Source organism: Oryctolagus cuniculus, chromosome 15 (assembly GCF_964237555.1).
Source record: "Oryctolagus cuniculus chromosome 15, mOryCun1.1, whole genome shotgun sequence".
Lineage (NCBI taxonomy): Eukaryota > Metazoa > Chordata > Mammalia > Lagomorpha > Leporidae > Oryctolagus > Oryctolagus cuniculus.
Window position 1 is genome coordinate 54,221,330 of NC_091446.1, and position 72,089 is coordinate 54,293,418.

The window sequence follows — 72,089 nt, forward strand, 5'->3', positions numbered from 1 at the left end:
TGGCCCGGGAGTGCAGTGGAGGATAGCCCAGGTCCTTGGGCCCTGCACCCACATGGGAGACCAGGAGAAGCACCTGGCTCCTGGCTTCGGATCAGCGTGGTGTGCCGGCCGCAGCACGCCGGCCGCAGCAGCCATTGAGGGGTGAACCAATGGAAAAGAAAGACCTATCTCTCTGTCTCTCTATCTCTCTCACTGTCCACTCTGCATCTCCAAAAAAAATAAATAAATAACTATACCAGAATGTTATTGCAAGGATCAAATGAAATGCATATTCATTAAAGTTAAAATTATTTACTATTGTACATATGTATACAATAAATGACACTTACTATATACCTTACAAATCAATGAGAAAGCAAAGGAATCTCTTGAAATGATACTAGAACAGATATTTCAGAAAAAAGTTTACTGTTATATATTTATGTTTTATAAATTCTACAGAATATGCCAAACAAGATAGAGCATTAAATACAAATACTACAACCATAAAATATATAGGAAAAATATGAGTGATTATTTTTCTGATCTTATGATAAGGAGAGCTTGAACATGCAACATTAATGAGATATTTCTACAAAGAACAGACAAAAATAAATTTTCATTTTTCTGTGGGAAATTTTAACCTGTGCCATGTGAAAGAAAACTCACTATAAATAAGAATAAAGGAAAAAAATACTTTCAGCAAGAGGTATGAAGATATGGAATTGATAATTTTACTATATAAACAGCTCTTTAAAATCAATACAAAATGTTAATAATCCAACTGAAAAACTTCAAAAGATCAGAATAACTTACAAATTTCAAAATTAAACAAAGGAGCACTTGTTTAAACTAGTAAACACTCCAGTTACGACGCCTGCATCCCATATTAGAGCTCTCGCATTTGATTCCCTTCTCCCATTATTGAGTTTCTTGACAATACAGAATTAAATAGTTGGGTCCCTGTCACCCAAGGAGACTTGAAGTGAGTTCCTGGCTCCTAGCTTCAGCCAGGCCCAGTTCCGCCCTTTGCAGGCATTTGAACGGGCAGAAGGAAGCTCTCTCTTATTTCCGAGTCTCTGCCTCTTAAACAAAGGAAAATAAAGAAAGAGTTAAATACAAATTGTTGGCGATGATGACAAAGTGTTTAGTTTCATCAATTCTGGAATCTTGTCAATTCTGGGATTTAAATACCCCAACATTTAAATTTTGGTATATTTAAAGCCAAAACACCCATAAAGGGAAATACAAAAATAAAAATATTTTGTGCACTGTTCAAGAACTGCCTAAAACTAACTCAAATAGGAGAATCATTATGCACTTTCCATTTAACCCCCATGTGTTTAGCCATACTTCAACTTTTCAAATAACATGTCAGAACTCATTGGTGACTCACTCTTTTTGTGCCACTCCACGTGCTTTCTTTCCTGACGGGACACACGTGACCCTGACACCACTGATGGTTTCCAGACCATAAATCTCAATCCAAATGAGTATGAGCTGAGTGGATGCCGAAGTGATCACTCAGGAAGCATGAAATCTGCTTCTGGGTCTTGACTTTCTTGTCCTGAGCTGTGAGGCAAGTTGTGGGTGAGGCACAGCAGGTTTTTCACATGGGAGTCAAGTCGGTCGGTCTTGTTCTCAGAGAGGCCCAGGATCCCTGCATCTCACTTCAGCCTCCTTGGACTCAGAAGACAAGACCAGGAACTGGCATCTTCAACAGGCAACTCAGTGAATGCTTAAATACTTTAAAGTTTGAAAAACCACTGTAATGGCAAACCTCTAAGTCCCTTCTCACTCCAAAATCAAGTATTTTGAAGGAAAAAATATGCATGCTGTACAGCACTTCTGCTGTGTACACTTGAGAGTGACCACCCACCCCAACTCTCAAATTTAAGTTCTCAAATTCTTGTTATATTTTAGGTAATATCTCTTTAGGTTTATTCTCTCAATCCCATGCATCAGATTACACTCATCGAAGCTGTCGGTCTTCAAAAGGCACATAAATTCAATCTGGAGTATTTATGATTCAGACATTTAATCACACCATAAAGTTAATGGAATCCAATTTGAATGTAGACACCTCAACAGCTACATTGCATTGAATTCACAACATTCATAACATGTGGGTTTCAAAATGAATCACCAGCCTAATGGAAACTTCAGAGTAGAAAGCTTCCCTCTCATTGGTCACTGTCCAGATCTTCGGCTGCCAGGAAAAGGACCAGAGCTGTCAACACAACATTGTAGCCCAGGCAACCAGCCACACCGCTGGGAACTTTTCAACACTCAAAAAAATGAAAGTTATTACAGAAAATTTCAGATGCTCTCTCAGTTGTTTGGATAGCCCATGGTTTATAACAGTAATGGTGTCTAGAGGTCAAACTCTGCCTGTCAATTTACAGCCTCCCACCATTAACAGCCCAGAAGTGAGTTGCTCTTTGGGTATTCCCAACTTAACCTGATTGTCATAAAGTGTATTCTTCCAGGGGTGTAAGGTCTCTGGGGTAAGATAAAGTAGATACTATGTTGCCAAGATCCCAACAACCCATTCTTTACACAGCAGGAAATAAAAATACCTTTGGCCCTCCAAACATCCAGATGTGGTCTCAGTGTTGTTTGGCACCCAGTGGGTGAAGACATCTGGATGACTGATTCTGAGCTTTCTATCCAGATGTTCACCATAGTGGCAACTCAACCCTCAACCAAAGCTGAGTGGGGTTTACAGTCAGGACAGAGCTACCTGTGAGAGCTTGTTTCACCAGAAATGTCTTTGCACATTAGCTCTTCCACTTTGGATAAGATGGCTTTGCTAGAAATAACCTCAGGATCTGCAGACAGCTTAGTCCAGCTCTCTCAACCATGCTTTCTGCTTTTCAAACATTCATAGTCATTGTTAAGCTAAACAGCAAGTAAACCATATCCTGTCTGAATTTTTTTCTTACAGAGAGATGCTAGAATCCACTCATTCTTAAAAAGTTATTTACCTGATAGGAATCATGCATATAAAAGAAGGACATAGGGCTCTCAACATGTCTTGGGTAGTGTTTGATTCTAATGTGCTGCACTGCGAATTTAATCCACTGAAATGGTTTCATGCAAACGCTCTTCTCAAATTCCTTTTGTACAGAATCTCAATGCATAATGTATATAGTCTGAAAATGGATAAAACTACATTTGGAGACTGTTGGAGTTGTTTTTTGTGTTTTTTTAAAATAAGCAAAAAATGAGCAGGTTTTTTGTTGTTGCCTTTTTTAACCCTCCTTGCTCCCAAACGATCACACATGGATTGGGTCTTCTCAAAGCTGTCTTCCACACAACATTTCTTGTCTTTTTCTTTTCCCGACAAAAAACCTTGAAATATGATAAGGTTTAATTAGAAATGTGAATGGTGAGTTAAAAACATTTCTCTTAGATTTCCCCGCTAAAGCAAACAAATAGAATGGCAAGAACCTTATGATTCATTTTTGGAAGATAATTCAGCAAATGCATGGAATCTTACTGAATAAAATGCTTCCTGGCCCTCCATGATGATAACTACCCTGAAGACTGTAGCCATAGAGAGAACAGCAGCCTATGTGTTGGGGAGCAGGCGTGGGAAGTGCTTAGAGCCACAAGTCTCCCAGTGCTCAACTGAGGTCAAAAGGGTAAAGGGGGATATGACCAAAGGGAACTGCCAAAGCCTCCAAAGGAATCAGAGAGACTTGGCCACAGTCTTATGCTCATGTCTCTGTGGGTCAATGCGTTTGCTATGCTCTGTTTCGTCGTCTGTTTATTTTTACATATCATTTGAATACTAGAAATTGTCATGGAAAGAGAATCAAACTAGAATAAGATGATTTGGACTCAAGCCCTAGGTCTGACCCTCCACAGTTAAGTGACCTTGTCAAGTTACCAGAACCATTGTCCCTGAAGATACCTCTCTGCATCCTGGGCTTCTGGGAGGGAGAAACGAGAACCCTAAGAAAGGGCTTTGTCATGTCTTAAACTTTATCTGCCCTGCTGTATTCTCTGCTTTGAGCAAGCTGTTTTCTCCTATGAAAATGGTGGCATCCTTAGCTCTTCCACACTCGTCTTCCTCCGTGTTTCCCAAAGCCACAGGTGAAGTGAACAAGTTGTCCTAAGAGAAGAAACCTCCAGCTGCCATGCAGCAGACTACCTCCAGTGGGCTCCATTCACGTGGCTTCAGGTAAGTATGCCCCTCACCACTTCTCACAGTCTCCTTCTGATCCTGTCACCTAGACCCTCCTCGCTCTTGACCTTGTTGTGAGCAGTCTTTTGTTTCCATTGGTCTGAGCCCTGTAGCTTTGTAGGTAGTTCCAGTTATCTGGTTTGGACCTTTTGATGCTCTTCTCCATTATCATTCAAATGACTTACTTAATCATACTCCCATCACCCACTCCAGCTGGTCCCAGCTCCTTACAGCTCATCCCTGTGAATGGGATGCACATAAAGGGAAATTTTTATATGCAGGTGGAGGAGATGCGATGTGCCTCCCAAAATAGACAATGGAAGGGTTTCTGTCAATACTGCGGACACATTTTCTCTTTTGAAGATACAGACTTGAAACAATTGGACAATTTGTAATTCTACAGGGCAGGTGCCTTGGGAGAGGATGATAAAGAGTAGTTTCCCTGACTCCTCTCAACCTCCCAACCTTAAGTGATCCCACACACCAGCATATGTAAAAATGCGAAGAAGCAAGATCCCGCTCATGCCACCCCTGTAGACACTGGGTCAGTGCATGGAGTATTCAATGGGAAAGATTCATTCAGATTCAGATTTAAGCCCTATAATTTCACAGTAACATAGACATTGTAAAACATTTCTTAATTCATATAATGTAGTGGGAGCAAGGACTGTCTTGTTCACTGGAGGATTTCTGGAACCCAGCATAGTGCCTGGCACATAGTGTTTTTTAAAATATGTTTTGTCAGAATAAAAACATAGAAGAAAAAAATAACATGTGAATGATTTCTTATCTGATGCTGATAGAGAGTACAGTTAATGATTTAGAGAACAAGTATCCAGCAGTACAACTTGCTAATACCTCTTAAAACGTGTTGATGCTCATAAATCCAAAATAAACGACCTGTAAAATCACTTAAGAAGAAATAATACGCATTTAATCAGGCTTCCAGAGGCAAGTCTGAAGAAAAAGCAGAGAATTTCAAGAAGAATTATTAAATCCCCTCCAATTCAATCACTGGCTGATCACCGACAAGCCACGTGTCCTTCTGCCCACAGGGCTGTCAATTTAGACATTGTGGTGCAGCCTTTCGTTATGAGACTCCTGAATTACAGCCACTTCCTGGAGCCACAGGAAAAGGTTTTGGGTCAGCTGAAAAGGGCAAGTCCTCTCCCTGGTCTCCCCAGCTCACTCTTCCATATTCCACAGAGAGGTCTTAAATAAAGGGGGAGACATTGAACACATCACCGACAAACCAAAGACAGCATCTTTAAAGTCTTACATGTGTCCAACCTTAGCTGCATGTCAGCAGGGCACTTCCTCCAGCAAATGAAATGCAAAACACTCTGAAATGCCAGTCTGTGCCTGAGCTTTATAATCCTGTGGAAGTTTCTAGAATTTAACAGTGTTTGGTACCTCCCATGCCAAGCTGGATTTTTACCTTTAGTCTGCTATTAAGAGTTACTTTACCTTTCCTGGAGTTTGATTAAGGTCCTGAGGGTGGTTGTAAAATAGATCCGTGTTTTTGTTTCAAACTCAATTAGCAGAAGTTGGAATTTCTCTCTTCAACAAAGTTAAATAAATTGTTAATGAGAAATTTACCTTCACTTGATTCGCTGGCTGCCTTATTAGCTTGGAGTCAACACTATTAAAGGAAAAGATGTTTATTAAGGCTTAAAGTGTTTTCTGGATTGAATGTTAAAAAGATGATGTGAGGATAGCAACACTGACTCTGCTTCCAAGACCCAGAGGACCTTCCGTGATTCATCAAAAACGTGTGATGTTGAGGCTTCATTCGGGTCTCCTCACCAGGGAAATGGCGACTTACCTGGGAGCTAAAAGTGCTGCACATTCCTGGGTAGCATCAAATGCTTCTCCTTTCACCATCTCATGTCATGAGAGCATTTTCTAAGCCAAATGGACAGTAGCCTGAAGAAAGTAGGTGGGTGACTCTGAACAGGACACGGCGGGACCTCTGTAAAAAAGGTAACTACAATACACTCACCATAAAGGCTGGGGGCATGGGGGATAAGGCTGTTTATTCAAGTATATGCACTTGTAGATCTGAAAACCAATTGCCTTCCAGCATCCCTAATCTTAATAACCAAGGACAACTTTAGGCAGAGTGATGAGGTCAGCCCCCTCTCCATTTGTTTCTTTCTCAAAAACGTTCTCTTGGCACAGCCAGCTGGGAGCCCCTGTCTGGGAATCTGCGGACTGGTCCACTCAGGCCTCACATTTCCTACACAGCCCTCCAGAGGCTGCAAAGCTGAAAGACTCACATCCCAGAAACCCCTGCAGCTTAAGTCCCATGTGAAACCTAGTGTCGGCAAAGTAGACATTGACTGCACCATGAGGTTTAAAAAGGAGAAGCAAACATGAAGCGGAGTCTGCACTCCACTGCTTCTGCTAGCCAGCACATTGTGAGATGTGTGGAAGCTATAACAGAGGCCCTAGGTCCAGACGCTAGCATTGTGTCTATTGAAAAGCAAGTGGAAGACATCTATTTTGTTGGTTCAGGGTAAGAAAGACATGGTAAGGTGCATGATCCAGGGATGCAGACGTGACCTTCTTATTCATCCACACCATCATTGCAGAGGCAGTAGCTGCTTCACTGGGCCAGTCCCAAGGTGTTGTTCAGAGGTGGACTCTTGGAAGTTCTGCTCAAAATCTACTCATCCAGACGTGCTTGTGGTTTTTGTAAGCTCCTTATATCTTGTGTGAAGTCCATTACTGTTAAAAATTCTAATGGTGATTATCCTACCATTAATAGCCTAACATGATGGTGCAGATGTTTTTTTTTTCCCTAAACAGGGAGGTAAAGATGTTTTTAAACCTTAAGGAAGTTGTTGTTGTTGTCAGTGATGATGTTGCTGCTAGTGTTTATAAGTATAGTAAGTAAGTAAGAAGTATAGCTAAAACTAACTTCTAAGTCTCACTGGACTGACATCCTTAACTCTCCTCCTTCATCCAAGCATCTACACAGCATGACCATCACCCAGTTCCTTGTCTCGCACTTCAGACCTATTCCAATGGAGCTCTCTGAAACCAGAAGGACCATCTCAAAAAGACTAGAGCAGCAATATAAGGTGATGAACAAGGGCTCCAGCATTTTCCTTCAGGTCAGTATGCACTAGCAGAGAAAAGACAAATAAGCAAGCAGGGGATGAAGGTGATGGGATAGACAGAGAGGATTGACAAGGCATCTGCATATCTACAGATGTCCATTGAGGCTGCACCTCAGACACTTGTAGAGGAGCAGGTTTCATCCTGGCTACTAGAAGCTCACAGTACAGGGGAACAAGAGGAATTGCCATTTCTTTCTTTTAAAAAAAAAAGATTTATTTACTTTTTATTTATTTATTTATTTTGAAAGGGCTACAGAGAGAGAGGAAGAAAAGAGAGATCCTCCACACACTGCTTTACTCCTCAAATGCCTACAACAGCCAAGACAAGGCCAACACAAAACCAGGAGCCAAGAACTGCATTTGGGTCTCCCACTTGGGTCAGGAACTCAAGTACTTAAGCCATTTGCTGCTGCTTTTCAGATGCACTAGCAGAAAGCTGGATCAGAAGTAGCATAGCCAAACTAGCTTTCTGATATGGGATGCAGGCACCCCAAACCACAGCTTAACCCACAATGCCATAACAGTCTCCACAGAATTGCCATTTCTTAATCATTTTCTATGTACAGGACTTTATTAATTTTATTCACTCAACAAACATTTTGTTTTCATTTTCAATGTGCATGAATAAGCTAGGCTTCCTAACTCCTTATAAAGGAAGCCAAATGTGACAACAGGACTCACACAAAATGTTCTCCACTATGACTTCTTTCCCGGAAGAAAAACCATTCCAACTGAGTGCTGGGGGGTTGAGCATGAGAGCCCAGTGGAAGGAACAGTGTGAACAAAGGCCCTGAGTTGGAAGGAGCTTATGCCATTGAGGAACATATTGCTACCCCCACGTTAGATATGAATCAACTGACATCTAGAAAGACTAGATAACTTGCTAAGGCAGTGTTGAAGGTAGAGCAGTGTGAACCCAGAGATGGTGTTCTTGCTTATAATCCAGCCTCTCCAGGAGTGGAAACAGAGATCTATGGCAGTCTTTATAAACAACCAACAGAACCCACTGTCATCCCCTTCAGGGCCACCACTTGTTCTGAAGGAGCTGGGGACATATTTACATTTGTTCACTCTTCTGAGCTCTAAACTCAATTAAATTAAAATCCTACTATTTAAGAAGCAAAAGACCTGGGTGCTTTTCGAGAATGAAGCTGTTCTCCCTTTCTCAAGGCCTTTCATACCATTATGGTGCAGTCCCAAGCTATCAATGATCGTGGAAAAAATGGGGCTTTGCGGTAGAGGAAAGAAGCTATTCAAACTGCTCCTGATTTCTACAAAAGAGAGATCTTTTGATCTTTGAAACAGCCAAAAGGGCAGTTTGATCTTCCTCAAACTCATTTATTTTAGATTCTTGCAAATTTCTTTTCTGTAGGTTTACTTCCTTAGAAAACTCTATATTCAATTGAACAGTGACTTTTATACATTGAAATGCAATATTGAATAGCTGAAGTCTAATAAATGCCATCCCAGCTATATAGGATATTTTAAAAATCATAAAAGAGCCGATTGAGCCCGATCCAGGCAAAGATGACAAAGCGAATTCAATGCTTCTTTTGAAAATGAGTCATGGTCAGAAATACTCACTTTGACCGAAAGCATTTCTTTGAATGCCAGAGGTAAATTTGCTCACTTTCATTTTCTGCCTGGGTTTCAAATCGGCCCTGCAGAACTGAACAAAATCAACTCCAAGAGGCCCTGGCAGCTGTTCCAGATGTAAATGTGAACAGGATAGTGAGTTGAGCCTACTCCCTTCAATTTATAATTTTCAAATTATGCAGATTATATTCAAATATGGATTGATCAGACTTTGTATATTTTTTCAAGGAGGAGTAAATCATTGCTGTTCTCGGTTACATTAACATTCCCCAGTACTACCCTTTATTTTACTTAGAAAAAGGATGTTTCATTGTCATGAGCCTCCAAATTACTGGCAAGAGGAGAATCTGACATATGTTCCCAGTCGTGGGGGGCGCAGGGGAGGATGGGCACAACAGACTCAATCGATTAGCCAAAAAGAACAGCCTTTGATGTCAGGGAAACTTTCCAAATTTCATTTAAGACTCAAACAATATGTGGGAAATCAAAGTTCTCAATCAGAACTCTGTCCCACTCCTCTGGGTGCAGCCATGGAGGAACTTTTGTTTTAACTATTTGTAGCTGATTACTCAGTTTGAGAATGTGTTCCTCTTTTGGCCTTTTCAGCAGGTGGCAGACCCTTGGAGAAGGTGGATAACTTCATTCCCCATTTGTTTCTCGTCACATGTAATTTTTTCCCTCTTGGGTATATGTTTCAGGAAAACACAGATTAGCATTGCAAAAAGGAGGTTGTTTTGCAGCTACCTTTTCCTTGGTGTGACCTTCTAAGAAGACTTGATTTTATAAAGTGTTGCAGGAACACACTACCTTTTGCATACTCCCTGTCTCAGCTAAAGGCTGGATTGGAATTGGGAAAGGGACTGGGGTCGGATGAGCATGATACCCGTGGAGGAGGAATGGTCCTCACTTGGAAGCAGGTAGTATATGAAAAGGAAGAAGCAGAAAAGCATGTAAGATTTGGATCTTACTCCCAGACACAGCCAGTTCAAAAAGAGGAACCTAACATGGTGTCAGTTGGAATCTAGATAAATTTAATTTTCCATGGTTCTTTGAATATCCCAAGGAGAAATATCAAATTTTGGGCACTGCCTAAGAGCCTGAATCACTTTGGTATTTAAAGGCAGATATTTTTCCATAAACAAAAATATGAGATGGTTCCAGAAAGGTCTTCCTTAGCCCAGGCATGTTCTGCACTGGTAAGAACACATCAAGGATACCATGTCACCCAGAGTCTGGACAACACATTTCTGTTCATCTGAACACTGTCAGTTATTTATGATCTTTCTAATACAGATGATTACTAGTTGTAGTTTCTACAATCAAAGGTGGTCAAAATGATGTTTTCCCAGCAGTGAACACTCTAGAAATATTTACTCCAAGAAAGAAAGACTTGGAAAAGATTGGACAGCACTCAAGTTCTGCCAGTTGAAAATGGATAGGATGTGACATCTTCGCTCTAGAGGACAGAAAAATAGAATCCATGGGAGTTCCAGGGAATGGGGAAGGCAGACTTCAGTTTGAGGAGGATAATTCACATAATAACAGAAATCTTAAATAATATGTCTTGCCGAAGTCGTGATTTCCCTACCGTGGAAGTCACCGAAGCACCAGCTGGACATCCTCACATGAAAGAGCAGTTGTAATACTGGAATCGGAGGGGGCCTTCCATGTCACACTGCCCAAGTGTTCACAAAGTGTAAGGAACCAGGACAGCTCCCTTTTGGGCTTGCTGCTCTACTCACAAGCATACACTTTTGGTATCAGCGTTCCAGGAATATTCGTTAGGAATTAGGGACAAAGTTGTCTCCAGTATCTTGAAACCTTTTTATTAAGGTTGTCATTTTCCATCCTGAAGCCATCAAAGACAACACCAACATAAGAAAGCCTCTCGTATAGCTCAAAAGAGATTGATTGGTAATTAAAGACCCTAAAAAGAACTCTATGTAAAGTATTCCAAGTAACTCAAGGATGCAACTCTGAGAGCTTGGATACCTGAATATACATGGGTATGCCCTGTCTATAGGGCATCCCTGTCTATAGGGACATTAACTGTCCAATAAGCATTTGGGTGAAGGGGCGATTTTTTCCTTAGAAGCAACAGAAGCTTCTTTTCCTTCCCTCCAAGAATATTTTAAAACAAATGTTATCAAAAACCAGTACCTGGATTTCTAGATACAGATCTATTGTTTATAGGTTTCTTATATTTCAAGGCCTAGGACAAAAGGGAATATATTCTGAGAAAAATGTCAGGTATGCAAGAGGTAAGGTTATGGAACACACGGTAATACAAACCAACGGCAAAACAGCACCACACTCATCTCAGCAGAGGCACGTGCTCTGCATCCTTTCTGGTGTGGGTTTGCCTATTACCACTGTGACAAGATTGCTTTTGTCACTCAGTTAGCACCTCTTGTCTTCTCTTATTCACTTTGCTGTTTTCCAGTTGTAATTTTATCAGGGGATTGAGTCAAGCTGTAGACTTCTTATGGAATAGCAACCTCCAGATTCTCATCTAATGGTAGTTCAGGCAAAGTTGTCAATGTCAAGAATAAAAATATTTTAACTGGAAAAGGAGTCCAACCAAATGGAAATAGAAAATGGCAGAGAGAATGCCCACCAAATTGATGAGAAGAAAGTATGAGACAGGATGTTCAACATTAGGAGAAAAATGGAGGAACCTGGCTTCAAATCAGTAGGACCCACTCTCCTAACAGCATTTCCCCTACGCTGCTGCCATCCTCTGCAAGATAGACCGTCTGCCAACTGTCTGGAAGGGTGTGTCGCCAAGCAGAATGGGCCAATCAGCACAGCTGTTTGTTGTATTCATTAATTCTGGAATAAAGTTAAGAAAAATCCTCCAATGCAGAAGTCAATCTAACATGAGTGACTGCAACCAAAATATCCAAAGATCTTCTAGGGAAATGAGAAAGAAAGCAGCAATGAAATCCTAAAGCAAAGAAAATATGATTTTTTATTATTTATAAATGAAGTAGGTTACAGTTTGGGGGGAACATTCACTGATAATATATCAAAAGTTTGACTTTTGCCCCCTCAAACATCCCCAAACTTCCTATCAGGAAAATGCTATCAAAACAAGTCAGCAAAAATACATTCTTACTTCAATTTCTATTTTGGTACAAGATATAGCTTTCAAATGTCAGTTTCATCTAGTTTGGCCGTTCCAAGAACGTGCATAGTTAAACATCAGTGAACTATAGTGTTTGGAAGATGCTGCTTAATTGAATGTTCAGGTTAACTGGGAACTAGGCAGCGAACTTTCTTTTATTTCTGGGTGGAATCAATATAAGATACTGATGGAATGAAGGTAAGGTTGTCCTAGTGCCCCAGAAACCTAGGTAACTCCTAGGGGAGTCATATACACAAGAAATTCTGATGAAGCAAAGTAAGTACTATCTCATCATCGGCTGTGCTTGTGTCCTAAGCCCTTAGGTAGAGCTTTCTGATAGGGTGAGCCAGAGTTCAGGACTCCTGGATTCTCTCACAGTCCATTCACTTAACTCCAAATCTTACTGTTAAGAGCATCATAGAACACATGAGCAAAGGAAAAAACATTCACAATGAGAAGAGAGGGCAAAATAACCACACTAAGGAGCAGTTAAGCTGCTGCTTGGGACACTTCTATCCCATATAAAAGTCCCTAGGTTCAAGTTCCAAATCCACTCTGGATCCCAGCTTCCTAGTAATACACACCCTGAGATGGCTCAAGTATTTGGGTCTCTGCCACCCATGTGGGCTACTTGGATTGAGTTCTTGGCCCCTGGGTTTGGCATTGCCCGGCCTTGGCTATTGCAGGAATTTGGGAAGTGAGAAACTAAATCAGTCTCTGTCTCTGTCTCTCTCTCCCTCTCTAATTTACAGATAAACTTTTTTAAAGCATAAACTCAGTATACCACACTGAAGTGAGGGCTAAACTTTGTCTATGTCAACCACAAGAAGTAGATTTTAACTCTTACATATGGATGCAGTTCACAGCAAGGATGCGTCTCACTTCACAGACAATTTTATGCCTTTTGTTAATTGAAATCTTTATATCTACAGACATTTGCATGTCACTTCTCCTTGTTTTTACTAGGTTCAGGGCATGTAACGTTACCTCCATCCTCATAAACAAGGAATTCCAGTACAGTTGGGTATGCAATAGCCCAGAACATGATGCTTACTGCAGGGAAATGTAAAGAGAAGACAGTTCAGTCTGTCTTTCAAATAATAAAAATAAATTATCCAAAAAATCTCCTAAAAACCCTTCAAAATTCTGAGAAGCCAAGCAAAATTAGTTTAATTCTAAAGTAAGAGTACATTTTATAATTAGCATATTGCCCTTTGTTTAAATTATAGTAGTCGCACACATTTTTTATGTGACATATTCTTGTATAATTGGGTATGAAACATATTCCATTTAAACATATCATTTTACATTTTTGCAAGTTTATAGTAATTAGATCCTAATCTCTAACCTCAGATTTTATGGTTTATATCTTGGATTTGGTGACAATAGAAGGTCATCTCCAAAATATTTGATGCACCTAAGAGACCAGCATCCACCAGCCTTAACAAGCAAATAGACTGCAACTCCTTTTGATCCTCTAAAGCCCTCAGGAGGCAGAAAGTCATCTTCAAAAAGAGTCTGAAGGGCTTACCTGCCCATATGTAGGCACGTAGCTCCGTCAGGTTCAGTTCAGAGGCTCTGACTTTCCAGGCTAAGGAGTTTTCTTCATGTATTACTCAGAAATCATGGGCCACCTTCTCCAACCCTAATGCATTCACCCTCCCTACAATGTACCCCAAGAGACCAACAGGCAGGGGTCAGGAGTGAGGGCGGGGACAAATTGGTATAAAACCATCAACATGCACAAGAGAAGAATCTTAAATGTATATTTGGCTCAAATATGACCTGGAACATATTTAGGGAGCCTGAACATGACAATGGACTTGGGGGAAAAAGTCAAACACATTCTTACTAATGCTGTTCATGATCAACCATACAAAACAAATAACATGGGTAAAAAATGTCACATATGAAGAAGCACAAGCATAAGGCAAAGCCATAAAGGAACAAAAAGCATTAATTTCAGGAATGAAAATGCACAGTATTTTGTTTCACACTGAATTAGTCAGACTACAAGTTGTTACTGACTGACAGAAATGCAATTAAAAAGGAAATCTGTCAGTTCATAAATTTGGAAATTCAAGGGGTGTCATGATTCAGGTACTGCTGAACTCAAGGACTCAAATGGTGTCTTTATCATACATTCACTCTGTCATTATCAGTTAGCTCTGGCTGCTCCTGGCTTCATTGCTGACTTCATTGATGACTGCACAAGTTCCCAAAGAATCAGAGCTCCAGGCTTGTTTCTCTTGCATGCAATTTTCAAAGGAAAAAAAAGTCTCTCTCCCAAGACTTGGAGCAAAAGTCACAGGGTTCCTGTTACCTGTCCAGCTTGGGTTAATACTCACTCTGAGGTGTTTCACCCAGGGGATGAAATCACATAACAATGAAGTTTCATTAAGTGTTCATTATATGACAGGCACCCTGATAAACCAGCTGATGTGTATTTAAGAGTGATACCAGAGTACACAGAAAGAAATTCTAGCCCTGATTTGGGGGACCATGGACTACTTTCAGAGAAAGTGGAATCAAAGCTGAGGTCTGGAAAATGGGCAAGTGCTTAATGAGTTGAAATGAGAAGTCGGGGTAACTCAAGCAAAGGAACCACACAAGCAATGTCCCCAAATCAAGAGCCAGTACAATATTGTAGAGGAAAAGAAAAATGAGTTTAAACCTGAAGAGTCTATTAAAAAGGCAAACATTTGTCTTACTCTATTCACTATGTGATCTTAAACAGGTCACTTGAGCCCTCTGAGTCTCCTTCACAATGTTTTTGAAGGATCAAATATAGTAATATAAATGAAAATAAATCTAAAATCAGCTACAACTGTAAGGCACATGTAGAGAACCGAAAGAAGCACATAGATTCATAAAATCCCGAGTGATTAAGGGACAGTCACAGGCTCTGTGTACATGGGCCTCTCAAGAAAAACATCCTTTAGGGGCAGGCATTGTGGTGCAGAAGGTTAAGCCACCAACTGGGATGCCCACATCCTATATTAGAGTGCTGTTTCGAGTACTGGCTACTCAGTTTCCAATGCAGTTTCCTACAATGCATCCTGAGATGTAGCAAATGTTTGACTGAATTTTTTGGGGTCCCTGCCACCTCCATGGGAGAATGGGATAGAGTTCAAGCTCCTGGTTTTGACCTGGCTATTGCAGGCATTTGAGGAGTGGGCCAGTGGATGAAATGCTCCCTCTGTGTGTGTGTGTGTGTGTATGTGTGTGTCTGAGAGAGAGAGAGAGAGAGAGAGAGAGAGAGAGAAATGCTACCTTTCAAATAAATAAATATTTGTAGATAGAAAAAAGAAAGAAAGAAAGAAAGAAAGAAAGAAAGAAAGAAAGAAAGAAAGAAAGAAAGAAAGAAAGAAAGAAAAGAAAGAAGAGAGAGGAGAGGAGAGGAGAGGAGAGGAGAGGAGAGGAGAGGAGAGGAGAGGAGAGGAGAGGAGAGGAGAGGAGAGGAGAGGAGAGGAGAGGAGAAGGGAAGGGAAGGGAAGGGAAGGGAAGGGAAGGGAAGGGAAGGGAAGGGAAGGGAAGGGAAGGGAAGGGAAGAGAAGAGAAGAGAAGAGAAGAGAAGAGAAGAGAAGAGAAGAGAAGAGAAGAGAAGAGAAGAGAAGAGAAGAGAATGGCTGAGCTTTCTGATATCTATTTGGCCATAGGGTGACCTTATCCTCATTGGGAGGAGTTAAGCTACAGTCTTTAAATGGTGGACACAGGAGTCATGTGGCCTTTGCATCAGTGATCAGAAATTCCAGAAGAGGGAGTGAGCAGTATGGAAGAGTATGCTCTCTAGGAAAGCAATGGAAGTGTTCAACCCTTGTGCGTACAATGCATTGTTATAAAATCATCCTTGGCAGAAGCAAGGGATCCTGGGATGTTGAAAGGAAAGGAAGAAAAAAGTTCACATGCTAATGTTCTAAGAATATAATCTACAAAAAAGATGTGCTTAGAAGGTATCTGAGAGGAGAAAAAAATATAGGGCATGAAGTGAATATGGAAGATTTGGAATTATAAATCTTTGGAAAAAAAAGTAGAAGAAACAGTCCGGGGACTCATACTCTCAAAATGTGAACCTAAGGTATGTTTAAATTGTAACCCAGGCCAGAGAGTCACGAATAATCAGTTTGTCTTGGAGAATACTGGAATTATAAATAAAAGGATAGAAAGCATTGTCCAAGGTAAATATTGACTTGAATGAAGAGGAACTAGAAAAACTTTTAATGAAGCCAAAAATACTGCATCTGGGGAAGATGTTTCACATTCTTATAATAAACACTAGGGTACAAGAAACTTAAGGACCATGGGGAAGAATCCTGTCCACTGGGCTGAAAAATTGACTTTGAACAAAGGCCTTCTCAAATTTTAAAACAGTAATACTATGAAAACATTAATATGAATTTCTAAGACCATGTTATTTCTTTAAATAAAGGCAATTCTCTCTGCCAGACACTTATTTGCCTATAAATACAAGGGGATTAGTAGTATTACACTGAGAGAGTCATCCAGTTGTCCTGTGACAAATGCACCATCGTGTCTCCTCAACTCCCAGCTGCTCAGGAGGGAAGGGGTCTGGGAAGTCCCTTCCTGCCCTCTGGACCTCTGCTGGGCTCAAGCCCTCCTGCCCCTGAGATGACACATTTGATTTGCCGAGGCCCCGCCCCCACCCCACCCCCAGCTGCGGAGAGCCTGGGAAGTACTTGACTAATTTCTCCAGGTTCACACCCTGCTTCCTCCCAGAAGGATGTTCAGGTGGGGTAACCTGAAACTTAGAATAAACAGAAGCCCATTATTGCCGCTTAGTGGGAGCCAGTGGAGGATCTTGTCAGCAGAGCAGTGCCATGGCAACCGGTTCTTCAAAGCATTTTTTAGAAATACAAGTCGAATTTCATCTGGAAACATCCCAATTACCCAATTAGACTAAGCTGCAAAGGCTTTTTAGAATAATCTCAGATCCTAAGTGAGTGAATAGCTACAACCCAAACCATTGCTTTCTGATACTCAGAATGCAAGCTTGTTGGTACTGTACTCTGCTAGAAATACAGTTTTTTATTAGCAGGAGGAATGAAACCAGTGTGCATTTGCACCAGAGTCTCCATGAGAGAGTAACATACGACTATATCCCGTGGGGAGCCTTGCGATCCCAGTTTTATTTTTCCCACTTAACAGATGGGAAAACTAAGGAGCTATAAGTAGACTCATCCCTAGGGGACATAGAAAGAGACCAAGATGGGATGGATCTGAATTTCTCTTGCATTTGAGTGTATTTGTGTAGACCTCTGGGAAACTGGAGAAATCAGGCTCCAAGACCTGTGGATTCCACCCCTGAAAGTCTCCTCTGCTCCATCTCCACACTTTGCTTACTTGACTTGGAGTGTTTACCACCAAACCCTCCCCCACCTTGAGAGTTGCAGTCTTCCGCTACTACTGCTAGACACATCCAGCACACATCATAGACTCTCTCTACACTGCACAGATCAAACCCTTTCTGTCTCTTACAGGCTGAAATACATCCCCCCAAAATCCATTATGCTGAAGTCCTAATTCCCAGCAACTCAGAATGTGACTATATTTTGGGATAGGATCTTTAAAGAGGTATTTAAGGTAAAATGTGGTCAGACAGCTGGTCTCTAATCCATCTGCCCTGGTTTTCTTCTAAGAAGAAGAGATGAGGACACAGAGGACACACTGACTAAGGGACCACCATGGGAGGACACAGCAAGAAAGTTACTCAAAAGTCAACCTTGCCAAAATCTTGGTCTTGCACTTCCAGCCTCCAGAACCCTGAGAAACACATGTCTATTGTTTCAGCCACCCAGTCTGTGGTGTTTTGTAAGGGCAACTCCAGCAGAGTAAGACTGTCTTTTGGGTGGCCATCAATGTCCCCTGTTAATGTAATTTTTCACTGCATGCTCATCCGCCACAAACTTGGCATTCCAACCATACCGTGCACTTGCAGCACTCTAGACATTTCCTAAGATACTCTCTAACCGCCTGGAATCCCCTTCTCCAGCTTTGCTTCCTATCAGTCTTCCTCACACCCCAAGGCCCAGACCCAAGGGGGCTAGTTCAGGAGCCACCATTGCAGGTGTATTGCAAAGACATGAGAGACGCTTGCCGTGCGGCAGGCTCTGTGCCAAAGCATTTTCTGTGTACCATCTCATTTAATCCGCACAACTACTCTTCATGTCCCTGATGATCGCATTTTATGGACGAGGACACGGAAGCCCAGAGGGAAGCTTACGTGCTCGCCATCACAGTTAACAGGTGGCAGCCTCACTGCAGAGTGCCCACAATCTTGGCTGTGTCACTGCTCTTGGGGATAATATTTTCTCTGCACTCCAACGGCAGTTGGAACATTTAATTCATTCCACATTCGATGACAGTTAAGTGGCCCTCTCTGCACATACGGTGGTAAGTCTCTCTGTGCCTCAGCTTCCTCATCTGTCAAACAGGAACACTAATTGATTCTATATTTTTGTTTGATGAAGAATACATGAGCTACCACCCTACAAGAAAACTATGGAACCATACCTGGAACACAGCAAGGCCTTCGCGATGTTAGATATTAATTGCTTAAACTGCTGTCCTCTCCAGTTGATCTTGGCATCCCTAAAACCTAAGAGCCTAACACAGGGCACTGCACATGTCAAGCACTGGGGACATAAGCAATCAAATATACATTTAACATGTCGTTTGAGCAGTTGCCACACACTGAACATGTCTCTTCCCATAGCAGTTAAAGCAAAATCCACAGCCTCTACCCGACCAGGCACCCTCTCTCCTGGACCCACTACCTGTTTGTCTTCCTGTCTCCCTTTCCTTCTGTCCACTCCCACAGCACTGTGAACATCTAGCTTCTCCTAAAACTCCTATTTCAGAGACTTTCTGTAATCGCTCCCTTACTATGCTTACTTTTCGTAGTGCATGACAGTGTTCTCAGTGCGAGAACAGTGAGAACTCTCAATAAGTTTTCATGATTGACAGAAAGAATGAATAAATAGCTAAAGCCTACAGCAATGCTTTAAGGTAGGTTTTTCATGTCCATTTCATGGATGCTAACACTGAGACCTGGTGTTATTAAGTAGTTTCCCCACAGGCACACATGCAGTAAGGGGCAGAGCTTGGATTTTATTCATGTCTGCTTGATTCCAAAATTATTTCCACAACACCAGTGTCTCCCAATCTTAAGACATTCATGTGGGGCCTGCCTGCGCAGTGGTATAGCGAGTAAAGCTACCATCTGCAGTGCCCACATCCTTTATGGGCGCCAGTTGAGTGCAGCTGCTCCTCTTCTGATCCAGCTCTCTGCTATGGCCTGGGAAAGCAGTAGAAGATGGCCCAAGTCCTTGAGCCCCTGCACCCACATGGGAGACTTGGAAGAGGCTCCTGGCTCCTAGCTTCAGATCAGCGCAGCTCCAGCTGTTGCAGCCGGTTGGGGAGTGAACCAACAGATGAAAGACTTCTCTCTCTCTCTCTGCCTCTCCTTCTCTGTGTAACTCTGACTTTCAAATAAATAAATATAAAAAAGACATTCATGTGCCACCTTCAAGAATTTTGCCATCATCAACATAATCTCTGAACTAATTTACTTAACATCTTTGTTTAAGTTATTTATATGTTATGCAAATAATTTGGTTTTGAAAAAAAGTAATCATTTCCATGGAATAAATCACACTGAAATAGAGATGTTTCCATGAAAATTCAAAGTATTCATCAGCATATTTTGAAACACAGATATGATTTTTACATTCAAAAACAGTGTTCCATGTTGCCTTCTCTTCTCCATACCTCTGGACTGGCCCTGAATCCAGTGGCGCCAGACACCAGAGTCTACAGCCTTCAGCGCCTCCTGACAGCTTCCCTGATTCATTCAATATCCTTATGCACAAATCCCTCTGCTCTTTCATGGAATACTTCCCACTGAGAGAAAGCAAGAGGGAGCTTTCAGATGCCTTTAAAGCCCCTTACACACACACACACACACACGCACGCACACACGCACGCACACTGGGAGATCCTATGAGCAAATGAAAACCTCAGCTCTCCCCAGCTAAAAGCAACAGCAAGATTCAAGAGGTGGGGAGAGAAAAATTAATTGAAAACTTGAGGCTATCAAGCCAGACTGAGGAAAATCTCTCCCTGAGTTAAAGATCGGGGACATAATCAAGGGAAGTGGCTTCTATAAAAGCTTGATTGGTTGATCGAAATCTCGAATCATCTTGAAAATAATTGCCTGGAAAAAAGTATGGAGTGACCCATCTGCTTGGAAAGGAGCAGCCTGCACTGTCAAGGACGGTGTCCCAACCAGTACCCCCTCCCCTGACCCCTGCGGATGAACTACATCTCTTTATGGAAACTCATTTGTCTACTCCGATGCTCAAGCCCGTTGCTCTCCCATGTTAACTCGCTGGTAACCTAGAGGAAGCATTTTTGTGCAATTTCTGCAGCTTTCTCACATCCGCCTCAGTGTTGGTTATACATTTGGACTGCGCGCCCCTTGACAAGGCATGAAGAGGGGCAAGCACCCTGAAATGAGACTGTTTCAGGAGTGGATCTCTTCCCTGGGTCCCCAAAACTTCAACCCATTGCCGGCTTTCTCTTTCCTCACTGCCTCCTACCTGTTCTACTCCTTCACCACTGTGGTCTGCGAGAACACAAATGGCAGCACGACTTTCTTCAAGTTCAAAGGCACAGCAGCCTTGCCTGTCTCCAGAAGGGCACCCGCCTTCCTTCCTGTGACATCCCAGGGCTCTCTGGTGTCAGCCGCTGCCTGCCTCTTAACTCACCTCAAATCCTCCCCGCATCAACTCAGAGCCCTCTGGGGCTGCCTGTGTCCTCAGGGCCTTGCTTCCTTCTCACCCTTTCTCCTCCCAGCCTTGTCTGCCTTGGAGACGCCTATCTGTCCTTGGAGGCCCTATTCCAGGGAGTCTTCTCTCACCAGTCCCCCAACCAAGTGAACTGACATCTGGAAGAAAGGTGACCAGGGAGCCACAGATTCTGCCTACCCACCCCTGGGGCCCCATCAGGCTCCACCCTCCCCACCAATCCACCTCCGTAAGGAAGTTCCCCCCTTTTTTTTCTCAGCCTGAGTTTTTGTGTTATTTAAGTCTGTGTCACCCATCTGAACACTTTTTTCCTCCTTTTCCAATAAAGATCTGAAGAAATGCTAAAATTATGACCAAGTCATTGTCTTCGGGGATTCTGTCCTGAGGAAATCATCAAAAAGCTGATCAAACATTCAAATACACATTCATTGCCTCTTTTTGATGATAACCAGTAGTGAAAATAGTGAAAGTGTACAACAGTGGGAGGTAATTATGCAAAACATATCCATACAACCATTAGAAGCATTTTGAAGGGGAGGGCATGGTGACACAGTGGACTAAGACATCACTTGCCCCACTGGAATCCCATATTGGAGTGCCAGTTCAAGTTCCAGTTGCTCTGTTTCCTTCTATTCCACCTGGGAAGGCAATGGATGATGGCCCAAGTACCTGAGCCTTGTCACCTGTATGGGAGACCCAATTAGAGTTCCCAAGCTCCTGGTTTCAGCCTGGCTTAGCCCTGGCCATTGTCGCCAGATGGCAGGACAAGGAATGTACATCTCAAACCAGACTGCCTGCGAAGGCATGACACTGTAGCCTTGGGAAATTCACCTAAACATTTTTTACCTTACTTTCCTCGTCTATAAAATTATACACACACACACACACACACAGACATACAGAAAGAGAGAGAATATGTGTGTAATTATTACGTGCTATTAGGTCAATTATCTTTGTTATTACACACTGAAGAAATACTATCCTTTCTGAGAGAAATTTTAACTAATTTTTATTCTTTTTATCTGATTTATTTTTTAAATAATCTACAATAATCACGTATTACTCTTGGGACCTAAAAAATAGATGATTTTTTTAAAAGTGAAGTTCCATTCAAAATCTGTTTTATTCTTAACTTACAAAGTCAAGGCTGAATCTTTTTATATCTATCTATAGATATAGATGATACAGTTAGATATAGATATAGATATAGATGATACAGTTAGATATAGATATAGATGATATAGATAGATGAGGGAGAGATGCATGTCTCACCATCCAATCCACACTACCCGAGTCTAAGTCTAATTCTTAAGGAACACAACAAAACCTCTTGGGCTCTGGGAATAAAGGGCAGGGAGAAGGGGAGGCAGCTACAAACTCTGAGCACTGGGACTGAAAAGAAAATCGTACTGTTTCACTTTGGGCAAGTTGCAACTTTCTCTTAGTTCCCAGTTTTCTCAAATGCAAAATGGGTAAAAATAATTCCTACTTCACAAGAAAGCAATGCAAACATAAAATTAGCACATAGTGGGTTCTCAGGAACCTGACACGTAGTGGGTTCTCAGGTTTGTTGGGAATCAGAGTTATGGTCAAAACTCAGGACAAAGCTGCCCAGTTGGCATATATGTAATGGCAGGAAAAGCTTTGGGACCAGACTAACTTGACTATAAATCAAGACTCCTCTCCTAATTGCAATATAGCATCGAAGATCAAATGAGGTCCTCCCACTCTGCACCCTCAATTATTCTCTAAGTAGGCATCCTATTTATTCTCTTTTGGAGTGTTTACCAACCACCTAAATTTTATTTATTTATTTCTTGGTTTAGTTATTTTTCATCTATGTTCCCAATTATATTATAACCCCCATAAGGACATGGACCAAACCTGTCATTTTCCTTAGTGCCTGACACAATGCCTAGAATAAACAGGTGATTAGGAATTAGTTTTCTTGTGATGGAATAAATGTTCAAACAAATAAATCTGAAAAAATGAATACATCTGGGCAAGTTTCTTTAGTTGCCTTTTCTATTTAGAAAAAATGAAGAAGGATAATCTCTTCAATACACGGCACTGCCATATTAGATGTTTATATGTAGGAGAATGAAATTAGATCCTTACTTTTCACCATACTCAAAAATCAAATCTTGATGGATCAAACACCTACATTTAAGACCCAAGACTATGATGTTGCTGGAAGAAAATATAGGGGAAACACTTCAAAATATTGGAGTATGTGATGACTTCTTGGATAATATCCCCAGAGCACAGGAAACAAAAGCAAAACTAGACAAATGGGATTGCATCAAGCTCAGAAGCTTCCACATATCATAGGAAAAAAATCAATAGAGTGAAGAGACAGCCAACAGAACGGGAAAAATATTTGCAATCTACGTATCCAACAAAGAATTAATATCCAGAACGTATCAACAACTAAAAAACTCAACAACAACAACAACAAAAATCCAATCCAGTTAAGAGGTGAGCAAAGTAGCTGAATAGACAGTTTTCAAAAGAATAAATACAAATGACCAACAAATATATGAAAAAAACACCCAACATCGCTAGCCATCAGGGAAATATAAATCAAAACCACAAATGAGATATCACCTCACTCCTGTCAGAATGACTACTATCCAAAAGACAGAGAGTTGCAAATGCTGGTGAGGATGTAGAAAAGGAGAAACTGCGATATGCTGTTGATAGGAATGCAAATTTGTACAGTCACTGTAGAAAAAAGTATGGAGATTTCTTTAAAAGTTAGAAATAGACTTGCCATATGATCCTGCAACCCCACTATTGGGTATATGCCCAAAAGATATGAACACATTGTTATCAAAGAGATACCTACGCCATCATGTTCATAGCAGCACAGTTCACAATAGCCAAAATATGGAATCAACCAGTCTGTTCATCATCAGATGTATGGACAAATATATACATATATATATACACATATATACAATGAAATATTATTCAGCTATAAAAAATGAAATTATATCATTTGCATCAAGATGGTTGCAACTGGAGGACATCATGTCAAATGAACTAAGCTGGACACAGAAAGACAAATACCACATGTTCTCCCTAAATTTAAAATTTTTAAATTAAATTAAAAGCTAAAAATAAAAAAATAAAAAGAAATGCTTATGTGTATCAGTACTGCTGTAAATATAACTTTATCAAACTTTGTTTTACATCTTTGTCAAGTTATTAGGAATGATATACTACTATAGTTTTAATGATCTGTGATTGTTTTAAAATTTACTCTGTATGAGTGAAATTTTTCCTTTGATTTTTATTCATAACCCTTTTCTATTTTCCTGCTGAATTATGGTCTTTTTACTTTTTACTTGCTGAATTCTTTTTTTAGTGGAGCATTAAACCTTTCACTATAATGTAAATTAAAATATTTTATCTCAAAATTTTTAAAAGTGGGGTTAGGGAAGGAGGAAAGGAAATATTATTATATTCTTAAAATTGTATTTTGAACTACAATAAATCTGTTCTCTTTATATTAATATCACAATAAGAAATTTTACAAAAGAAAGAAAATCAAATGATACAGGAAAATGTAGTGCCAGATGCTTAGTAGGTGCTCTTTCACTATTAATTTCTTCCTTCTGGATATTCATCAAATTACCTTTTATCACCCCCAGACGTTTTCTAAAGCTACAGTCTGGGTAAAAACTGTTCATGATGCATCTTAAACTACTGCCCCTTGTCCTTGCAAAATTGCTTGATAAAGGAAATTTTTATCAAAGAACAGGTCAAAAGAAGTTTGAAGGGCAGGCATTGTGGTATAGCAGGTTAAGCTGCTGCTTGGGATGCCAGCATCCCATGGTGAAGTGCCCAGTTTGAGTACTGGCTACTCCATGCTACCAATCCAGCTTCCTGCTGGTCTACCTGGAGGTAATATGTGATGGCCCAAATACGTGGGTTCCCAGGACCTACAAGGAAGACCTGGATGGAGTTCCTGGCTCCTGGTTTCCAACTTGATTAGTCCTGACTGTTGCAGGCATTTAGGAAGAGATCCAACAGATAGAAGGTCTCCCTTCCTTATCACTGTGCCTTTCAAATAAATAAATCTTTTCTCTTAAAAAAAAAAGAAAATTTTAAAATGAATTTTATGGTTCACACCCTATGTGTGCCAGATGCAAAAATCACTTTGAGGCATTAATTGGTGACATAAAAATTACACAGAATAAGTGAAAAATAGAAATGCAACAGTGGATTTCAGCAGCCAGGAGATGAAGTTCTTTTCATTCTAAAAATGATTGTCATCCCAATTTTTATTGCCTTAATTCGTTCTTAATACAAAGGAAAAAAACATGATGATTAAGATGAGTAATGAAAACTTTTCAGGACAGAGTGAGGAAGTAACTGGAGACCATATGTTACCTAAGAACAGAGCACTCAGCAAACATTGAAGAACCAATGTGCTGATTTGCATGCTGTTGGCGATTATGTCCTGATGAAAGAATACATCCCAACAGTACTAATGGGCATTACATACACACACCATTAAAGCTGCATATAACCTTTCCTGAAACCAAAAGCAAAAGAGAGGCTGACGACACACTGCCAGGGTGGGATGGGGAAGGAAGAGCAAGAGAAGCAGCTGGATAAGATTTTTTTTTCACACTTGTCCACATAGAAAAGGCCACATTCCCTATATTAGCAAAGCAATGGCTCTCCTAGCATCCTGTGTAAAAATCATCCTGCACTATTAGAAACACAGACTGCACTGTGGCTGGAGCAATGAGTGCACCTACATAATAAGGCATAATGAACCTTGTTATTTACCTTGATACTTAGAGTTCAACCCAAACAGTAAAATTTACAGTTAAGTCATGCAGTAAATACAAGTTCAGCACTTACTAGGGCATTCAGCAAACAATGCTGAACCAAACTGCCAGAAAAAAATTAAACAATTCACCCTGGAATAGTTTAGGAAAAGTTTTCAGTGTCACAAATAAACACGGTGTCACATGCCTCATCAACCAGTGGTATAAACACAAGTAGTCCTGGCCCACAAATTTCCCCTGAAATGCTAAGTCTTCTGCAATCGGAAGTGAAGAAGTCAAGCCTAAAGGGGGCCATGTCAAGGGCCTTGGGAAGGCAACCATTTGTTCTTTCTCAGGTAAGACTAAGATAGGTTACAGATTAAATTTAAAGACATGAGTGAAAGGAAAGGTGGAGTGAATGTCAGAGCAAGGCTTGCTAGGTTATCTGTAGATGTTTCCATACATCTAGATTAGGGGAGTATAGAAATGGTATGAATTGGCAGCAAGTGTCACAGGCCTAGCCTTGGTCCTGGACAATAGCACTTCCTGCTTTTGCCATGGTCCAGTGACCTAGGATTTGATGACGAGACTGTAAGCATTTAAAATATTGTGCCCTAGGACCCATTTGAAGGACCTCCTTGAAGATTGAGATCATTTAGCCGTTATCTTTGGGTTTCCCATAATGCCCACCACCGTACTTTGTGTAATTAGGCACTCATACACAAGAACTGGTGAAATTGTGAAGGGAACTTTATATCAAATACTTATACTTTCCTTTTTAGCAGTCACTATTCTTTCTTCCTCAAGTTCCAGTACCTTCAAAAAATGTCACTGCAAGGGTCTACTAAAGCTAAAGATCCAGTCAGACCCAAGTTTAAATTCATGTCCACCACTTAATAAAAGTAAATACTCTACCATGCCAAACATGTGTCAAGCATATTACACATATTTTTACAGATGTTCTGTGACTTACATCCCAATAAATCCACCATAAATTGAAACTATTATAAGCTAAAAACGCATTTAGCCACCTATCCTATGTATTATCATAGCTTAAGCTTGCCAACATAGTAACCAGTGGAGTACAAGTTGTTCACCCTCATGATTGCCTAGCTTTGGAACCTAGGTTCAAACCCCAGCTCTAAGAGTTATTAACTGTGTGGCATTGGGCAATTCGCCTAACCTGCTGAGCCCTTTTCCTTTATTCAATAAATTATACAATTCCTTTATTCAATAATCTATAAAGTGAATTCATTCTCTGTCAGAAATTGTCTTCAGCATAGGGGATAAAGTGGTGAATAAGACTAAGATGCCCCTTCTCCATTAGTAGAGACTACTGAAAAACACAGGTAATAGTCAATGAATAAAAATACTTTACCTAAGCACAATGAAGAAAACAAAGCGTATGATATAATAGTGTAGTGAGAGAAAGTCCTTAATTAAGGAGCTCAGGAAATCGTTTCTATAGTAATAGCAAATCATCTAAAACGCAAACAATAAACTAACCACCCTCTTGCAGGAGATCAAGTTTCTGTGATAAGATGAACTTTGAATGTTAGTGCCGCTCTTGGGAAGGGTGTAGGTAGGGATTAGTAGGCCATGCAAAGATCCTCATGCCTCATCTCCATTTCTGTAACTCCATCCGCACACCTCTTACCCAGAACTTTTCCTACTTCTTCCAATCTTGCTCCTCCTAGGCCCCTGACCAACCAATAATGTGTCTCTGTGTGTACTTCCCATTCAGTGTTACCTTGGGCTACTTATTTTTTCATACATAGTAGAGGGCCAAGTAAACCCCATGAAGCTCTTCTCACTGAAATTGTGCATTTTGCTTCACTGCTACCTTTCACTTGGCAGGGCTGTAGTACATCAGCAGTCTATTCTTGGCTTCCACCCACACACTGAACCGACCCTCCTGTGATTCAAAAGGAACTCTCCATACAGCCATAGGTGTGTGCTGAGGCAGGGGGACCAGAGGATGGCACAGGGATCTGCCCACTCACTTGTGCAACTCACTTTTTGCTCATGGCCAATGCTAGATGATGATAATGAGGAGGAGGAGGAGGAGGAGGAGGAGGAGGATGACACTGATTGTAATGGTAGATTGAAGGTGAATATACCCAATATTGATTAATCTGAAAGAATCCAGCTCACAATGGGCATCTCTGGCCACAGCCTCTTTGATGGTATAATCTCAAACACCATGTCCTCTAACAGGTCATCAGCAGGGCAGGAGTCACTTTTTGAAGGCTGCATAGTTCTCTAGTGCAGATGGCATGTGCTTAATCTAATATCCTAAGGGTCAAAACAGTGATTCTCCTATTGGAGGTTGTCATAAACTCTACATGGAATCTTTTCTACCTCACAGACTAACAATCTCATAGGACCTGCGAGGTCTTATGGTCTAACACTGAGTTCATTCTCTCTGCTTGAGCAGAAACACTCATCTTCTGTTGCCCTCAGACATCAGTGTTCCTGATTCTTGGATATTCAGACTCATTCTGGGACTTATATCATTGGCTTTGTTGGACTTCAGGCCTTCAGGTTTGGCTAGAATTACACCACTCACCTTCCTGGGCCTCAGCTTGCAGATTGTGGGACTTAGCCTTCATAGTCACATGAGTTGAGCCCTCTAAGTGATTCTCCATCTTTCTAGTCTATCCTACCCCAGCCTACTCTATTGCTTCTCTTTCTGTGGAGAAATTTGATGAACACAATGTCAATGAGAAAAAAAACTGCACTCTTCAGATCATTGATCCCTCTCTGGCCTAATTAGCGGAGGCCATGTTAACCTGCTCTTGGAAAGATATCATACACAGCACAGCCACTGATATTGGGACTACTACTTGCTTATGACTGTGAGCAAACAGCATTGACCACTATAATCCATACAGTATTTGTAGGTGTTAGACTGATCAATTAAATAGGGATATGATGGGGAAATCAACAACATCATTTAGGTAGTTAAGAGTGCTATTCATTGATGCCATTCCCACCATACACAGTACTTTGACTTACTATCATGTAGAGGTCGGGGGGGGGGGGTTAGTTTCAGAGGCTTACACTGAAACTTCTGTTTCTAGGCAGCTTTTACTATAGAATATGAAACTGACATGCTGAATCTGCCTACCATGAAATATATCCATCAGATTACATATCTGAGGACCAACAAAACCATCACCGGTTATACCCAATAATCCAATACAAGCCAGATAGGGATTGTATTCCATTAACAGATTCCAAATTACTTCCACTCTAATCAGGAAACCATGATTTTGTTTTGTGTCCTTGAATGCCAATGTCAGTTCAATCCTGTGTCCAACATTCTTCAAAATGCCTGGTAAATTATCTGATTTCAATGCGCTCCAAGTCAATGACCATATGTTTTTTAAGCAACTACAGGAATTAATATTCATTTACTCATTATGGTGTCACAAGGTTGTTCTTTTGTTCTTGTTCAAAGGAACAAAATCTGTCCCTTTGTCAATGGGTTTCAGGTTCAAGAACCAGCTCAAGTATAGTAAATAGATAGTTGTGGATTTGTTTATTTATTTATGCATTTATTTATTTAACTTTAGTGGCCTGCCTCCCACTTTCTGGTTGGGATGGTTAACTTTCGGTGTTAGCTTGATTGAATTAATGAATAGCTACAGATCTGCTTAAGAATTCTGGTGTGTCTGTGAGCATTTCCTGAGGAGACTGAAATACGAGCCAATAGATTGAGTAGGAAAGATCACGCCCAATATAGGCAGGCACCATCCAATAAGCAGGGATCTCAGATAGAAAAAAAAAAAAAGGATAACTTACCTCTCTTTCCTGGATCTAGGATTCTCCATTTCTCAGAACTCCTGCTTCTCCAACCTTGAGAATTCCAGAAGTGATAGCAGTGGCCTCCAGGCTTTTCATGTCTTTAGTATCAAACTGAGAATTAAATCATCAGCTTCCCTGCTTCTGAGGTTTAGGGTCTTGAACTGGCAACTCAGTGTTTCCAAACTGTAACAACCTGGTGCTGGGGTTTCCTAGAATCCCTAAGCATGGGATCCAGTTCCAGTTCCCCTAATAAATCTCTTCTTATATATTAATATATCTACACCCATGTTTATGTCTAGATCTCAGTCTAGGCATAGGTCTTGGTCTAGGTTGGTTTATCATCATCTATCTATTATTGCTTCTGTCTCTCTGTAGAAACCTAATATGCTGTCCATCTATGTTTCATTATCTTGAATTACATATATTAAGCGGTACCCTTACTGATGTCCTGCCTGTCTTTTCCCTGGAAACATCATGTTCTATCAAACATCTCCAAAGCTTTCTGCAAGTTAGGCCCCATGACTGCTGCTCTGACCTTGGTACTCATCACAATAACTGCATCTCTCTTGTCCCTGGTGGCTGTGTGCCACTGTCTAGTTACTATTATTTGGGTATTTTACCATCCCTTTTACCACTAGGGAGCCCAGTTCTGTGTTAGCATCTCTTAATTGTCAGCATTAGCAACAGAGGACTGATTACACCAAACTGCTCGGATATACCTCACCAGCATATTGCTTACTGCTTTGATCAAAGACTGTTCTCCTGACCCTTTTGTGGAAAAGTCGGCCAACAAGTTTCATGGCCTTATATTTTATATCCACTCTAGAGTGTCTACTTCTTTGATCCTTTTTCTCACTTGCTCCACCATCTATATGGGCATTTCTGACATTTTCTACTTCATTTGGTGTGGGCCATTGCATTCTTGCAGGGTCCAAGAGTCATCCTAGCCTGTCTTCTTGGGTCCTTGTTAATGTGTTAAATTTGGTGTCCAGGAAGAATGCTCTCATATATGCAACCTTTTCCTTTATCCAACTTTATATCCCTTCCCTTGGCTTATGTCCCTCACAAGGCAGAGTCTCTCTTGAGTAGCACTCTCTGTTTAATAGACTCCGAGACAATGATTTGTACAGAGGATGCTAATGGGCTACGCTCTTGGAAACAACACCTATAAGAAAATAGGGAGAAGTTTAACCAATGTACTTGAACAGAAGCCTTGGCTGACCCAAAGGGGGACTGGAGCTGAAATGGTCCCTCTGAGTTGCTTTTGAATTTCGGCACATACAATGTCTGAACGCAGACTTACTCTGTCAGGGGCACAACATGAACAAGAAAACTTCCTTCCACCAAAAGCAATTGCTGAAAAGCAGTCCTAACTCCCAGCAGCTGGGACCATGAAACAAGGCTCAACATCTAGTAGAGAACTCATCTGCTGCAAACTTGTATGATAAAAGGAAAATGTTCAAAGGCCTAAGTCAGCAGCTTCATTCTAGCAGAAAAGCAGACCCTGAGAATTCCAAAGGATAAACGCCTCAAATCATAAGATAGGAGGGTTAAATATTTGGAAGAAACATAAATATTTCAGGTACCCATACAAAATAGGGAACTTTCCTTTAGAAAGTTTAATTACTCAAAGAACGGTATTTCTGTGACCTCCAGAGTACTGCAGCTTTCACAGACAATGGAAGCAAATAGATGCTATTTGGAGTCCTCTTAAGCCAAAGGTAGAGTTCACGATATGACTCAAAGCAGGGTGTTGATGTGTTATCACATGCACAGTCACTCCTAGTGTCACGTTTTCCTATAGAGTTTGTACCTGTCCTTACAACACAGAAGGCTTTATGAAAATAGTTCTCAGCATGACAAGATATTTTGGCATCAGAGAAGAGTCCGAGGTTTATTTCCAGTTGCCTAACTAGCTGTATGACCTCAGGCAAGTTGCTTCCCTTCTTTTGGCCTCAACATTCTCTCTAAGACTGGGTGGAAGGAGCTAGAGGAGATACTACCCGTGGCTTGCACACATGTGTTCACCCTTCTCCCTCATAGGAGGTGTTACTAATCCATGAAGGTCCCCTTTTCTGCTGAGCCTAGATGAGAAACTCAGAATCTTTCTCAACCAAGTGCTGCAGGAAATCACTACAGACTAACTCTGGATTAAAGCATTCCTTTTTTGCATCTCTAGCCTATGATTAAATGTTCAAAGCCATGTGTGGATAAGCCAAGGCAGTCCCAGTGACTCTTACACATGGATGTGCTAGGATCATGATGCTGGTATGAGAAGCACCATGGGGACACCCAGCCACGAAGGCAGAAGTTCCAGGATGTCCTCACTTACGCAAACGCCCTTCATCAAACTCTTTTAGGTTCCACCTCATCTATCTGTAATGTAGCCCACTAAGGAATCTGATGTGGCCTTAGGGCATATCAAAGAATTACACAGGGCAGGCCTATCACAGAAAAAGCCAATTTTTAGAATATGTCATCACCTGACTGCAAATTACTTCTGGTCTTTACATGTCATTAATAGATATCCTGTTTGGGGGCCGGCGCCGTGGAGCTGTAGGTTAATCCTCCACCTGTGGCGCCGACATCCCATATGGGCACCAGTTCTAGTCCTGGCTGCTCCTCTTCCAATCCAGCTCTTTGCTACGGCCTGGGGAAACAGTAGAAGATGGCCCAAGTGCTTGCGCCCCTGCACCCACATGGGAGACCCGGAAGAAGCACCTGGCTCCGTGCTTCGGATGGGCAGCTGTTGCGGCCATCTGGGGAGTGAACCATCGGATGGAAGACCTTTCTCTCTGTCTCTGCCTCTCACTATCTGTAACTCTACCTCTCAAATAAATAAATAAAAATAAAATCTTAAAAAAAAAGAACTCTCTCTCTGTGTCTCTGCCTCTCTCTATAACTCTTTCAAATAAATAAAATAACTTTATAAAAAATAGACATTCTGTTTTACAGAAATGAAATACTTTATTTTCACAAGCATCACCAAGACCCGCCACTCTTAACCTTGTCTGTCGTCACAATTTTCATGAGCAACAAATTGTCCTCCCCTCCCAACAGACACTAGTAAGAAATCAACTACAATGAGGAAAAGTAACAGTCCTCTTTCCTATCCCCATATTTCAAAGCTCTCTTCTTCCTCCTAACACCTCTCTAGCTCATTCTGCATAATGAGGATTTTGTAAGACAAATCTTGTGGTTCATAAAAGAAATCTAGTGTCCTCATTAGGGTCAATTTTTAAGACCCTTCAACTATTTTAAAACTCTTAACTCTGTCCTTGTTCCCTAATTCATCAGTAATGCTGCCAGATGCTATGTATCATTCAATAAGTCCAACCACTTGTCAAAAATAGTAACTGAATTTCTCATATTGCCAACTCAAAGCTTGATCTCTTGAAGCCCAGATGCGAAAATACATTAAGCTCCACTGTGTTCAAATTGCATTTGGAGATTTTTTGCTGATAGCTGCCAGTTCCCAGGACCTCAAGTCCTAAAATCTAGCCAGAGTTAGTATCTCATTAGGTAAAAGGTATGACAGAATATAGAATGTCAAAGATAGGGAGGACTTTAAAGATTATGTAGTCCAACTCCTTTGTTTTATAAGTAGGGGAACTACCCTCAGGAATATTAAGTGGTTTACTCAGACTCACAGAGCAAATCAGCAACAAGTCAGGAATTGCCTTGTTTATGAGCACACCACACACACATACACATGACCATGACCATCATCTTTTATCCCAGAGAGTAAAAAGGCACCATCTCTTTGGCAGTCTAAGGAATAAACAGAGCCAATTTTCCAACACTAGCTCCCCTCTGGCAAATATGTTAATGGCCTACCCAAAAGCCATTCTATTTTCTCTCTGCTTAAAAGAATTAAGAAAATTCGAGAGGGGAAAACAAATTTTAAAGACAAGTTGAGGGGCCGGCGCTGTGGTGCAGCTGGTTAACGCCCTGGCCTGAAGCCCTGGCATCCCATGTGGGCGCTGGTTCGAGACACGGCTGCACTACTTCTGATCCAGCTCTCTGTTGTGGCCTGGGAAAGCAGTGGAAGATGGCCCAAGTCCTTGGGCCCCTACACCCACTTGGGAGACCTGGAGGGAGCTGCTGGCTTCTGGCTTCAGATTGGTGCAGCTCTGGCCATTGCAGCCAATTTGGGAGTGAACCAGTGGATGGAAGACCTCTCTCTCTCTCTCTGCCTCTCCTTCTCTCTCTGTGTAACTCTGACTTTCAAATAAATAAATACTTTTTTTAAAAAAGAGTTTAAATCAGGAGAATGTAATTATTGTGTCAAATAGGTAAGTCAAATAGGACAAAGGCTGAGGATTGTCCAATGTACTTAATAGTTTGAAGACCAATGGATGACTTTCACTGGATTAGACTTAGTGGGGTGTTTGGGGACAAAACAAACTGGTGGGAGTGACTTCAAGACAGAATGAAAAAATAAATTAGATAAAAGCTTAAAGACAATTGTTCAACTAGTTTGTTTCGGTAAAAAAAACTATTTGAAATGGAATGGCAGTTAGAAGTGTGTGGTAGGAAAGGGTTTTTGTGTTTAGATGTGAAAAAATCTTGGCATATTTGCATGTTGATGGGAAATATCCAGGAGACCAGTGAACTGGCAACATCAGTGATGCAGTTGAGAAGGAGGCAATGGCAAGAATCGAATCTTGAGAGGAGAGAAGAGCTAAGGTCTGCTGCCCAAGATGAGAGACTTGTCTTAGATACATGAACTTAGATGGTTTACTTTGGTGAAAGGAGGCCATTGACTACAACACAGACTAGGATAGCACTGGAAATTGGAGCATGTAGATATCTTTTGATTACCTTCCTGTAAAATAGAAAGCAAGATTATTTGTTGAGAGTCAAGTGTGGATGAGGAGGGGTAGGGATACTAAAATTTTTAGGAGAAGGAGGAAATTACTTATTTGTAAAGGGAAAGAAAGGCTGCATCAGGTAGGTCTGGCAGCCCTACTGGTATATAAGTAAAATATCATTTTCCAGCAATGAAAGTTTTCTCCAGCCCTATTGAATTGCAATAGACAGAAGTAGAGAGTAGAATTTAAGCCAGGGTAAGGATTTTCAGAAGAGTCTGAGAGAGAGAGAGAGAGAGAGAGAGAGAGAGAGAAACTAATTGATGGAATGTAAGAAAGTGATTATAATGATGGCCCAGGATGTCTAAACCAGACAGAGCGAACAGAAACACTTAGGATGTGAGGGATATGAAAAGATGGCAGGGTGAGTGGAGTGTAGGTCCTAGGGAAGGGAAGAAATGCAGAGAGCTGAGGGAGGGAGAAGCACATTAAGCCATTATCAGGTATCATCACCTCTGCCTGAATTCAATTACCTGTTAAATGGAATTAAATTTTAACAAACTGGTATCATTGGCAAAATAATGTGGTGTACTAGTTGGCTGGGACTACCGCAAATGAATGGCTTATAAAATCATCAGAAATTTATTGTCTGAGTTCTAGAGACTAAAAGTCAAAGATGAAGTAGCTGTTAGAATTGGTTCTCTCTGAGCATTTCAAGGGAGAATCTTTTCCCTGCCTCTCTCCGAGCTTGGAAGGCCCTTGACTTGTAAATAGCTTCCCTTTGTGTTTTTGTGTAGTCTCCCCTCTATGAGTGTCTGTCTTTGGGAAGGCAAGCCATGTGGATACCTGGAAGAAGCAACTAGGCTGAAGGAATGGTAGCTACAAAGATTTGGAGGCCAAAATGTGCAGAGTGAATAAATAAGAAAGTGGCAAGAAGTCAGGTAAGAGATTAGGGGAATAACGAGCAAATAAGATAGGATGTTAAAAGATATTGTAAGGACTTTGGATTTTACTGTTTGATGAGCCATCACTTAGAGAAATTTCCCCATTTTATAAAGATATCTGTCATAATGGGTTACAGTCCACCGTAATGACCTCATTTTAATATGGTTAAGGAGCCCATATACAAATCAAATCATGTTCTTAGATCATGGGGGTTAGAACCTCAACAAATCTGTCTTGGAGGACATAATTCTATCCATAACACAGGTAATATAAATAAAAGATAATATAAAGCTGAGATAGCGCACAGCCAGCATGTACTACCAGTATTTTAAGTTGAGAATGATCAAACTTGAGCTTTAAAAAATGCTTGTAATTGGGTACACTGATGTTCTTTAGAACAGGTACTGAGTCATTCACACTTCTGCTTAGGTACCATGAGAAGGTTGGGTGCAAGCCTGAGGGGTGAAGTGACAGGGAAACCAGTAAATTTACCTGTGTAGAGTTCCAGAGAGAAAGCCTGGAAGAAACACACACACATACACACACACACACAAGCTTTTTGTTAGGCTCTCCCAGCCAAGGATCCAAGAAAAAAGTAAGCATACTGCTTGAGATGCCTTGTTCTCATCCCTGTGTCCGTGAAGAAAGCTAGTCATATCACCCAATTGATCTTTGACAACAAGGACAGACATTCTCTCAGCCCTAGGAAACACAATATTAACTGAGGGTCAGGGCAAACATGCCAGCTCCAGATCCAAGACATTTCTTTCTCAGTACCGAAGCACCTAGAAAACCAAATGCCTTCTTAGAGGTGATCAATGGATCACCAAAAACCTTTTTAAAAAGGTAGGGCATAGATACCCCATGCCTTGTGGGGGACTAACGAGGGATTTATCAGAATATCTGTTGAAATAGGTGTGTAAATGGAAAAATTGGTCAATTTGATTCACCAGCTTTCTACAAGAATGATTATCAGACTACAACAAATGTAACCCACTGACCAGCTGCCGTTTGGAAACTGATACTAATTTAATTCATAGACCTGCAGACTACTAAATGGACAATTAGAGGGCACTAAATTTCAGTCTTCATAAATTCAACTTAGCACATTATTGGTTTATTGGGGACACTAATTCATTGCTTTGTTAACAGTTCCAGCTTCCAAACAATGCATGACAATATGGCAAGCTCCAACACAAGCTCATGCAGACACAGCTAGAATTCTCACAAGTTTCAGAACTGTTCCTTTGTTGTCAGTATATCATCAGTGTTGTCTTGGGTTGGCTGATTATGGTTTTTAAATTGCTGCTGTCCTTGTTTTTTCACTATAGATTACTGTGGTTTTCTTAGGTCACTATTAATTTAATTTGTTGTCATTGTTTGGTGAACCCTACTGGGGGAATGGTGCATAATTGTAGCAACACTATTTTTGGACAATAACTATCCAATAACTACATTTTAAAGCATGTATATATTATGGTTAAAATATGCATCATCCAGACCATTATTTGCAAAGTATATATGCAATGTATTTATATTCACCTCAAATTTGCTTATACAATGACATTTTTGGTGATAAATAGCTGTGCTATTTATGTAACTCCCAACATATTATCAAGTTGGTAGTGTGATATAATAACTGGGCTATTTTTATAGGTGTAGGACATTGTTTTATAACAAGATACCACGTGTATGTGGCTGTAGACTTCTCTTATGAGATAAAGAATAATTTTTGTTGTTTGTAAGCAATACATTGAGGACATTTTCTTATTTTGTTCCTGGATTATGAAACGTTAAGACTTTTTTGTAGGTTTGCTATCTATTGGGATCCATACCTGAGAGATCTCAGAATCTGAAGCTTTGGCATTTCTGTTGTATGATGACTTAACAAACGTTGTTGGAGTTTTAGGGATGTAGCTCAGTGACAGGGTGCATGCTTTGCATGTGCAAGGTCTCAGGTTTTGTTCTCAGAACCTATAGCTTCTTATTCTGGGATGGGCACTTGTCACAGCAGCTAAGTAGCCCCTTGGGATGTCCTCATTTTGTATTGGATTGCTTGGGTTCCAGTCCTGAATCCTGCATTTCCCATGAAACTTCCTGGGAGGTTGTGACAGGTCAAGTACTTGGATCCCTGCCTCCCATATGGGAGACCCAGATTGAGTTCTAGACTGCTGGCTTCAGCCTGGAACACCCATGGCAGTTACAGGCATTTGGGGAATGAATCAGCTCATAGAAGATCTCTTTCCATTGCTGTCTCTATCTTTCAAACAAAATGAAAATAATTAAATAAATAATTTTTTAAGAAACACATACTCTGATTTTAAAAGAAAAGTTGTGGGGATGCAGTTGTAAAATACAATGAAGCAATTAAGAGCAAGGGTCAGTTCAAATCCTGAACACACACACTAATGATGTGACCACAGGAAGCCTTTTCAACCTCTTTGAGTTTCAACTTTCTCATCTATAAATTGAGGGAATTTATCCAGTTCACGATGCTGTTTCTGCATTAAATAAGAAAGAGCATGTAAATGCTTAGCACAAAGCATAGCACCCAATTTACATTTTTCAAAAGCAAAACAGCAATATGCTTATTGCTATGTTTATTGCTGTTACTATTTAATCAGCCATCATGGGATAGATTATGTTGCCATGATAAGCAACACCAAAACTCTCAATGATGTACAGCAACAAATATCTCTTTCTTGAGCTCACTACGTGTCTTTTGCCAGTCAACTGTAGCTTTGTTACAAGTGACTTTGCTCTTGGGATCCAATTTGGAATATCATTGGCTCTTGTAGCAGAGGAGAAAGATATGTGTTGGCTCTTAACATTTTTGCCCAAGAGTTATATATCATTTTGGCCCATTCCTCATTGGTTGAAGAAAAGCATGTGGCCATATGGAAATGTGTAACTGGCTTGCATAAAATATACTGCACAAAATAATGGAATATTTGTTGAGCAGAAATGCCATCAACCATGTCTTTGATGACTTAAACATAAAATGAGGAAAGTAACTTACCAAATGATTCATCCAAGTTTTATTCATGAATGGAAAGGAATAAAGTTCAGTCTTGCTTACTGAGACTGCAATCTTAGCCCCATTTTCTTTAGTCTAATTGTTGACTCATCTCAACTAGTAGAGTAAAACCCTGACCAGTGCCACCCACACTGTATTTAAGAATATTCTCTACTTCTATCCTACCATTAAGGATCCACGCATGAGACAACTCTAGCTACCATTTCACAAGTACACGAGGCAGTGAGTCTAGGTTGCTGTCACTGCTATGACCTCATTTTCAGATTCTCTCCATGCCCAAGGCTACTCCAACATCTTAACAAATGCAAAGTTCTCTGCAGTACCCATTGTTCTTCCCAGCTCCTTTCCTTTCTCCTCTTGCTCCTTGATGTAGGAGGTCTTGCTGAACCATAAATGTCTCTAAGGAATAAGTAACTAAGTGATTCTTAGGGAAAACCATTTAAAAAGCTGATATAATTTCCTGTGAGCAGAGTTTACACAGTGGAATAATGTTCAATCTCAGGAGTTTTGTTTTTATAGCCACTAAGGACCTACACTGAGCCAGACTGGGAGCTAGACACTGAGAAGAGAATGTTCATGTCTCTGTCAGTTCACAATCTGAAAGAGAGTGGTCAGTAATTCAAGGGAAGGATTTATGGTTGGGAAAGCTGGGGGAGACCAAATGGAGCCAGGGAACTTACCCATATCTACAGCAAATCAAAACTGGAGCTTAAATCACTTATCAAATGGAGAAACACAACCACCCATAGTGACCCCTCCCCAAAGGCCACTCAGACGCAGACTCTCATTTAAGAACTGGTAACTCAGGGGTCTGACATTTCCCAAGCTCAACTGAATAATGAGGATGAGTAGATCAAATTCTCAAAAATTCACAAACAGTCTTAGAAAACCAGCTGACATATTTACCTGGACCTAGAGAGATCTAGTCTGGTATTGTCTCCCTTTAAGTGTGAAATTGGGGCCCATTGAGATAAATTACACATAGGTAGCCAATGAAGCTCGGGCCTCCTGCCTCTATGAATGAGACTTCCAAAACTTAAGGCTTCTGCATGTTGCCCATGTTTTCTCCCCTGCTAAGAGCTTGGGTGGGGAACATAGTCTCATATACTTCATCATCATAGTGCCAATGGCACCCAACACAAAGCTGGGAAAGCAAGTACCCAGAAACTCCTTATGAAATGACAGAGGCTCTCTTTCTTATCCTCACATACTATACTTGAAGAACTCTAGCTACATAGTGAGATGCCTCATTCACACTTCCTATAGGAAATCCTGTTCTGTTTCTACCTCCATTCAGGCATATATCCTCACATGAAAGGTAAACAAACATTTACAATCCAGTGATGCCAAGAATTTAGAACACGCTATGTCATAATCCCCAGGGTAACTAAGGCTATATCTGCAAAGGACACTGCCGGGATGGTGTCTTAATCCAAAAGACTGAGCATTTTTTTTTTCATATTATTAGTTCTGTAATTATGGCCACAATAAATGGTTACCTGGATTGCAAGCAGCTGAACGATATTCTGCATTACTAAGTCACCATTCCACTATGTATTTACTATGAATATAAAGTACTATTTACCACCAGATCATCTGGGGTTGATGGAGCAGCCCTGGATTGGGTCAACACTTAGTGCTGTCAGTAAATAAGCAGAAACTTGGAGTACATTAGGATAGGCTGTGCATACATTATTTTTCTAGTCACACACGGCTTGTTACTTTCTGCCATATATTTGGTTTTTATCTTGGGTACCATGCATAAGCAATGCCATTTGCACTGCTGTGAGGAGTGGCGAACATGCATGCCTCTATTTGTTTGGAGAATGTAAGAGCTGTGGGGTTTTAATTACCCTGAGCTGGTAGAGATCAATTAGAAAAACAAACATATTAGCAAAGAAAAAAAAAAAAAAACAAGAGCTTTCTTGCTACCAGAAAATTACAATGCAAAATTATAGCATCCTAGGGCTTTAGAACTGGAAGAAATAGCAGAGACCAGGGAGGCCCACCCCTCATTTTACAGATAGGGAAACTGAGTTCCATCAAGGAAAAATGGCATGCAGAGTGCATTAAGAACCTGGATTCTGCCATGAGGAGGACTTTGCTCAAATCCCAGGTCCGTAATGTACCAAGCAACCTCGGCAAATCACTCAACTTTTCTGGGTTTCGGTATCCTCATTTGGAAAATGAGGACAATGATAGAGCTGTGAGTATTAATTGATGCAGTGGATAAAAGGTGCTTAGCACAGTGCCTGAAAGAGCAAACAATCACCAGTGCTAACTTTCCTCATCACTGTTACTATTATCCCCATTATTATCATCATCATTATCAACGGCTAGAGTCACACAGCTTATTAATGACATCATTCTTGCTTAAACTAATACTTCCTTACACAAACCTGGGCTTATTTTTATGGATGCTAATAAATGTTTTATAAGTCTTGTTTCAACAGTCGTGTAGTCCAAATTAGTTTACAAGTCAAGTTTTACAGTAATTCGGTGTTTGCAAGCGCTCATGAATCTTCTAATAATTGCATGTTCGACACTGTCATAGTGCTGGAAACGTAGCTCACTTAGCGCGAATATATTCTTGTCCTAAATGTGTAGTCACTCAAGAATCATTAATGATTTACCAAGATGTTTCACTTTGAAGCGTACAGAATCTCTTAGAACATTTGACGAGAATTCTTTCGCCCTTCCTGAAAGCCTCAGATTAACAAAACACAATGCTTGTTGTGGCTTGATCTCAGCAGAGAATCTATGACTCAGAAAAAGATGATTTCAGAGCATGACATGCACATGTTTGTTTAAAATCTGGGCCCTACTCCTTGACTCCATTTACTATAATTAGAAGATTGGCCGTTCTCACAGAGGTTACAAACACACCATTGACGATGTCATATGTGAGATGCCAGAGAAAAGATTAATACTTTTGCTGAGTGGCTGGAAGTTATCGACCCACAATACAACTTACTGTCTAAAATAACAAGATCCAAGAGAAGGAGAGATGGGGGATTTGGATAATGAATAATATCCAAGGGAAGAAAAGTCTGTACTCAAAAAAAAAAAAAATTCTACATTAGTGATGGGAGATAAACAGTGGAAGGAACATATAATCATCCAGTGTTTTCAGGGACAGATGCAAGTTTTGTGGGACACAAAACTTCTATAATGGGGGGGGGGGCTTTAAACTTTGAAAATAGAATGCGACTGTGTCAAGGAAAAAGCCAAAAAGAAATTCAAAATATTCTGCTGCTTCTCATATGAAGGATTGAAGCATATTCAAAGGATGAAGGACCTCCAGAGGTCAAAAGGACTTTATCTTTGGTCCAAGACCAGTTCTGGCCCACCTGGTACACTGCGATGAGAAGGATATTGAGGCCACACCTAGGTGTATCAGGAAGAAGTGCTGTAATGTATTAGTAATATCTACTATGGACATGAGAAGGGGGTTTTGTGACACATACTACAAATCTACTATCTCTGGATTCTCTTCTCCTGGCAACTCAGAACATTTTTCTAGTTTCCATCACTAGATAAGATATGAGGTCCCTATTTTAGGTACCAACAATATCAATCTTCAGAACTAAGAAGAAGCTTACTATTTAAGTAAAATTAGATAAATATGCATTCATAATAAGTCTGCCAAGAATTTGTCCAGGAGAGAAAAGGAGCCTCTAAGGCCAGTTTTTGTTCCTATTACTTTATTTTAAAGTGTTTGGACCCTCTCTAATTCTGCTTAATCTCTGTAGTTTCAAGAAAATGTTTGTGATGAATCTGTTGAAATGGGGGAGGGGGAGGTCCTGATTTATAGATTTCTAATTTAACTGTTCAAAACACATCATGTTCATTATATCTCTAGCACTTGGCACTAGACCTGGTATATAATAGGTGCTCAATAAATATTTTAATGCCTTAACAAGATTTATTTTATACCATCTCCCCATTAAGATGTGAGCTTTGGAAAGACAGATGGGATGTATTACTCATTATTTCCTCCCTTGTCCCTATTTTCTACAGTGATTGGCATAGTATCCAGTACATGCAAAGGGCTCTATAAATATTTGTTAAATGAATGAAGTATTAATGGCAGTACCGCCAACCTCCACAGCCTGAAATTTCTTCATCTTTCTGTTATGGCCTCTTGCTACATAAATCTTTCATATCAGTGCATTGCAGTATTTGAGAATCTAAAGAGCTCACCAGAGAATATTCCCCATTAAAAGGAATGGTCCCCTATATTACCTTATTACTCATTAATTTCATAAGAAGTGCTATTTGCTGAATTTCCCAAACCTACTTCCTCCTTGTTTTTCACTTTCGCTGCTATTATCTGCTTTGTACCAAATTGGCCCCTTGTTCTTCAGGGACCACAGGCAGCCGCCGAGAGCCAAAACTTCTTCCCGGTGAAACACTTTCTTTCTGCAACACAATCTCTCTTTTCTCTTGTCCCATTACAGCAAATCTCTCCTGAAATTCCCTGGGGCCCTTTTTGAGCGAAGGAATTCGTTTGCCACATCCAGGAAGTATCTTTAAAGACCAGTGACTCAGCACTTGATTTTGAACGATCAATACATGCTATATTTCTGTCATGTGATGGCTAAATTTAAGACAACAAGATTTCTTCACACTCTTATTTCACTTTGCTTCAGTATCCAAGGCAAATTGTGACTGTGCAGAATTCAAACGTGCTCTCTGCAGGCAGAAGGCTATTGGTGTTTCATTCTACAGCAGTCTATCTGCACTCGAGCCACCTTCTCATCTTTCTAGTCTTAATCCTTTGTTCCCTCCATATAAACCTTTTTCATTTCATGTAAGTTTATTTTATTTTATTTTGTTGCATTCATTTTTAAAAGGGACCTTGAATCCATTTGAAATAAGGTGATTTCTATAACTCAATGAATATGAAAATAAACTGATATACCAAATATAGACGGAAAGCCTCACTTAGACATAGCTCCTGATCCCAATATAAGAAGAGTCTTCCTAGAAAAATTAAGAATAATGGGATGGCTGCCTGTTACTTGAGAAACCATGCGAGGGACTGAGTGGTCGAGAACAGAAAGTAGGCAATAGGTTTCCAGAAGTCTCTGCTTGGGGGGACATTCAAAATCATCTAATTGGGGTCTAAACCCTACATGGAGTCACCTGGGCACTGAGTGGCAGAACTGAAACAATCCTCAGATCTAACCTCAAATTTTTTGCTTGTTCTGTGAACTCAGCATCTCACCTAGAGCCTGGTGTTAAGGCAAATGTATAAAATAGTCCATTTAGCTTTTCACTCAACATATGTGAAATAAATTATCACAAAGCAAACACCAAATGTTCTTTAAAGTCACCCAAAAAAAATCTTAATCATAAAGCCTTTTTCAACATTTTTCTGGTGTCCAATGGAACTTAAGTTAGTATCTCAATTGACCAAAAGACTCTCCACTTGATTCTGAATCAATTTAATTTAATCTTCGAAATGCTCACCTCTCTCCAAGAGGTATTTAAAGGAGCTTAGGGGAGAAAAAGGAAAATTAGAAACACAAGAACAAAAAGAGGATACAGCCTGGAAAACAAATGAAAATTAAGTTGATAGCAAGTGACAAGAGTTGCAGTCTTTACATCTTAAATATGGTTCTGAGCCTCCCAGGAGCCCAATCATACAGGGTTGTTCCCAGGGCCAGCATTGTGGCACAAGGGGTTAAGCTGCCACTTGTAATGGCAGCATTCTCTACCGGAGTGCCCGTTCTAGTCCCCAGCTGCTCCACTTATGATCCAGCTCCCTGCTAGTGCACCTTGGAAGGCAGCAGATGATTTCCCAAGTGCTTGGGCCCCTGCCAACCATGTGGGATATGAGGATGGAGTTCCTGGCTTCTGGCTTCAGCCTGGCGGAACACTGGCTGTTGCAGCCATTTGGGGAATGAACCAATGGATTGAAAATTTCTGTCTTTCCCTCTTTCCCTCCCTCTCTCCTTCTCTTGCTCTGGCTTTCAAATAAATAAGTGAATCTATTTTTTAAAAAAGAGTGGTTTGGCCGGCGCCCTGGCTCACTTGGCTAATCCTCCGCCTGAGGCGCCGGCATCCCATATGGGCGTCAGATTCTGTCCTGGTTGGTCCTTTTCCAGTCTAGCTCTCTGCTGTGGCCCAGGAAGACAATGGAGGATGGTCCAGGTGCTTGGGCCCCTGCACCCACATGAGAAGCCAGGAGGAAGCACCTGGCTCCTGGCTTCGGATTGGCGCAGCATGCCGGCTGTAGTGGCCATTTGGGGAGTGAACCAACAGAAGGAAGACCTTTCTCTCTGTCTCTCTCTCTCTCACTGTCTAGAACTCTACCTGTCCAAAAAAAAAAAAAAAAAAAAACCTTACATTTCATATAAGTTTATTTTATTTTGTTGCATTCATTTTTAAAAGGGACCTTGAAACCTTGAATCCATTTGAAATAAGGTGATTTCTATAACTCAATGAATATAAAAATAAACAGAAATACCAAAAAAAAAAAAAAAAAAAAAAAAAAAGAGTGGTTCTCTCTAGCTGAGAAGCGAAAGCAAATAAGCAAATCTCAGAAGAAAAGAATTTTTATTATGTCAAATTCTATATTTTCTTTTTCACAAATAACAATATATGGGAATGGGGCTGGCATTGTGGCCTAGCGGGTTAAAGCCCTAGCCTGCTGCACTGTCATCCCATATGGGCACCTGTTCGAGTCCTGGCTGTCTCTCTTCTGATCCAGCTCTCTGCTATGGTCTGGGAAAACAGTAGAAGATGGTCCAAGTCCTTGGACCCCTTCGCCCGCACGGGAGACCCAGAGGAAGCTCCTGGCTCCTGGTTCCTGGCTTCGGATTGGTGCAGCTTTGGCCTTTGCAGCCAACTGGGGAGTGAACCAGTGGATAGAAGACCTCTCTCTCTCTCTCTCTCTCTCTCTCTCTCTCTGGCTCTACGTCTCCCTGTAACTCTGTCTTTCAAATAAATAAAATAAATCTTTAAAAAATATGGGGGTATACTAAATAATACTTTTAATAATAATTTTAAGCTAACCCAGAAGCAGAATTGACATGACTTTATTTATTTATTTATTTATTTAAGCAATTCTAGCAAAGAGACTGGTATCTCCTTTAAATTACATGAGGCAGATATTGTGAGGGCCTTAGCAGTCAACTTGATCAAAGGGGAAAATGTAGGAAATGTAGAGAAGTGGGCAAATTATATAAGCCTTAAATTATTCTTTCCTCAATTTTTCTCTTCCAGGCATTTGACAAGTTGTAATTATTACACAGTTTTAACTCTAACAGGAACACAGAGGGCCATTATCCTGAAAACAATTAATTGAATGCAAAATTAATACTTTCACAACATATAAGTAGATATTAAATTGGATCTTGCCGGGGCTGATGCTGTGGCACAGCGGGTTAACGCCCTGGCCTGAAGCACCGGCATCCCATATGGGCGCTGGTTCTAGTCCCGGCTGCTCCTCTTGCGATCCAGCTCTCTGCTATGGCCCGGGGAAGCGGTAGAAGATGGCCCAAGTCCTTGGGCACCTGCACCAGCACAGGAGACCCGGAAGAAGCTCCTGGCTCCTGGCTTCGGATCGGCGCAGCTCCGGCCATTGCGGCCAATTGGGGAGTGAACCATCGGATGGAAGATTATCTCTCTCTGCCTCTCCTCTCTCTGTGTAAATCTGACTTTCAAATAAATAAATGAATCTTCAAAAAAAAATTAAAATTTGATCTTGCCACCTGCAAACGAGTGACCCTGGCCAATATTCTTGCCTGAGAAGAAGGCCTCTATCCTGCAATTGGCCAAACTTGCCAGTTAGGAAGCTAGACTCTCCTCTGCGTCACCAAGGACACCCCGAGTCTCCTCATCTGCAATATGAGACTTGTCTAAGTCACGAAGTTGTCAGTAGAGAGCAATTGTGTGAATGCAGTTGGCAGGTGGCTGATTCCCAATAAAAAGGTTTGCAGCACACATTCCTAAATGAATGCGTTTCAGTTGACACTATAGATTTCCACTGGCTGTTAAATATTTGTCAGTCTAAAATATGGAGAGCTGATCCTGTCTGCAAACTCTGAAATACTCTATATGGTCCTTTACAGAAGTTTGCTGATGCCATGTCTTTATGGCACACATCTTCCGAGATGCCAAACATCATTTTAAACTCAATATTCCCAAAATAACATTTGCATAGGACCATGTACACACACACAGATGGAACCCCCCAGCCCCACCTTTCTTTTATCAACTTTACTATTGGTCCACTCTTATCTTCTAAATCCAGTAAAGTCTTAAAATCCTACCACCTGTTTTTCTTGTAAAAACTCCTACACCTTTTCCATTCCATTCCCACCATAGCCCAGGCTCCTATTAGTGCCCCTCTCTCTATCGACATACTATTTCAACACAGCCTCTATGCTGCTGCCTATGTGTTATCCTTAAATGTTCTTTTGACATTATTACAACCCAATTCAAGAATGTACAGTGGCTCCCACTTGCCTTCCACACCAAATCAGAATTGGCTCTGTTTGGCTTTTAAAACAGTCCATTGGTGCAGACTTCGTGGTGTAGATTGGGATGTCGGGGATCAAGTCCCAGTGTCTCAACTTCCAATCCAGCTTCTTACTAGTACATCCTGGGAGACATCAGGTTATGGCTCAAGTTCTTGAGCTCTTGCCAGTCATGTGGAATATCTAATGGAGTTACAGGCTCCTGGCTTCAACCTGGCCCAGCCCTGGCTGTTGCTGACATTTTTGGAGTGAACCACTAGTTGGAGTATCTCTGTCTCTCTTAATCACACACACACACACACACACACACACACACTCACTCATTGCTCTGCCTTTCAAGTAGAAGAAAAACAGATATACAGTCTGGTTCCACAGTACATGCAAAACCAAGTCCCATCTCTTCATGTTCTACACTGAGCACTTGAGTATGCAATCTGTGTAACCACTCACCTTGCTAAAACTCCCAACTGTTATTCACTCCCACCACAGCTCCTATTACGGGCTGAGTTGTGTCCCCCCCAAAAATTCATATGTTGAAGTCTGACCCCCAATGCTTCAGAATATGACCCTATTTTGAAATAGAGTCATTGCATTTGTAATTAGGTAATATAAGATGAGGCCATATAGGTTTATGGTAGACTTCTGATTATCCTTTGTATTATAATTTTTAGTTATTAATATATACAGAATATAATTCATGAATTTGATAGATACAATCTCCCTGCTTCCTTTCTTTCCTTTTCTTTTTCTTTTAATTTTCAGTGAAAACATACTTTGAATTTTAAGTGTCCTCCTAAATAGGAAAATTTGAAGCCAGGAAGAACAATATGTGATCATCAAAGCAGAGATCTGGGTGGTACATCTACAAGCCAAGAAATGCCACAGGTGGCCAGGAAATAACCAGAAACTAGGAGAGATGCATGGAGCAGATTCTCCCTCAAAACCTGGCCTTCACCTTGATCTTAGCCTTCTGACCTCCATGACTGTGCGATAATAAACGTTGCTTATGCAAGGCACCCAGTCTACCGTGGGGGTCTATTACATCAGCTGCTCCTCTTCCGATCCAGCTCTCTGCTATGGCCCGGGGAAACAGTAGAAGATGGCCCAAGTCCTTGGGCACCTGCACACCAGCACAGGAGACCCGGAAGAAGCTCAGGAGACCCGGAAGAAGCTCCTGGCTCCTGGCTTCGGATCGGCACAGAATACAGCTTCCTGACTAAAGTAGGCACAAAAGACTTCCTGAAAGAAGCTAGGTCTGGAGGCCATATGAGATCTGCTGAGAGACAGAGAGAGAGAGAGAGAGAGAGAGAGAGAGAGAAATGAGGGAGGTGGGGTGGTTGGGGGAGGGAATGGGGAGAGAGAACGACTGTGATCAGCAAAGGAGCAACTAGTAAATCCAGCAAATGTGGGTCCTGTCTTCCAAAAGGAAGCCAAGCCTGCTTCCTTGAAAGACTGAAAGACATTACCCAACTGTAGCCCACTCCTACTTGGTCAGAGAAAGAGCAGGAATGAAGTAAATGAAGATAAGCAAATCCGGCTCCAGAGATCCATCTTCAGTGAGCTGCTTTTGAGTGTCTACACTTCCCTTCCTTTCTTTTCTCACTGAAGACTTAAGCCACATTTTTGTAAAGGGCAAGTTCTGGGCCAAACAAACCCCCTTCAAGGCTCAGTTGTCACAGCCTCCCCCTGCTTCTGTCCTGGAAGTCTCGACATCTAGCTGGACAGTCCACAGTCCTTGAACAAAGGCCGCCTGTGAGAGGTTGCCAAGACCTGAGCATTGTCCAGGAACTTTAAGGAGGCCAAATTGGGATGTTTCAAATCATTAAGGAGACTTATTTCAGTGAATTTGACCCAGGGGACTCTGAGAGGCAGAAGACAGCACTACAGCTCTGCTTTGCTCTGACATACAAGTCCACAAGACTGGCCAGTTGTCAGGAAAAATATGAAACCCTCTCCAAGTCACTCAACTCCAGGGGACCTGAGGCCAAACCAACCCTTCCACCACCAGATCACAGATTGTGCATCTGTGAGCTCAGTACCTCTTCCTGGAGACACATAGTAAGTCTGAATAGCTTGGTCAACTTCTTATCTCAAGTGACATAAACAATGACCAGATTTTCTTTGACTCAGAGAAAAAAGAAACACATTCTCTATAAGGGAGGACATGACTAACTAGATGGAGAGGGACGCAGGGCTAGCTTCATGATGTGTGACTGCACACAGGGCCCCTGCACCTGTGTGATTTATATGCAGTCTTAAACTTCTTTTGGGGCTGGCACTGTAGCATAGCAGGCAGAGCCACCGTCTCCAGCACTGGCATCCCTTATGGGCACCAGTTCGAGGACTGGCTGCTCCACTTCCGATCCAGCCCTCTGCTTTGGCCTGGGAAAGCAGTAGAAGATGGCCCAAGTCCTTGGGCTGCTGCACCTGCATGGGAGACCTGGAATAAGCTCCTGATTTCTGGCTTCATATCAGCACAGCTCCCGCCATCGCAGTCATCTGGCGAGTGAACCAGCGGATGGAAGACCTCTCTCTCTCTCTCTCTCTCTCTCCCTCCCCCCCCATGTCTCTCTCTCTCTCTCTCTCTCTTCCTCTGCCTCTCTGTAACTCTGCCTTTCAAATAAATAAATATTTTTAAAATTCCTTTTTTAAAATTTATATTTGTGAATTTTTATTTATTTTAAAGGCAATGAGACAAGGACAGACAAACGAGGAGAACTCCCTTCTCCTGGTCCATACCCCAAATATTCGCCACAGCCAGAGCTGGGCCACGCCAAAACCACAGACTGGCAACTCATTCCAGGTCTCTCACATGGGTGGCAGGGACCCAATTACTAAGGCCATTACTGCTGCCTGGAGCAGACCTAGTCCTAGAACCTAGGCACTCTGTTATAGGATGTGAGTGTCCCAAAAGATGTCGTAACTGCTACACCAAACACATGCTTTAAAATTCTTACAATTATTGAACAAGGAGGCTTGCTTGTGCTCTAAATCCTGAAAATCTTGTAGCCATCCCTGGGGAGAAGTGTGTGTGTGTATTTAGATAGGGAATGGCGATTAGTGGTAAGTAATGAGTGGAGAAGGGACAGCTCAATTTCAAACCTGGCAGCAGACAATAATGAGAAGCGCAGTCTATTCTCATTAATCTGAGTAGCTATGGTACATCTATACAGCCACCAGACACTGAGTTAGTGAATACTGACACTTTGCTCCTAGAGAAAATACAAGGTTAGGTTTCTGCAAGCCTCTGGCCACAACATATTTACAAACTTATCAATATATAACCTTCTTTTAAAGACATCATAGTTAATACATACTGCATATTTATTACCGCTGACCCCTTGACAACAGCAATATTCTGCACTAACGTGAATTTCATTCCTGAGTGAAACTCATCTAACATAAATATTTCTCCAAAAGGCCCCTTCAGCCTCTGTGTACTTAAGAACACTTACACAGCACTTGGGACCATTCTTTTTCAGTTTTTACTTACTTATTTGAGAGATCCACAGACAGAGGTCCTATCAATCTATTGCTTCACTCTCCAAATGCCCACTAGGAAAGGCCAAAGCCAGGTGCCAGGAACTCAATCCAGGTGTCTCACATGGATGACAGAAAGCCAAATACTTGAGCCATTACCATTGCCTGCCTGCCTGCCAGGTACTGCATTAGCAGGAAGCTGGAATCAGGAGATAGAGTTGGGTGTCAAATCCAGGTACTGTGTCTTAATATCCAAGCTAAATTCCTGAGGGAACCATTTTAAACAGTGAAATCACCAACAAAAAGAACAAAAATGTGAAAAACATGGCACAAAACAGACTGCAAAAAGGATGCTTGTTTGCAATATGAAAGCTGAAACACAAAGGCAGTGTCAGTGTCGCCCTGATTGACCTGAAGTGGGAACATGTGCATCAGGAAACTCAAGTTTTATTTCTCTATATGTGTCTATGAATGGCCCTGAGTGTGCCTCAGGTTGTATTTTGAGTTATGAATAAATATTTGCAGGTAGGTGAATACACAAATACAGAATTCACAAATAAGAATCAACTGATAGTCAACTAGGGTGAAGAGCCTAGGGTTCAATTTCTACTGTCACTGTTGGGTGATGGTCAACAAATTATCCTCCCTGTCCATTGGTTTCCTCTTCCATTTGCTAAATTTCTATCAACAACCAACACTTCCTCTTCAATGAGGATTTTCCAATTACCTCAGTTGAAATTAACTGTTTCTTCCTCTCAAACATCTTTTTATAAGAACATCTATTCTGCCAATGATGTCATTATAATAGTGATTTAATTATGAATTATTATAATGCATTAATCATGTATTATTCCAACAAGTAGGACTGTAGCTTTTGTATGGGCAGGCATTATTACATTCTACTCACCTTTGTAGCCAAAGCACTGCTGCATCTGGTTTTTCAGATGCAACTGATAAGCATTAGTTTATTAACTTGAAATGAAAATAACAAGCCTGAGGGCCAGCACTGTGGTGCAGTAGATTATACTGCTTCCTGCAGTGCCAGAATCCCATATGGACGCCAGTTCAAGTCCCAGCTGCTCCACTTCCAATCCAGCTCACTGCTAATGTCCCTGAAAAAGCAGTGGAGGATGGCCCAAGTCTTTGGACCCCTGCCACTCACTTGCAAGACTTGAATGAAGCTCCTGGCTCCTGACTTCAGCCTGGCCCAGCCCTGGTTGATATGGACATTTGGGGAGTGAACCAGCAGATGGAAGATCTCTCTCTCTCAGTCTCTGTCTCTATAACTGTGCCTTTCAAATAAAATAAATAACTCTTCAAAAATAAGAAGAAGCCTGGCCTTATTTACCATCTTTTTCTGCATTTTTAATTGTAGTAAAATACACATAAAATTTAATGGCATTTCATATGTTCACAATATTGTGCAACCCCAACAGAACATTTCAAAGCAAACTCGGTACCCATTAGGCAGTCAGTGCCTCTCCCAGGCATGTTGACTAGTAATCTACTTTATGTCTCTAAGGACCTGCCTACTGCAAACATTTTGTGCAAGCAAAATCAAACAATGTGTGGCCTCTTGTATCTGACGCCTTCCCCCTAGCATAATGTTTTCAAGGTTTGTCTACCTGGTATCATGTACCTGTACTTCATTCTTTTTTATGACTGTATATTTCATTGTGAGATAGGCCACATTTTGTTTGCCCATCCATCAATTGATATGCATTTGGGTTTCTGCTACCTTTTGGCTTTTTTTGAGTAGTCTGCCTTCGTGTTTCAATAATATGATTCACTATAGAAATGTTCTTGTTAATTCGTGTTTACTGTTGCAGATGGAATCCCTGTTTACTTTCTCCCTAACATACCCCCTACTAGCCCATAAGGTTTGAAGGCAAGGATTTTGCCTTATTCCCCGTGGATACCGCAGATTCCTTGACTAGCATCTGAAGGGGGTTGCTTACTCAATCACACAGATCTGAGATAAACCAAAGACACTCAAATGAAACCAAAGAATATGATATGAAGGAGTCATCCGACTCAAGGTTCTCATTCAATATCCTTGGCTCCGTTACTTTGCACTGATACAACCATGGGCAAGCTCCTTAGTCTACTACACAAATTCCTCATCTACAAAATAGAGGCAATCGTAGAATCTTCCTCAAAGAGTTGTGTTGATGATTTGGAAAGAACAATGTGTGTATGCACAATATCTATCATTAGGGATAGGGCTTAAGACCAAAAAAGGTAAGTGAATTATTCAAGATTGTCCAGCAAGTTGGAGCCAGAGAAGGGCTAGATCCCATATCCTCTAGATTTCCCATGTTCCGCACAGTTGTTTGACAGTTGCTCAGAACCCGATGGGGAGCAGAGCTTCCCTCGACCATGAAACTATCACTGCTTCCAAAGTCACATTCTCTGGGACAAATTTTTCTGCTTCCTTTCACAGGGAGTTCCAGACCCAGGCTTTGGGCCTCCTTCAGCCTTTTGAACCTGACCTCAAGTCTACCTCAGGAAGGATTTGTAGTGCCCACCACTCAAAGCAATTTTTCCAAAATATTTCCTCAAAATGTTCACTTATGTCTAGGGTAGTGTTTAGCTTTCTTTTTCCTTAAATAAGGATGGTCAACCAACATGATAAGAACTAGAAAGATGGTGTTTGACTCTGGCCTCAGAATCAGCCCTTAAGGCATTCAGATCTGGCTAAAAAGCCCATGAGAGTTTCTCAGGCATGGAAAGCCAAGACATTGTGGCAAAAAAAAAAAAAAAAAAAAAAAAAAAGACCTAAATGAAAGATCTCTGTGAGTGAGATCCCAGCGGAAAGAATGGGCCATCGAAGGAGGTACCTTTCTCTGAAGGGAGGAGAGAACTTCCACTTTGACTATGACCTTGTCTAAATATGATCAGAGTTGGCGAACTCAAAAGGCTTCCATAGCCTTGGCAGCTCATGACAAGAGCCTCGGGTGATTACTGACACCATAAATAAGATTGTCAATTGTTAAATCAACAATAGGAGTCACTGTGCACTTACTACCCATATAGGATCTATGACCTTAATGTGTTGTACTATGAGAATTAATGGTAAAAATAGTCTTCAAACAGTTCTTTATACTTTGTGTGTCTCTGTGGGTACAAACTATTAAAATCTTTACTTAGTATGTACTAAGTTGATCTGTATATAAAGATAATTAAAAATGAATCTTAATGAAGAATGGAATGGGAGAGGGAGTAGGAGATGGGATGGTTTGCAGGTGGGAGGGTGGTTATGGGGGGAAAAACAACAATAATCCAAAAGTTATACTTTTGAAATTTATATTTATTACATAAAAGTTTTCTAAAAAAGAAAGAAAGATGGTGTTTGAATATCTGATTGAAATTTTTGAAATACTTCCTTAGGGTAATGGTGACAGGTTTAATTTTTTTCAATGACTTGGAGTTGCTTTTTTAAAAATTATTTCTTGGCTAAAGATACTTGAAAAAAAAGGAGACATCTCTTTGGAAAGGACAATGCAAATTAGCACACAGAATTCCTAGGAAGTTTTGCATCTAGAAACTTTTTAATCCTGCTCTTCCAGAGCATAATGAAACATGAGTCTCAGCACAATACCCATCATCATCCCTGGAATGCCATGAAACTCCTTTTGGGAACCACTGGCATCCATGGTTACCCCTGCCATTAAATCAAAGAGGCAAATTTTAATGTGAGTCTATGGGGGAGGAGGGTGATTCAGGTTTTTTTCATTGCTCTTACAGTGTCAGGCACACAGTAGAGAATAAGTGAATATTTATTGAAGAAAGGAAGGCACATTCATGGGAATCACAACCTGGAAACTGGGGCATCTGCCACTGGTGAAGAAGCCAGCATATCAACTTCTGGGTCTTCAATCTGTTTCCAAGAAGGCCCCTGTGGTGTTTGTTGGTGCTTCCAAAAGAAAGAAGCTCCCACCCACCCAGGAATGGCCGTGTGCCAGCCAAGATGGTGAGTTCCTGGAGAGCAGAACAGAAATAGAAGCTGGGCCCTAACTGCGTCGTTCACAAGGCTGCTTCCCCAGCATATGGATATTTCCAGGGGCACCCATCTCCATGACGGCCGCACAAAAATAAGAGTCCCTTACTAATCTTAGGTCAGTTAACACATCTAACCAGAAAATTCGAGAAAGCATGAACCCCCCCTCCCCCGCACCAAGTCAGCCTCCGACCTTATCCAGGCAGCGGCCAGGAGCACTGGAGAAAGGGAAGGCAGCTTCCACTGTGCCTGGCGAAGTGGTCTTCCTTTTCAGAACCTTTAGCTCAGCTAAGTGGAGACACCTGGTGTTTGTTGTTGCAACTTCAAGAACAATACATCAAAGACTCCGGACAGAAAATCAGGCTTCTCATAAAAATTGCATCATCACAGGAACAATTCAAGAAGAGGAAATGCAAATGGCAGCCCTCTCACCCAGGAGATTTTCCCTCCCTCTTAATATTTCCACCAGCTGAATCATTTTTCTCCATACCCTTGCCTTTAAAACAGAGAGAAAAATATAATCACATTTCTTTCAAAATTTGTGAGAAGCCAGGAAAGAGAAGAAATCCTCTTTTTTTTCAGTGGCTTCATTTTTGTCAGGTGTTAAATCAGAGTGCTAGCTTTTGTGCAATAACCATTTGGTAACACTTAATAAGTAGCTGGTGTAGCACAGTCCAAAAAAAAAAAATTTTAAGCCTATACAAGGCCAAAGGAATATTAAAGTTTCACTACGGAAGAAATATGGCCACTGCCAAGAACTGATTAGTCATAAAATCCGAGGCATTATCATCATCCATCATTGCTTTTCTTTTAATGACTGAACTAAAAAGAGAGACATCAAAGTTTTCAAAATAAGGTTATAAAAACGCTGTACGCAGATGAAGCCTCCAAATATTTTGATAGAACCTGAACAAAAAGAAAAAGTAAAGAAATCATTGAAACAAATCACAAAACATATGTTGTTATGTTTTGCTCTAAAAACCATGAAGTTTATCCAGAACCCTATTATGGTAACTGCTTAGCTTTTCATGCATTCCTAAATTACCATGTAATCTAAAACCTTGTTTTCAGCTGCCCTATATTGGAAAGTCCCTTAAAATCATCAGGATGATTACAGGCTAGTATTCGGAAAGAAACTTGCTTGTATTATTACAAATGAAAGTGTTATTTATCAAGCAGACCCCTTTAACGCGCGCGCACGCACACACACACACACACACACACACACACAACTGCCTCGAAAACACAGAAACACAATGTATTCAGGAAATACCTAAACTGAGTATTACATTTTGGGCTCCCTACATTTTCAAACACATGGATAGTTGGTGTAAAAATATGTTCTCTTCCTGCAGGGACTTGACTGTAATTAGTGTGTGCCAAAACTCTCACAGAGATTTCATTGTCTTATCTACTTACATCATCTTAATGCGATTTTATTTTACTTTGTCAAAGTCATATTAATGTAAATGTGTTCTTGATAGCAAACAGAGTTCTTTTTTATGCAAAACAGGATTCAGCTGACTCTAATAAAACAGCTTGCCATCTATTAGACTATAACAGTAATGTGCTTATTTTGTTTCTCAAATCAAGACTGTGTCAGAAAGCTATAGACGGAGATTTGTCTTGTTTTTCACAATAATTGCTAGGGTGGGGTTACATTATGATCTTTAAATGAATAGTATCGCTTAGAACAAACACTTCATATATCTTTTATCTTCCCCTGCATACAGTGCTGAGTTTTCTTTGAAAATGCTGCTCTACTTTTCCACATAAGTCATCAGAATGTTTCCAAAGAATTTTAACTGCCAGATTAATTATATCTTGCAAACAAAGATAGATTGCTTACATTCTTTATTCAGAATTCCTGCCAGTATGGAGCAACTGGCAACAAATTAATTTCTTTTGCAACCATGCAAAATGTTTTGCTATGAAAAGCTCTGGAAGGTAAATGGATCCTTAAAAAAAAAAATCAGGTTGCTCATTCTGAAAGGCTAATCTGTAAGCAAAGAACAGAGGATTAAATGAATTTGACTTCTCCCCCAACCCTTTTTTTAGCATCTAGGTTATAGCCCTCTGTTAATATATTCAGTTAATTAAGTATCGCCGTGACCTGGTGGCAATTTTTGAAATCCAGAGAATTTTTCCTCCTTTAAATTCTGCGTCCCCCACAGAGCAGAATATAATCTGCTTCCAGTCTGTTTATGTCAGCTGTGCCTCTACTACAAACCTCTAAAATGTTTTAATAAATTTATCAACCAAAAAATATTACAAACATTTCATTTCCTTTGATTCAGACACACAGAAAAAAAAGTCTCTGCCTTCATTGCAAATTCTTGCTGGTATGAATCACTCTAAGTAATATTTGCTTTAACTTTCGTGTGGTTCTACAAACAACCTTTATATGGCTGGACTTCAAAGCGAGGAGAAATAAAGGTTAGAAATGTGATAGGAGTAATCTATTATTAGGCATGAAACATTAAACCACTTTTAGCTATAAGTCTTAAAACCTGAATAATCTAGGTTTTTAACATACTGCCTATTTATTGTGCTTTTACTTACACAAGCATTTATCACAGAGGAGTGTTTGGAAGGGAAATATTTTCCATTGCACTATGTTCCACAATTTGGTTTAATTTTTCCTAATATTTAATTTAGAAAAAACAGTAATATTATAACAGGATTCTCATGTGTCCTGGCCAAAATGCTTGGTGTTCCTCACAGAGCAAAATTAATCTGTTACCAGCTAGCTGACCTGCAAGTCAGGTTTCAGTGAAGTAGGCACCAGAGGGGGAGGGCTCAGGAAGGGGGTAAGGTCGGGTGGGGAGGGAGATAAGATCTCTTTCTTAGACTGGGGGTGTGGGGGAAGGGGGGAGGGACTCTTACAGGAATGTCTCAACCCACCCATGCCATCAAATGACAGAAAATAAGCTGAATGTGTATCTGAGCCAGGGAGTGTTTGAAAACATTTATTAGCTCCATCCATAACGACATTCACTGCAGGAATGTTAATTGTTAAAATCTGTACTGAGAGTTATTTCTTTAAGGGGGGGGGGGGGACTGTGTTGAGTGGAAATTCAGCTCCTTGTTTCTCTTTTTTCTCCACATATATTTGCACTAAAAAAAAACTAATGTTATGAAATAAGTCAGATGTCAGATGGAGAGCTTTCTAGCACAAGGGAATGCAAAACAGTGTTAAGGATATATGCATATGCAGGAACAAAAAAACAACATTGGTAACATTTTGTTCTTGATTAAATTTGTGCTCCTAATACAGTAGATTAGAAATAAGTCCAACTGTTAAACACATTAGTGTTCCGCCGCCTCTGCTGTGCCAGAAAAGCAGCTATCACTCCAGACCTGGCCTGACTCTGGGAGCTTGGAGGAGACAGAGGAAATGGGACCTCCAGGAAGCCTGAGCCCCAAAGTCCATCAGTGACGCTGCAGTTTGGGGAGTCCTTATTTTTCTCTGTTGATTAAACTCCAGAAACGTCTTCATATTTTCTCAGACCATGTCAAAGCCGGGGGTCTCTCAGCAAGGCTGAAAGAGAATACTGGTTTGTAAAGATGGAGAAAAGATTGCTAATAGTCACAATCAAGGCACTCTGAGGGAGATTAAGTTGTCGTCTATTGGATAATTATTTGCGAAACTTATCTCCTGCAAGAATATTGCTGTTAGCCATATCTTCTGCTTTCCTGGAATTTTATAATTGGGCCTAAAGATAGGATTGAATCCCAAAGTGTCTGAACTGGAAGACCCTCAGTAGGTCAAGGCTAACTTTTTTCTTTCCTGGGTGATGTTCAATGAGGTTGAGAGGCATTGGCCCAGGTCATACCAAGAGGTGGATCTGGCTGGACTTGGAATTCAGGTTTTTGGTTTTCTGCTGCTATATTATGGAACCTTTCAGTTTATTAAAAAAAAAAAAGGATAAATTAAATTCATGGGTAAGAACATATATTTCTCTGGGCTATTATTGTAATGACCCTATACTTAAATTTCTATTACGCCACCTGTATGTTTTCTTAGAGTATGTGTGTGTTTGTTTTGAAATAAAAAATACCTACTCTTCAATTCTTATTCCCACCTTTCTCCACACAAATTCTCTCTCCCAAGCCTCCTCTGCTGCAACCCCGGTATATTTTCCTGGTCTTTGGTCAATCTGGTTTAATAGGTTACTGTTGCTGACGCTCTCATTTCACATAGGAGTGGAGCTGTCTGCTGTGACGTGCTTTCTGGGAGCAGATGGGTATGAGACTGTAACATTTGTAAATCTAGGAAGGAATAGTTCCCCAAAAGCAATGCAGATAGCTGTAGATATTGCCAGGGAAGAAGAACAGTTAATTGAAACTACTTGGGGCATGCAGTATTGAACAGGGAGAAGGTTTCTGGGCAACACGTATCTAAACGTGGCTCGCCAAAGACCTGCACACATTTAATTTGCTCTACAAATTTGGTTAGCCCAATAAAGTGTAAACATCAAACACTGGTTGTGGAGAGCATTAAACATTAACCAACTGAGACCTTAAAGACTTGGGCAAAACACTAAAATTAGAGGAGAAAGATAGGCTGGGCAACTCTGGGAAATTAGGTTAAGACTCCAAAACAGAATGTTTGTTGGCTGAGTAAAAATACAGTAAAACCTATTTTGAGATTGGTAACCATTTGTCTCCACAGACAGGCCATTTCCCCCCGGGGTTATATTTTTAAACAGACCAAAGTCAATTTGATTTTCTGATTGTCCTCCAGGATGAAATGTATTACCACCCAAATGAACCCTGAAAAGGGGTATTTCAATTGTTGTTCTCAGCCCCATGGACCCCTAGATGGAGTTGTGCCTTATATCCATTTGTTGTGTTTATGTGTGTTCCCTGTTGCTTAGCCCGGAGCTCAAACCCAGATAAGGTTCAATAAACTTTTGTTGAACAGCAGAATGAAAATGCCCTCCAAGGAGCTAAAGATGACCCCCCCACACCCCGCTCACCCATTCAGGCTTGCTCTTTACCTGACCAGAACCGGAGAGTACGTTCCGAATCCACAAGAGCAGGAAGTGCTTCCTTCGAAACACTCGGATTCAGGGAATGGAAAATAATATTATATTCAAGTTCTCATTTTCTAGGTATCCTTCACCCCAACAAGGCCTCACTAAATAAATCTCTGTCAAGGAAGAACAGCTTTCTCTCAGGAGAACATTTGGTGCATGACTTCTTTGAGGATATAGTAGGTGACAGCTCCCAACAACTAGTATCACTCATGGAAAAGCTGAAGTAAACATGACCTAAACCACTAATAGACTGAAGAATTCACTTCCAGGACAATTTAAATATGGCTGCCTGCCTTCTTAAGATTCATGATATCCACTGGTCACAGAATGGAGGAACCTGTTGGAACTCTGACTTGGGTTCCCCTGGAACTACACTATGAGGCAGGAAGTAAAATAAGTTGATTTCAGACTCAAAGTAAATACCAGTAGAAGAGGAAGAGACTGAGATAGGTTAGGGAAAGCAGTCAATATAAGGTGTATTGTCAAGCCAGCTACCCCTGGGGGAAGCTGGACTTTAATCTCAGTGGGGAGAGATCTAGGAGCCCTTGTAGAACACATACCTCAGAATCATCCCACCAGAGAGATGGAACAATTATACGCCAGCTGCCAACTATCTTTGGTTGAGGTTGTTCTTGAGGGGCATTAATTCAGCAGCACTTGGAGCTGGTCCCATAGGCACCAACGCAGGTTTGGGTGGTGAGAGAAGGCTCCCAAGCAGCTGCAGGAGCTAGTCATTGAAAAGCAGACTGGCCTGCTCTCAAGTCAGCAGGGGCTATCGGCAGGGTCCCTGCAGCCCCCTCTGGTCAAGTGCCTTGACAATGCAAGAACTTTGAAGAAGTTTACATGTCATTCTTTTTATGTCTAGCATAATGGCTAACACATTGTAGAAGCTTGACCAATATTTGTTGAATGAAGGAAGGAAAGATAGACTAGGATATCAGTTAATGGCCGGCACCGTGGCTCACTTGGTTAATCCTCCGCCTGTGGTGCCAGCATCCCATACGGATGCCAGGTTCTAGTCCTGGTTGCTCCTCTTCCAGTCCAGCTCTCTGCTGTGCCCTGGGAAGGCAGTGGAGGATGGCCCAAGTGCTTGGACGCCTGCACCCACGTGGGAGACCAGGAAGAAGCACCTGGCTCCTGGCTTCGGATGGGCACAGCACCAGCCGTAGCGGCCATTTGGGGGATGAAACAACGGAAGGAAGACCTTTCTCTCTGTCTCTCTCTCTCTCTCTCACTGTCTATCTCTATCTGTCAAAAAATAAATAAATAAATAAATAAATAAATAAAAATAAGATATCAGTTACTGAACTTTATAAAATGCTTCATAGAAAGGGTTTATATTCTGTTCAGTGTCAAAAAAAGTTCAAAATTTTCTCTGGTAGCCACATAATATGAGCTTGGATTTGGTGTGAGAGCAAAGTTCAAAGTATAATTTCATCACTTTGTAGCTGTGAGACCTCAAGTAAGTTATATTACTTCTCTAAGTTTTAGTTACTCCTTCTTCATCTCTTAATAGGAGACAAAATTGTCTGCGATTCCCTGCCCAGGGAGGAAAGCCCTAAGCAGATATCATAAGAAAGTAACACACACTTATAAAGCACTTTACAGTTTACACTGCTTTACATATGTCATCTAGTTTCTGAACAGGATAGGGATTGAACCTACAAATCATTGTGCCAATACAAAGGAATGCTTTTCCAGTTCTGTCTCTCTCTCACTGTCCACTCTGCCTGTCAAAAAAAAAAAAAAAAAATGAATGCGAAGTCTGATTTGTTTGGATTAGGTTAAAGATTGTGAGGTGACTCAGACCTATAAGGAATGCACACAGGGGCCAAAGGGAATTGAATTTGAATCACTGATGGCTGACCAGGCAGTGGGCATGAGAGTCTGTTTCTGGTAGGGACATGCCCAACCGGATCCGGAGGCTTATGTTCAGCACACAACGTTTATAAAGATTCACAGCAAACCAAGAGTAGAATTTATACCAACAGGCATTGAACCAATGAAGTCATCTTTGTGGGGCTGACCAGAATGAGCAGGCAAGCAGGGCCTCTTGTCATCCAACTGGGAGACGGAAGCTGAAAACTTAGCCAGAGGGTGATTCCAGGAGAAAGTCTGAGCACTAATTATGTGCCAGGCAGAGTGGAGGAGACAAAGATGAATGCCTTTTTATCATCTCTATTTCACAGTTGATAAAACTGAGGCTTAGAAAAGATAACTTATTTGTGCAGGCTACCCAAAACCAAAGCCTGAGCCAAGAGGGGTTTTAAAACACTGACTTTCTACAATATCGTAACACTTTCATATCACGCAAATTACAGCAGTAGTAGATAAAAGCAAAAAAAAATCTAATTGGTATTATATATTTTTCTACTTTAAGCATTTTGAGAAGAAAATATTTTACAACAAAAAATTGGAAGTTCCTAGCCTGATCATTTGAGTCATGAATATACTTTCCAAGAGAAGACAAAGTCGTGGTCATGGTTTTTTCAAATGCTGTCATTCTAAAGCATGCCACAAGAATTCAGCCAAATCAACAAGAATAAAGTTAAGAGTAGCTCTACCTGTGACCACCCTTAATTGCATCTCAGTGAGTCACTCTCACTTAGAGGAATCTAAGAATAAAATAATAATTATGAACTTGCTATTCATTTACTGAGTACCTATCCCATGTCAGATGCTGAGCTCAAGGCCTTCCCTAAATCTTCACATTTATTCCTCACAACAGCATTCTGAGTTAGGTGCCATTGATTTCCCCTTTTATAGATGCAAATCTGAAGCTTAGAGAGGTTGAAGAACTTTTCCAAGGTCAAATACAAGCTAACATGTTGGAGCACTGAAAATCAAATCCCACCTACCTTATTCCAGGAGCAATGCACTCATCCATAGAGCTGTGCATCTCCCAAGCCTTGAATCTCAGTGGCTTCCCATTTTTAGTTGGCCATTGCCTCTTAGAAGGATAAATATGGGCTTTTAAGTATTGTAAACAACTTTTTAAAAAATTCACTTGAGCAAACTTAGTTCCTAGGAATTCTTGAGAACAGAGTTTATGTTCCAAAACAAAACAAATCTCCCCAAATTGAGTCTGTTCTTGGTAGGCTAGTATTAACAATCAGGATATATAATTGCATATACCATATTATTCAAATTTCGGAAAAATATTTTAAGGCCCCTAGTAAGTATATGTTATTAAAACTTCACTTTCAAAAAACTGTATTTTATATACAAATTTATAATCCTGACACTTTTTACATACCATTACCATATGTTTATACAATCTCTATAATGTGGAGCATGGAAAGAATCTCAGGAAAGGATTCATTAGAAATCAAAATGTGATGTCTATTTTTTCTTACCCAACATAATTGAACATTGGTCATATGAAAGGAACAGGGCTGAGCTTTCTGCAAAATCTATTATCTCAGCTAACACCCACAAGCCTTTGATGTAGCTATCATTTCATCCTGTTCATAAATAAGAAAGCAAATTTCAGAGAAATGAAGCAACTCTTCCTGGGTCATTCAACTGAATTATAACAAAGCAGGATTTCAACTCCTTCTTATTCCAGGTTGAGAGTTCTTTGTACTACAACACAGCTTATCATACAAATTATTTATATTGGCATCTATGTATGTATCAGTGACATTATTAACTGAGATATTAATTTTTAGTTTGTTCCTAATTGTATAGGAGACAAAAAAGGAAAAAGTATTTTCCCCTCCCTAAATGAAGAAGTCAGAGGAGTCTGCCTGAGGCAGGACAGATTCCCAGGATGGAGATGATCTGCTGGTGGGGGAATGCCCTGGGCTTGCTAGTGTTGGGGAAGGGATTCTAGATTCCCAGGGTATCTTCTCACCAGCCCCCAGGCTACTTATTTTTCCCAGGATCCTGCTGCTTCAGCTTAGTATGTGGTGAGTAAGGCTGTCCATCTTTGAAATAAGGAACCTAGGATTTCTCAGAGCCCAAGTTGAAAACCACTATCTTAAAAACTAAAATAATGGAATTTTTCCTCTTTGTGTCAGATCAGGGCTCAAACTTAGCAGTAGGGAGACTGCTCAAACACGGACCCACTCCCTCTTCACCAAGGCCTCTGAACCATTGAACCTGTTGGTACCATGCCAAGTCATTTATTCCTGTTGGCAAGGACAAAATGGTTTGCAAGTTAGAAAGAGTACTCACATAATTCTCCAGGAGTGTTTCCTTCTCAGGCTTCTCCAGGGGCAATATGGCAGCTGTTTGGGATGGCAAGAGTCAATGCCACACCAAAAAGAAATTTGAATTCCATGGAGCCATTGAGCCAGGTCTGCTGCCCCCATTGCAATAGGAGCCATTTTTTGTTCCCATCAGCTCCTACTCCTCTAGCTGTGGCTTTTGTCATGGGCTCCACTTCAATCATTAGCAATAAATAAAAATGCATGAAACCTCAAAGAGAGTCTCCTTTTCATTTAGAGCATTCAGATTTCATTGCTTGTGCTGTGGCTAATATCAAGCCGCAAAGTGGCAAGGCAGTTCCCCAAGCCCATTCTGCTTCCAAGCTCATTAAACTTCGGAATGGAGTTTGTCCTTTGTGTGTGCATGTGTTTTAAAGCTGTTTTATGACACATTGTCAGAAACTCAGGTACTAGGCCTCTTTAACTCCAGCTTTCAGCAGCTGCCTTTGCACTTCCCTTTCACATAATTAAACACCCTATGGTACTTAACAGAGTAATAAGTAGCACATCAATAAAGCAATAAATAATTGTATTCAGGCAAACTCCAGAGCTATCATCCATTAACCAGCAGCTGTGAGCAATAGTTTTGATTAATCAATAAGGTTATGTAATAGGAAAGCAAAATTCGGCCAAGGCCCTGAGAAGAGTCAGCCAGACCTGCCAGCCATGAAGGAGTCTTGTCTCTGTCTGAAATTAACGTGCACAAGAATACAGCTTGGAAGCGCTCCTCCAGAGAGCAACTGCAGCAGCAGGAAGCCCCACCTCCAGGATCTAGTTAAAAATGCTAGTTAAAAACAGAGAAATGGGGCGATTCGACTCTGAGGCAGGAAGGCTACCTACTGGGGATATGCAGTAAGGGGCCTGTAAAAGCATAACGTTCCCACTTCAGGAAACAAGTACTTACTGGAGACTGAGCTAGGAAGCTGAGTTGGATCAGGATGGACCTGAGACTCCATCCATGTGTCTAGGGACACTGCCACAGATGCGGCCTGGGAGGAGGAGAATTATTCAGCCACCTGACAAAGAAAGAGACCATATAGGAATGCTGTGATTAGACCACAGTTCTGCAGGCCAAGGCCGGCATAGGGCCAAGGAAATAATTTGGTTAACTGTACTTACAGTCCTCAAAATCACCTGAAGAGCTTTTATTTTTGTAAAAAACTGTAGCTGGCCTAGGTCTCACAAAACAAAATCTCTACAGGCAGAGCCCAGGAATCTGTATTGTTAACACACTCACAGGAGGTGCTGCTACATGGCGAATGTAGGGAAGCCCTGGTTTGTATCTACGTGGACGCAGTGAGCTGGGACAGTTGCCTTTTTTGGGCCACAAGTCTGCTCTCAGGACCCTCAGCTTGCAATGTGAAACAGATCTCAGACATTCTAGTTTTGTAAATAAGTCATGAATGTGTTTGTTTGTACCAAGAGTCACAAGACTGTGAGGAAGCCTCGGCGCAGGCTGGTGTCCTCTCCCAGGCTTGTGTCCAGGCCTCTGTGGTGTGACATGTTTCCCAAAGTGATTCTGATGGAACAAGTCATGTTGAGGCACACTGATGCGCTCATTCTTCAGAATACTGAGGGCCTACTGTGTGCCAGGAGCTCTTCTAAAACATTGCGAATCCATTTGAGGTGAAAACAAAACTGCCTGTTTTCACGGATTTTGTCCCAACTATAACAAGACAACCAACAATGCTTGCACCGTAGACATTTTGAAGTATATGTAAAAGTAGAGAGAGTAGTATAATGGAGCCTCATGAACCTCTCACCTAGTTTCCAGAGTTATCAAGTCTTAGCCAATCTGCTTTCAAATCCATATCACTCTCATTGCCCAGATTAAGTTGAAGCAAATCCCAGACATGTTATAATTTTATCTGTGAATATCATCAGCATGTACCTCTCAGACATAATCATTTAAAAAAAATCACATGCCGTTATTCCACTTTAAATGTTAGCATTAATTTATAATACCATTACATTTAGTCAGTGTCAACATTTTCTCACTGTCTGATTATTTTTTAAGCACATGTGCTCAAATCAGGATAGAAATACAGTCCATATATTGAAATTAGTTGATGTATCTCTGAATTCTCCTTTAATTGAAAGAATTCTCCCCTCCTCTCTCTCTCTCTCCCTCCATCCCTCCCTCCCTGCCTCTCTCCCTCTTTCTCTCCCTCTCTCTCATCCCCTTCCCTCTCTTTCTTCATCTCTGTATCTCTCCCTGTCCTTTACTCTATAGGATCTGGGTTTTGTTGTTCATCTCCATGGTGCTTTTTTAGCATATCTCTCCTCTGACCTGTGTATTTCATGTAATACGGTACTTATAGCTACAGATTGGCTCAGTTTGTTTTTATTTTTTTTATCAGAATATTTCAGAGGTCTATCAGAAGGCTTTTAACGTCTAGTTGATTCTGATCTCTGAACAGTTAACAGCCATGTATGATCTTTGCCTAAATCCCTTATTTCATTAGGAGTTTATGAACTGATTTCTGAACCACTAGGAGGATTCATTAGGATCATTGCATTCAGTTCCCCACGTCAATTGGTGATATTTCAGCAAATTACCACCTGAAATAATTCTATAATGAAAACTTCTCATCAGCTCTCTGGTTACACTGAAGTATAGGAAAAGCCGGATAAATGTCTTATTTCTTTATTTACCAGTATTCAAAATGAATCGGTTGCTTAGCATCATCCAAAGATGTTCTTGCATGATGAGTCCATGAATTTAAACAACTTGATGTGTTTTAACTCCTTGCAGTTAATGTTCTTTTGGACATTGTCTACATGTATCCCATCAGCTCCAATGGGAGCTGACTCAGATTCATAGCTCCTGGGTCCTTTTTACATGACCCTTGGAGTCTTTGATAACTTTCGAGTATGTCAAGATGTTCTCAGTGCCTCTTGCACATTTCCTGCCCCAGATCTGGAATTAGCCATTTTTCCCAAAGATCTCTGGCTTATTTTTAGTGAGCAATGATATTTAAAGATTACCTTCTGGGACCCTACTTTTATCTATTGTATTCATTGAGTTCTGGTATGAGAGTCCTGCTGAGTTTTAAAAGATCTTGCTACTTAAGTATTTCTTTGAAAGTCACTTGTCTTTGGAAAAACAGTTAATAAAATGCTAATATTTAATATTTAAGGGCTTCCTACAAGTTAACTTTAAAAATACAAATAACTCAATAGAAATATAGGCAAAATATTAGAATAGATGAGTGAGAGGAAAGAAAATGCAAATGTATAATAAACAGAAAAATGTACAGTCATCCAGCTGCCAAAGTATCACAAATTAAACCACTAAGAAGATACTAGTTTCAAACTTCTGTTTTGGAAAAATATAAATTTGAGAGTTCACTGTAAGTAGTTGTACTAGCCAGTTTTTTCATACTACTGCAACTAAATCCTGAGAGGAAACTACTAGGAAGAAAGAAGATTTAGTTCGGCATACAGTTTTGGAGATTCACAATCTAAGATTAGGCACCCTGTAAGTCCAGCATCTGATGAGGACAGACACACATATGAAGAGAGGATCACTGCTGGGAAGCAGGGAAACTAGGCTGAACTTTGTTCATATACCAACCCTCTGGAGAACTACTTGTAGGGCAAGCCCCCAAAAATCTAAAGATCCCCCACTAACTCTATCATCCCAGACACCATAATTGGATCAACCGTCCTCCCTTAATCTACCAATAATTGACATTAATCCCCTAGGGATTAATGTAAAATTTTGGGAACCAATCCCCCAATACATGAGCCTTTGGAAAACATCCAAACTATTAAACTAATATCCAGACAGTAACAGCATTGGAGGTAACAGAAAGAGTCACTCTCATTTACTGATGTTGATGGGAATGTTAATTGGCTCAATTTTGGAGAATAAAATTTTTAATATCTATGGTCTTTGACCATATAATCCTAGTTCTAAGAAATTGACCTACAGAAATGAAGCCAAAATTATTATTTAATTATATGGATTTTGTCACAGCTTTATTTATAGCAAAATTTAAAAATATAAACACTTAAATGCCCATTGTTAAAACAGTGAATAAATTATGATACACACTATAAAATGTTGTGTAACCATTTTTAATGTTGTAAATTCATATCTATCAATATATTAAAATATCCATAATAGGTCCATAGTTTCAGACTTATATAAAAATATAAAATATTCCACCAATATATCCTCATATTCATATGTACATGAGAATAAGAGAAGACAGAGAATCTTAAAGTTAACTCAGAAAAGAAGCATGGCAAATTGTTCAAAGTGGCTACCTTTGGTAGGTGGGATAGGAATCTCATTTTTTATTTTAATGCTTCATTTCACATAAGTGATAGCAAAAATGATGGCAATATGAATAGTTTTTGCTTTTCAGCATAACATCCCCTCAGAGAAGCAAAAGAAAACTCACAATGTCAGTGCAAGTTGAGACAATATTATTTATCACAGAATTTGACACAGATCAATCAAATTCTTTCTTCCTAAGTCTATTGTGGGTACATACAGGACAGCATTGTGCTCAAGAATAATTGCTACTTATGTCAAGCTTGATATTTGTGCCATTATTAATTAGCTTCTAGGCCCCCAAAGTCTCTGTGGTCACAGTAAGTGGTTCCTCTAGGCACCACTTTCCTCAGATAGAGGTGCCTTTCTATGCTATTACTTCTCTTCAGGTCTCAATAAAACTGTTCTCAATAACATTGTTGTCTCTGACAACTGAGGAAGCTTCAGAGGATGAGATGCTGAGTGCTGTTGCTAAACTGTCAATTTGTAAATTGTTACTGGCTTTTGTGACTCTCCATGACACACAATCAGTGATCCCCACAGACAAACCAAATGAGGTCTTTCCCAAGGTGTTAAGGAAACTGTTATGTAGAATATAGAGTGTAATCAGAAGCAGCAGAAGGGCTAGTGACTGGCATTAAGTTTAATGCTCTCCATTAGTTGTACAATAGCCTATACTCCAAGGCTTCCTCTCCACGTCCCAGAATTTTTTTTTTCAGGAAAGGTGAATATGTGGCTCATCATCCTACATAAACATTTATAGAGCCCTTGATCATCGCATATGAGGTTAACCTAGCTCAACACCCCAGGGTTATGAATCAGGGTCCCAACCTTGGTACAGGGCCCTGACTGCTATATTGTAAGTTTAACTAATCCTTTGAGTCTCACAAAAGCAATCCTGCAAGTTGGCCTTCCCACCAAGTATGGTCTCTTCTTTCTGCCATTCCCATGACAATTACTACTCTAATATTTTCCTTTTGCTTTATGATAGTGCTATCAATTCATTGCCAGGCAACTCTCTGAGTTCCAACACAGAGTTCATTTGCAAAAGACTTGGTAAAATCAGCCAGTTGGTTTATGCCATTTCAATTATTTTCCTAAGACTCTACAAGTTGCCTCCATCTCTTAAGGAGAAGGTCATGAATTCATGTATGTGACACTTACTCTATGTTCCAGGCACTGCCTCTGTCAAACATTCTACTTCTAGTCTTGTAGAACACTGGAGTTATCAGATCTAGAAGTAAACTATAGATCATAAGCTGGTTAATCTTCTTATTACACCTGAAGAATAAATCAGGCATCCATGATTTGCAAAGTATCCCATAGTATTAAGGACTAGAAATCCACTAAAATGTGATTCTCATGTATGATCTAAGCAAATACTTTATTACACCATGTAAATTTAATTCCTTCTCTAGTCTTTCATTTTGCTTAAATGTTTTTGTATTTTTCACTTTCTGTTTGATTAATTTCCGGTTCCATCAACCCTCAACACACCTCCACCTTGCTTCTCATAATTGAAGCAAGTTTCCAGACTTGCAAAGAGCAAGTATTTCTTCCCTAACTAAAAGCATTCTCAAAATTTTTTTTTCTTTTTTTTACCTCCAAGACAAATTCTTTTGGAATTCCTTATTCCCTTATACCAATTTGGTTATGGTGATATCTAAAGAACAGAAAAAGTTATGATTTCTTGGGATGCATTTTCTTTGTATATCTGAAAAATGCAAATTCTTGCTTATCCTACCTTGCTCAACCATTGTAGCTCCTCTTAGTCTTCCCTGCCACACCTTTATCCACCCAGAAAAATAATTTTCTTTTATTTATGCTGTAGATATTTTTTTCACATGTTGCATTTTTCTGCTAGACTATGAACTCCCCAAGCAAAAGACCCAATCTCAATCCTTAGGTACCCCTCAGGTCCAGATTTATATATGTTCTTGATAAGGGGTTTGATAAATACTTGTAGAAACAAAGTAAAGTGGATTCCGACGACCTTTTCTAATGAGATCTTTTTCCTCAATATTTATTCTCCTATCTATTATATTCGTAATTTCTCTGTAGCACTAAATACTTCTTCACTTTAAATTTCACATGTTACCAAAATGTGGTCTGATTTAGTATCATTATGAAATAAGCATCAAAAAATGAGGTATATCACACAATGAAATTTTAAGTCTTTTTAGCAGGAATATTTTCTAATTTTAATTAGTTCTTGATGACCTTTATAAAGAGCATTACAGACTTCCTTGCTTTTTTAAACAGAGTATAGTGATTATAATGTATTGTTTTTGTAATGAGTTGGACAATTTTATGCCCACCAATTATTGTATTTTGATATCATATAATGAAGCCCACAGGGGCTGTTAAGGAAAGAAGACTTGGTCTCAATACCAAAAATCTCTAAGATTTCTAGTTTTAGTGTTTGGGTCTTGTTTTGGAGCTTTCTGTTTCTTTATTCAAAGTTTAATTGTCACTCTGTTAGCATCATAAAGTGAGACCTGCCTCTCTTATATTGTTCTTCCAGTAAGTCATTGTTGATTCTGATGAATTGGTTAAAAAGCAGGGGCATTTTGACAGCTACTCTGAGCTTTTTCCTGCTCTCTAGGAGGGGCATAATTGACATGAAAAAAGACAGCCAGCAACAGAATAGGCAAAATATTATGTAGCTGTTGGCTGCAGCGCTCATGAGATGAGTTAGGGGACACAAGAAAACAGACACATTCTGTAGGATTCCAAGGGTAAATCTAGGCAGGATTAGCAAATGAATTGGGCAAATGTTTTTGCCCATGGCATTCCTACTTTTTCCCCATTCCCAATTCTTATACCATGCCAGATGTCACTAAGTCTTCTTGTCTTTATTTCCACTGAAAAGGATTTTACAATCCTTCTGATCCTTGATTTCCAGGAAGCCACTATGATTTGGCTGAAGATGACCTGAGAGAGAACAACTATATGATTGATTGTCTAGAACAAGGGCTTTACTTCAGGAAGACAACCTTCAAATATAGAAGAAAAAAATTTCCAATAGTCAACTGAGTAAGCAGTTCTTCATGAAAAGGCGAAAGGTCTACCATTTTTGAGTGCTCATCATGTTGCAACTATTTTATGTCTCATTTAAGTTTCACAATAGTCCTATTTTTTTTTTCATTATTTTCTTCATTTTGTAGACAAGAAAACTAAATACCAGAGATGTTACATGACTCCCTAAGGGCACCGGGCTGCTAAGTAATGACATTGGGACTTGAATATAGGGTCTGGTCTACCCCAAAGTCATGGTTTAAAACCTTGTCCAGGGCCAGTGCCGTGGCTCACTTGGTTAATCCTCCACCTGCAGCGCTGGAATCCCATATGGGTGCCGGGTTCTAGTCCCGGCTGCTCCTCTTCCAGTCCAGCTCTCTGCTGTGGCCTGGGAAGGCAGTGGAGGATGTCCCAAGTGCTTGGGCCCCTGCACCCGCGTGGGAGACCGGGAGGGAGCACCTGGCTCCTGGCTTCAGATCTGCATAGCTCCGGCCATGGTGGCCATTTGGGGAGTAAACCAACGGAAGGAAGACCTTTCTCTCTGTCTTTTCATCTCACTGTCTGTAACTCTACCTGTCAAATAAATAAATTAAAAATGTTTTTTTTAAAAAAAGACTACTGTATTCCAATTGTGTTTTGACCAACAATGAGTACTCTAGGCCTCCCTTCTCCCTCATTAGGTCCCTATTTTTGTTACTGATTCGTGAAAAGAACAGGCAGGACAGAAGATATCACCTTGTAATAAGAGCTACCATCTATTAAGTACCCATCATGCACCGGGCACTATGTCAAGAACTTTCTTTGCATCAATCCATTCATTCTCAATTATTTTTTTCCATGTTAAATATGAAGAAACTGAGATCCCTTTTTCCCCATGTACTTTGTTATTTTTTTCACAATTCTAAAAACATAATGATATTCTCTCTCTCTCTCTCTCTCCCTTTCCTTTTTTAGTGTTTGAGATAATTCTAAGAGATTGAGTGTAATTTACTCAAGGTTATATTGCTAATAAGCACGGAAACTGGGATGTAGAACACTAAATCAAAGTGTATTGAACCCTAATGTCAAGATCTTCATTCCTGCATTGTGTTCCATTAATCAGAGATCAAGCCTTCTCTGTCCTGACATGTGATACAAAGAAAACTTTCCTGATGACTGATAAAGGAGGTAGTGCCCTACACCCCCCTGTTATGCATTCTTTCCCTGACCATACTTCCATTTACCAAAGCAGCAAGTGGGCTTGTTCCCTCACTTCTTCACTTCAGAAATATCTGCCGAGTAAGTACTGCATAACAAGTACCATTCTAGGCAACAGGAATTGAATGATTCCTGC

The 72,089-nt window shown here is 40.6% G+C and overlaps 1 long non-coding RNA gene across 1 annotated transcript; it reads right to left on the reverse strand.

Annotated features, from left to right (window-relative positions):
• Positions 1-372: 372 nt before the first annotated feature.
• Positions 373-35,379, reverse strand: LOC138845500 (uncharacterized). Its single transcript, XR_011382780.1, has 3 exons — positions 29,436-35,379; positions 5,997-6,143; positions 373-3,333 (listed from the first exon to the last, which is right to left on the reverse strand). It is a non-coding gene; the product is annotated as an uncharacterized lncRNA (long non-coding RNA).
• Between the last annotated feature and the right edge of the window lie 36,710 nt (positions 35,380-72,089).